At 42.9% G+C, this 64,779-nt stretch overlaps 4 protein-coding genes across 5 annotated transcripts; 3 read left to right on the top strand and 1 right to left on the bottom strand.

Annotated features, from left to right (window-relative positions):
• Positions 1-14,273: 14,273 nt before the first annotated feature.
• rgmb (repulsive guidance molecule BMP co-receptor b) lies at positions 14,274-22,280 on the top strand. Of its 2 annotated transcripts, XM_078285212.1 has the most exons (5): positions 14,669-14,725; positions 16,433-16,458; positions 17,952-17,971; positions 19,403-19,956; positions 21,511-22,280. In XM_078285212.1, the coding sequence occupies exons 1-5, from the start codon at positions 14,669-14,671 to the stop codon at positions 22,264-22,266; spliced, it is 1,413 nt and encodes a 470-aa protein (XP_078141338.1). In that variant the 3' UTR covers positions 22,267-22,280. The 2 variants fall into 2 exon arrangements, with proteins under 2 accessions (XP_071755872.2, XP_078141338.1); XM_071899771.2 differs by lacking the exons at positions 16,433-16,458; positions 17,952-17,971 and having other exon boundaries at positions 14,274-14,786.
• Positions 22,281-24,198: 1,918 nt separating this feature from the next.
• On the bottom strand, positions 24,199-26,602 carry LOC144539584 (uncharacterized). Its single transcript, XM_078284976.1, has 5 exons — positions 26,470-26,602; positions 25,665-25,976; positions 25,078-25,122; positions 24,885-24,990; positions 24,199-24,652 (listed from the first exon to the last, which is right to left on the bottom strand). Coding segments are annotated over exons 1-5 (519 nt in total). The 5' UTR covers positions 26,525-26,602; the 3' UTR covers positions 24,199-24,651.
• A 1,153-nt stretch (positions 26,603-27,755) lies between these two features.
• erap2 (endoplasmic reticulum aminopeptidase 2) lies at positions 27,756-38,681 on the top strand. Its single transcript, XM_071899639.2, has 22 exons — positions 27,756-27,789; positions 30,736-30,797; positions 30,898-31,338; positions 31,455-31,641; positions 31,809-31,978; positions 32,123-32,261; positions 32,375-32,509; positions 32,594-32,714; positions 32,855-33,009; positions 33,153-33,266; positions 33,960-34,091; positions 34,574-34,705; positions 34,829-34,897; positions 35,086-35,261; positions 35,420-35,499; positions 35,738-35,921; positions 36,112-36,268; positions 36,389-36,573; positions 36,773-36,934; positions 37,237-37,377; positions 37,837-37,918; positions 38,130-38,681. The coding sequence occupies exons 3-22, from the start codon at positions 31,169-31,171 to the stop codon at positions 38,274-38,276; spliced, it is 2,838 nt and encodes a 945-aa protein (XP_071755740.2). The 5' UTR covers positions 27,756-27,789; positions 30,736-30,797; positions 30,898-31,168; the 3' UTR covers positions 38,277-38,681.
• A 199-nt stretch (positions 38,682-38,880) lies between these two features.
• lnpep (leucyl/cystinyl aminopeptidase) lies at positions 38,881-61,101 on the top strand. The gene is made up of 22 exons (XM_071899658.2): positions 38,881-39,296; positions 41,876-41,970; positions 44,253-44,455; positions 47,609-47,720; positions 48,308-48,547; positions 48,784-48,974; positions 49,162-49,300; positions 49,899-50,033; positions 50,289-50,409; positions 50,510-50,661; positions 50,746-50,859; positions 50,949-51,080; positions 51,257-51,388; positions 51,959-52,119; positions 53,326-53,414; positions 53,536-53,719; positions 53,886-54,042; positions 55,675-55,859; positions 56,125-56,286; positions 57,914-58,054; positions 58,184-58,265; positions 58,585-61,101. The coding sequence occupies exons 1-22, from the start codon at positions 39,269-39,271 to the stop codon at positions 58,714-58,716; spliced, it is 3,087 nt and encodes a 1,028-aa protein (XP_071755759.2). The 5' UTR covers positions 38,881-39,268; the 3' UTR covers positions 58,717-61,101.
• The last annotated feature ends 3,678 nt before the right edge of the window (positions 61,102-64,779 follow it).

Genomic DNA, 64,779 nt, shown 5'->3' with positions numbered 1-64,779 from the left:
CCTTTTAAATGTTTTACATGTAGGATTTTTTTTTTCTCTACTTAAAGTATTACAATAAAATGAACGGTTTATAGCAGCGATGTAATGGAAAGCACTTGAGTTTACTCACCTTTTCAAGATTATGTAAATCATTATGATATAAATTCAGTAGTAGTATCACATTGATCATCAAGTTACATGAAAATAGTGTTTTTTTTCAGGAAAATGAAACATATAATGCTATTGTGAAAATATTTATACTTTTGGGTGTTCCCCCTAGAGTGATAACTTTCATAGTTTGCCTATCTTTCTCTTTACCTGTACATCACTGGATATATCCACCTGAACTTCTTTAGCTCCTGTGAGTTTGAGGTGTTTCTAGGCAGATTTCATTTTCTCCCCTGTGTTGCCTTTGAAGAACATTTACCAGTCTGCCAGAGGGAGTTTTTTTGAGCTTTTGTAGAAAATTGTATTCAAAACTGCCTATATTGTCCCACTTAAAGCAGACAGTTGGGGCTGCTCATTATAGCTGAAACAGTTGCTTTTTTGCTACCAATGAAGTACTTCACAACAATAGTGAAAGTGATACAGTGTATTCATGAGGAAATACTACTGATGTTAAGTTTGGCAGCGCCATTCAGAGCAAGAAAAGTATGAATTTGGCCTCTATATCTTTGGACAATTAGGTTTTGAACAGGCATGCCACTGAATTTCAGCCTTCGTATTTCAGCCTTTATACCTGTAGGACAATTCAGCTTGCATAAATTAACATTCACTGATGCTCCTCTCAGTCTCTCAGCAGCGCTTACCTGCAGTGCAAGCTCCGGTAAGAATCAGATATCAAAGACAAAAAAGGTTTTCAATGGATAATTGTTGATAATTGTATTTTCTTCCAGACATATACAGAACTACAGCGCTACTAAAAAGTAGGGCTCATTTAGGACTTATTAGACTTATCCTATTAGATGTTACATCTTGATGACATCACATTGAGCCTTAGTTCTTTAGTATTGGAAAGAGTTGTTCATGCTTATATAAATATATAAATAATGATTGGCCTGTCCCAAGGGAACAACATGCAGTGAAACTGTAAATTGAATGGAATTTCCCTTTAATGTTCCCCCCCAAATATGTGTGTGTGTGTACATGCCAAGCATAAAGGTGCACAAAGGTTAACACACACACACACACACACACACCTGCAGACATGCACACACAGCTGGCTGCGTTCCTCCTGACAGACTGGCGGAAAGCGATCACGTACCATGTACACACTCACATACCAACCAGATGAGAGACGAGTCCACAGATTAGTTACACATACCACGCATACACACACACACACACACACACACACAGGAGCATACAGAGACATTTAGTAGGACAGGGGCACGGGTAAAAATAAATGGCTCCAAGCGCCCTTCATCTAAGGTAACTATTTCCCTGTGGACGTCCTGCCCTTTTGCTGCCAGCAGGATTTCTCCCTGAGATGAAGCTCACAGCGTCATTATTCTCATCATCCATGTTGGAAATGGAGCGCTGTAGGAAGTAAATGGCTTGACACAGCTGGCATCTTCTGGTCTGAGTTGGGGGTAGGCTAATCAATATCATCGATGGAGATCAATCCTGCTGTGTGCCTCTCAGTGGTTATCACGGAGCGTGTGTGTGTGTGTGTGTGTGTCTCGATTCCCAGGTGGTCATAGTTGGTGCTGTAGCTGTTATAAGACCTAACTGGAGACCCCCTGATGATGGCTGTTATTGGAGCTGCATTCTGCCAGAACACTGAATCTGACAGACGATTTGATCACATACTGGATGGTGGACACAGATAGTTTGTGTGTGTGTGTGTGTGTATCCGTCTGTTTCTGTGTGTGAGTGCGTGCATTTGTGTTTTTGTGCTCGTGTGTCATGTGTATGTACATGTGTGGGAATGTGTATGTGCGCACATTTTTGTGTGTGTGTGTGTGTGTGTGTGTGTGCGCGCGTTGTACCCAGGTGCACTGCCTGGGGGGGGAACGGAGAGCAGGAGGAGGGGATGACAGGGGGCGTCAGGAGGATTCTCTTCCCAAAATCCCAGAACAAGAAATAAGGTCAAATTCAAAATATAGTGTCAGAAAGAGAGAAAGAGGCAGACAGAGGCTGGAAGCTATCCAAGTATTTTTATGCAAATTATGATATCCTGAATTATTAGAAATGCTGAATGGAAATGGCAAATTTCAGAAGAAAAAGTCAGAAAAAAAGCTGTGAAGTGTTGAAAAGTAGTAGTGTCAAGTAGGCTTGAGGTGGAAAAATTTTTTGTCCATAAAATAATGATGCAATAAACAGCAATGGACACACACTGGTCAAATAAATAATAACATAGCCTAAAGACTCTTTCTATTTTTCTTGTGGATGTGTGTGTTTTCTGAGGCGGCCATGTTCTGTGTTCAGGAAGCCTATTTTTTGCTCCAACCCAGATGAAGGAAGCGCACCTATTTAGTTTTTCTGCCATTTCAAAACTTTGCTTAAAATTTACTTGACAGTTAGATGGAAACATAGAGAGAGAGAGAGACAGACAGAGACAGAGTGAGAGAGAGAGAGAGAGAGAGAGAGGAAGGAGTGAGAGAGAGGGGGGGGAGAAAGGGAGGAGGGAGTGAGGGGGGGGGGGGTGAGAGTGAAAATTAACTAGACAGAGATAGAGGATATGGAGACATGGATGAGACAAAGAGAGACACAGAGAGACAGAAACACTGTTCAACACTCCAGTGTAGAAACACCTGCATGGCCGCTAGCTATCCTGCCCCGTTAGTCCGTTTAGCCCTCCGGGGATTGGGCGTGTGTTTGGGCGTGAAGACGAGCTCGTAAAATAACGAGAGAACTCACTGCAAATATACACACTCAGATACAGACACGACACACACCCACACAAACCTGTGCACACACTATGATGTATGAGTATTTCTCAACACACAGGCCTTGAGGAAAGTATATAAATCATATGTGTAAATATTTGGTTCGCAGCCCGAGGTTTCATCTGAATAAGCCATCAGTGTGTGAGGTATGAGCATGTGTTTTTTGTCTGTTTTGTTCTTGTTTTGTGTATATATTTGTGTGCATAGCATGTGCATGTATGTTTGTGAATTGTAGCCCTAAGTTGATATTTGTCCGTTGGCTCACAATGAAACAGATGGTCTTCTTAATATTTAGATGCTTTTAAGTGATAGGATGGGCTCTGTACACTCTATTAGCTCCTGTTAAGTCAGCCTGTATAATTAGTGATGTGAAGCAGTGGGGAAAATTATGCAAACTCCTGGTTGTAGTGTTTTTTGGTCAATTTTGAATTAAACAAATTTGTTCATACTAAAAAGTGTCTGCACAGAGAAGACACTGCCTAACACAATAACTTAATGAAAAGTTATCAAGATAGAAGGGCTAATATATAAAGTAATATTATAGTTTCCTTGCTAAATCTGTTGGCTGACCATAATTGTTTTCTTTTAGACTGGATTTTGCTTCCTCTTGATATAGTGTGCATTACAAATCTCTCTCAGTAAAACAGACCTACACAAAAGCTGCCAAAAAAAACTCATCACACTGCGCCCATGCTTCATGCTGATGAATGCTCATTCATCAATGCTAATTTTCCAGGCTGATCTTTACACGGAGTTCAGTGAGGAAATTAGCCTAGAAAACGATCACTGATGAATCACCTATTTGGAACACGAGCCACAGTGGCATTGTGCTGCTCAGGGGCGGCTTTGATTACTCATGACATTAACACTGAATAAACTATTGAACTAGCCTTGTATTCCACATTGTGGTAGAAAAAATGGTTTCAATACGATTTTAAAACTGGGGGCCGCTCTCTGTCTTGATTCAAAGTCTTTCCATGTTCTACAGCTAAAACAGTTTTTATCAAGGTTTTTATGATGGAAATGTTAATTCTAAACATTGAGAATGGGTTTTTGTTTTAGAGGAAAATTGACCTAAATTATACTGTTACTGTCATTTTCACATTCATTTTAGCCACTTTCAAGCTGTGGCGGCCCGCTGCTGTTAAATGGCTCTCGGACGCTGCAGACCGCCCTCGCCCAGCCTGGGTGGGCCTATCTGCGGGGTGCCAAGCAGGGCGTCTCTGGCTGGGTGCTGGCAGTGATGTGAATTGACATGCTGTTTAAAAATGGATCTGTATAAATTATTCAGTCTGTTATTTTAGTGTCAGCAGTCAGCGATGATGTCTGGTTGTCACGGAAACATAGTCCCATAATCATGACCCCACAGCTGAGTCCCCCCTCTGGAGAGAAAGAGAGAGCCTGATCATTTGTGCACAAAATGAGGTGGAAACACATATTCTCACCCCATGTCAAAATGTGTAGAAGAAAAAATCTCTTTCCTAGAGAGAGAGAGAGACAGAGAGAGAGAGAGTATTTTTGTGTGACCAATAGCAGTGAGACTTTTACACAGGGCCACAAAAAATGATATAAACTGTCATGTAGTGTATACTGCCAGTAGGCTGTACAGGAAATACAATACTGGTCTGGAACTGATGAATACACACAGGCGGCTCTCTCGCTCTGTCTCTCTCTCTCTCTCTCTCTCTCTCTCTCTCTCTCTCTCTCTCACACACACACACACACACACACACACACATACACACACACAGGATGGGTCCCAGGCTGTGTCAGGCAGGCTTTATGGATCTCCAGTGAGACATGAACACATGGAACAGTCATCTAGTGTCCAGCTGCTGGTGTGCAGTTTCTATCCATCTCCCGCTGCGATGAGAGGCTGCATCTGGGGGCTGGCACTTCACTCATTAGACACTTGTCTGCAAAGAAAAACTCCTATTCATTGTCAATAAGCTCTCTCTGTGTGTTAGTCTGCATGCCTGAAAGGCTGTCTGTGTGTGTGCATGTGTGCCTTACAGTAAGCATTTCTTTGTGAGCGATCAGGCTGTTGAGGGAAAAAGCAACGGCTGCGAGAACAGCTGGGGAATCAAGACGGTGATTCTCTCTTCCACTCCAGCGCTGGGAATTACACACTGCCCAGAGCCCAGACACACAGCGCTGCGGTGCCAAGACGAGCATGCATATGTATGCATGCATGCACGCACGCACGCACGCACGCACGCACGCACGCACGCACACACACACACACACACACACACACACACACACACACACACACACACACGCTTCCACTCACACATATTGCATCATGCATTTCAGGTCATTTCATCATCTGTTCAGAATTTTCACCTTAAGGGTTTCACCTTAAACAAACAAACCATAATTCACTCATTGATTCATTCAGAGAGAAAGAGAGCGAAAGAGAGAAAGAGAGAGAGAGAGAGAGAGAGAGAGAGAGAGAGTCCCATGTGTGCGACTTGGTTCCTGTTCAAGTAGCCTAGTTGACATTAAGTGCTACCTATTGTTTCGCTCCATTATCTACAGCATTTTAGGCCTTATTTAACCAGACAAACTGACTAACATAAGTACCAATTCTTATTTCTATCAGCAGCCTATAGGCAGACACACACACATTATACACATTCACACCTGGGAGCTGCCCAGTTAAACCAATGGATACTATAACTGTCCACTGAGAAGCTGTTGAAGCAGGTGGAGGTGATGTTGCTCAAAAGTTGCTCAAACTGCCCTGAACTGTCATGGCAGCGTGTTTTTCCTGTGTTGTTGAGCACTATAAACTACTGTGTTTATCTTCCCCATAAACCCCTTGAAATTAAAAGCTGAATTAAGCAAGAGAGGGGAGGGGGGATAAACACAGTTGTTAGAGTCAGAGTTACACAAAATAAATATTTTACTTGTCACTTGAGATGGCGTGTGCCATAAAGCACAGCGCCTCATGCCAGTCAGGATATGTTAATCCCCACAGCAGTCATTTGGAGACACGCAGCCTGCTGTCTTCACAGTGTGACTCCAAATCCCACCATCCCTATCGCTCTTTCATCCCTACCTGTCAGCAGATGAGAGCTCTATACACCTGCGGCATCTTGTGTGCGAGTGTGTTTGCGTGTTTTTTGTGTGTGTGCGCCCACTGAGAAGCTTGCTGTGCAAGCATATTCACAGCCAGCATTTCCAACAAGCCTAATGAATCTCCGGAGGACCGCTACCTGCCAGCTCTCTCTTGTTCTGTCTTGTCTTCATTGTTCTCTCACTCTGTTTTCTATCTTCTTACTTTCTTTCCCATTTCTCCCTCTCTCCTGCTCTTTGTTTGTCTGCCTAAACCATTGTTGCTTTTCTCACTCGCAGTGCCGTGGGCTTTGCCTCCGTGAGCTGACAAGTCGACTTTAGCTATTGTGTGTGTGCACATCTTGCAAATCCCCATTAACTCCCAAGGAAGCAAATGGTCCGAGAGAGACCTTGCTGTTATTCATGATGGGAATCTGATGAACTCCATTCAGGAGGACACCTACAGTGTTTACTCCAACTTTGATCATGGCTGTGTGTGATATATTTCAGGGGAAATTGACTTCCAGAGAAGAGGGTTTAATTATGCTTACCCGTTGCTTTATTAGTCATGCCTGAGCTCAGCTTGTCTATCCACAATCCATTACCTATGCCTGAGGAAACCTTGTTAGTTCACAATGGAGTGCTAATTGCACAACATTATGATACATAGGCCTCATCTTGCTGTAATCACAGTAATTAGGGAAATATAGTTGGTCTACATGAGCGGGGAGGTAGAGGAACCATGGCTGTGGAGAACAATAGATTCAGTCTGTCTAGCATAGCATGCACCTTAAACACCCTTCAGAATACACACACACACATACACACACATGCATACTCACATGTCAGTTGTTCTTCTAGAAAGTTGCGACTGCATCACTGATCTGTTGCCTTGCGTGAACCGAAGGGGCGCACACACACACACAGAGCATGAGTAATGAAACGCTTCACACTCATTTGGCTTTTGCACTTCAAATGAGATTGGCACGGTGCAGCGTCTAAAACACAACCATTAGATCTATAATGACTCCACAGCCTACTCCCCATGGATTGGCTACACATACACACTCACACACACGCACTCACACACACACACACACACACACACACACACACACACGCCCCCCCCCCCCCCCCCCCGAATCTATGTATTATGCATTCCACCCATCTGCCACTCTGTGAGCACTCTATCCCAAGGGGAAGAGAGGGGAAGGGAGGGGGAGGAGAAGAGAGGGAGGTGCTCACAGCTGGAAAAAGGGAGAGAGGGGCTTGTGAGCTGCCCCCCTCTCTCCCACTCTCTCTCTCTCTCTCTCTCTCTCTCTCTCTCTCTCTCTCTCTCTCTCTCTCTCTCTCCATCTGTATATCTGTCAGGTTGTGGGCTGTTGGAATGTGAGGGGCTCACCTGTGTTTGGGCTTCTTCCACACAGACAGGTATGAGCATATGGCCCTGGTGTATGAGTGATTTATAGATGCTCATACCTATTCTGCATGTGTGTATGTGTGTAAATGTGTGTGTGTGTGTGTTTGTGTGTTGGGGGGGGGGAATGTGTTTACCACTGGAGGATCCGGATACCACAGCAGGAGATGGAAGCTGACCATCTGTAGCCTCAAGACTCAAAATATCTCTGCAGCTTCAGTGTGTGTACGTGTGTGTGCGTGTTTATGTGTGTGTGTGTGGATAGATGGGGGGATACACATTTAACAAATCACAGTACATAAACACAGTAACCTGCGTGTGTGTGTCTGATGGATTAGAGGTGGAAGCACAGGAAGCAGCAGGGAAAAACTAGGTGAACAGTTAGTAACTGCGCTGCTTTGATGGTCAGACCCACAGACTTTAAACTGAGTCCCATTTTTGGAAAAGACGTAAGATTTTGACAAACGTGTAACCGCAAAAACAAGTCCCTTTTCCCACAATGAGTGTCAGGAGAATCACAAGGCGTCTGCTTATTTAACTGCATATTGGTTGGCAAAGTGACTGACAAAACAAGTTTCATTGTAGAGCAAGCTGGAGGCGAGAGGAGAGAAGTTTAATAGCACGTCTTTGTCCCACAGCTGCCAAACATTCACCCTGACCCAAACCAAACTCCAACCCCATGATCCTCATCTGCCCTATTACATCCTTCAGCTGTTTCCCTCTCCCTGCTCTGTGTGTGTGTGCGTGTGTGTGTGTGTGTTTTCCCCAGAAGAAAACAGAGGCTTCGTTGTCACTGCGCTGTCTGATGCAGCTGTGTGTGCTTCAGATGTTTTTACACAAAGGATGAAATGATAGAGGGGGGGAAATGAAGAGGGAGAGGAAAAGGAGAAAGAGGAGAAAGAGATGGGGAAAACAATAAAATAACAATTACTACTAATTTGTCAAATCAGATGTATCTTGTTTAAAATTAAAATAATCTGTTAACAGATGTAGAAATTTTAAAATAGAAATAGAAGGCAATATATTTATTTTATGTTACCAATATATTGAAGTTGTGTTACCAAAAATTATAAGTCAAGTAATAAAAAAAAAAAGAAGTGTTCCTGTGGACCAATGGTAACTTAACTGTCAGTTGTCTCAATGCCCTAACATTAACACCCTAAGATTTAAGGATATCTACCATTATTGGTTTGTAACTAACTGGATCCACACTACTAGTGTTAGCAATTGATTTTTTGTTTGTTTGTGTGTTTTATCAGCGATTTATCAAAGCACTGAGCCGGTCGATTCACACATAAAAGGAAAAAACATGCTGCAGACGCTTTGTAAATACTGCTTGTTTTTCCCCATAAAAGCTCTCAAAAGACTTACTTCTTGAATAAAGTATTGCAGTTTTGAAATACAAAAAACTCTCCTCCAAGGTATTTTGTTACAAACAACATCTTTTCAGTGCTGTCACACACAAATACAAAATAGAAAAGTAATTCAACACATATATCAAACACAAGCAGTGGTAACACTACCTTCCCTTCAGAAGAAAAGAAGAGGAGTGGGAGGAATGTGATTGGAGAATAGAAACAGATGACATCTTTTTTTTCCCTCTCCTCTGTATCTATTTTAAATTGTGGTAACATGATAATATTTTGGTTTTAGATCAGAGTCAGTCAATAAATGCCAGTCAAGGGTTTTGGAAATAGAGAGCGGTGCCAGAGAGGGTCGGGCGGGGGAGAATGTAAGGAGAGGAAGGTGAGAGGGATCAGTGTGATAATCTGCCTGGCCTGTGTTCAAGGAAGCTTCTCAGAACGGGACCACTGATCTAAGATCCCCGATCAGGCCGAATTTCTCCTCAACATTTGAAAAGATAAACCGACCCTAGATAAGCGCTGCCTCTCTCCCACTCTGACACTTTTTGCATAGAGGCACCTGTGTCCTGAAACCGGCTTCGGCCTGTCTCTTTGTTACAGTGAGCTGAATGTGCAGACACAGGAGGGCTGATAAGGCCAACGAAGGTAAAGCATAACATGAGTTTGGCCGGGGGAAGAAGCATCGCTATCAAACGGGCTATTATAGGATTGGGTTTCCACTCACATTACACCAGGCTTTGATACCTGGATTTTATCTTTTATGTTATCGGCTCACATCAGGAATAAAAACACACACACACACACACACACACACACACCTGCAGCCCCCCCTTAGCGCTACCACCCATGTATGAGTCAGGAAGAGGGTGTGTGTGGTCAAAGAGCATGATTGAAAATAGTAGGAGACTGCCTGCGTGTGTGTGTGTGTGTGTGTGTGTGAGAGTGATTCATTGCAACATCTTACCTTTCCTAAGCTCAGCCTCTGTTTGACATGTTTGCAACAATGCACAACTATAAAACACTCAACACTCTTACACTCTTTCAGAGATGTGAGGCCTATATGTGTAAAATGTGTGCATGGACACACACACACATACAGGTGTGTGGACTTATGAGAGCAATTTGTTGAATGACGGCCTGTTTGGACTTGGGGGGGGGGTGGGGGTGGGGGGGGTGTTGGTGTGGAGAGAGGTAGAAGTGGAGAAGGGAGGCAGAGGTGTGGAGGTGAAGACAAGCTGGACGTTTAGAAACAAGCTGTCTTTGTGCCTGAGGCGCAGTGTGTGAACGCGTGTGTAACTAGGCAGAGCGGCTCTGGTGAGTGTGTGTGAGTGTGTGTGTGTGTGTGTGTGTGTGTGTGTGTGTGTGTGGGGGGGGGGGGTCGGGGGGGGGGGGCGATTTGTTTCAGCGTCCTCTGCTCCCAGGTCTCAGCTGTGGTGTAATTGATTAAATGAATTAGTATGAAATATAGAATTAAACTCGATGAATAGGGTCATATGTTATCTAGGTTGTGTGTGTGTGCCTATGCAGGCGGATGTGTGATTAGAATGAAATATGAAATTAGTCATGATGAATAGCACCATATGCACAGATGTAATTGAATTAAACACTCTGCGCTTGGAGTGTTGCATAAATGAAATGTTCGACTAGTATGGCACATCCTGCAGAGGGGTGGCAGGTCGGCAGGTTGGTCAAGGAGGCCGCCTGATTGTCGAAATGCTGCTTGTTTAATTTCCGTCCTGATATTAAGTTCCCAGGACGAATGTATCTGCACCAGCCTGCAGCAAGGAGGAGGACTGGAAACAAACTACACACATACTGTACAAATACATATGTAAGAACTACAATAAAACATCTGAAAAGATGTTGTCACCCAAGGACACACACACACACACACACAGACTTCCTCATTGGTGAGATCAGAGGCTACTGGCACAAACAGGAAGCTAATATAATCTAATATCACAGCCTGTTTGAGTAGCACACATCATCTCCTCTGGCCACACTTACTCTCAAATGCTCATGAGCTTTATGGCATGTGTGTGTCTGTGTGTTTGTGTGTGTGTGTGTGTGTGTGTGTGTGGGGGGGGGTTGTTTATTTTACTGACAGAATCAGTAGGGAACGAGTGCTTATGACTAAACTTATGGCTGGGATTGAAATGAGTGTACATAGTTGAGTCATGTTAGAGTTAAACCAGCTATGACACACAGCACATAAAATATCAGCCACAGAGACGCTCTGTTTGCTGCATAGCAGTCAAGCTTATAGACACACTTACTCTCTTTCTCACACACACACACACACACACACACACACACACACACACACACACGCATGTGCACACAAACAAGTTAAGTCAGGGTTGCATAGTCTGGCAGAATGCAATATAGGCAGGGAGGGGATTACAGCCACACACAAGCACATGTGCAAATAGCCCTGCACACACGTACACACCTTCAACATACTTACTTTCCTGAAAGAATACACAGTGACAATTAAAGAGCAAACACAGTGTACAATATGCACAAATAATAAAGGGTCTAAATGCCATGGTACTTGGTTTGAAACTTGTGCATCTAGATAACCTTTATTTGGAAAAGGGAGCTCAGATAAGGTTCTTTGCAATAAAAACATCCAAATGTTATTGGTTATTTATTCTGTCTGAGAGCCTGACACTAACGGATCATTAGAAAGATTTGTAGCACAATACACTGAAAAGAAATCCACCCTTAGATACTCTTACACTGTTATATCATCAGTCTGTGAATGTTCAATGTATTCCAGTGTTGTGTACTGCTGTATTTTGCTTTTTTGCTGTACCCACTTCTCCTCAACCTGCCTCGTCTACTTCTACTTCAGTAAGTGATTTCCTGTTTCCCAGAATGCCTTTCGACAACCCTCACAGAACAGGTGTGAACTTGTTGCATTCAGCTGTGGGTTATATATGTATGTAAAGAGAGAGCAATAGCGATAGCGTAGTAAGAGAAGAGTTTTTCCAACTGAGAAAAAATGAGAGTCGCGCCCCTTACTCAAAATGCAACCTGTCTTGTGGCTGCATTGCATTCTAGTCTATTGAGGCTTCTGTCGGTGGAGAAATTGGTCTCTCTGTCTCTTGTATGATGATTGTTGAATGTTGTTGCAAAATGGTGAGTCTAGAAAGAAGCCCTTACTCCTTCATTCTGAGGGACTGACACCAAAACCTGACGTTTACTATTGATGTTTTAGATAGCTGAATTTTTTTTCCCGCTATAAAACTCCATTGTAGCTGCTCTGGAAATATCTCAGTGTGTCATTGCATTGTCTGCGTTTGGCCAATTATCCATAGGAATAAGAAAAATACACCACCAAACAACAGCATGGACCCAGGAATGCAAGGTACATCAGGTACATCACCAATAGTGTTTTTGGGTGGATTTTTCCTTTAACCTGTAATGTCACTACAACACTGCTGCTCAAATCATAAACATGTTCCATGTCCAATGCTCTGCACCTCAGTATATGTTAAATTATGACTTCAACTTATTGCACTCCATGTTGTTTTGCATAATGTATTCAATGTTCAGTGTCTGTACTCACTGTTTGATGGCATTTACATTGCCTGCTCGTATTGCACCTTTGGCAGTTTTGCACTGTAATGTGTTGACTGTTCAGATTTACACACATTAGTATGCACAGTTTGGTATTTGCCCATTGTTATGGGTCCATTTCTGTCTCTCAGATATTCCATTCAATCCACCAGCCTGTACTGAAAGCACAAGTCATGTGACAATAAAGATTCTGTTCTGTTCTAGTTTATTTGTGCTCAAACGATTGGAGCAGAGATTAAACACTTTCAGAGATCCATCAGGAAAGGTTGGTGCAAAACTGTCTCTATTACAACGGAATTATTTGGAATAAAATTAAAAGTGTGATGTTTAATTCATGGAGGCTTTCATCAGGAAACATACAACAAGAAATCAAACATGGAATTAGCCACTTGATACTGGATACCCACCCCTATCTTGGCTCCAAACACATAAAAAAAGTACTCCTACAAAACATCATGTGTGGCTCATTTGGTAAATGCATCAAAGACATTATAAAAAGGCTCTATAGATTCAAATCTAGAGCCTAAGCAAAGAAAAAACAAGGAATCATGCTGCATCAAAAGTTACGAGGGAAAACCTCTGCAATCTAAAGTGTTTTCCAGTGAACATAAACTCACTCTTTAGATTATGTTAGATGGTTTTTCATTTATATTTTCTTGTGCATAAAGAGTTCAAGGTAGAAATTTGTATGCAAGACCTCTGAAAAAAGGCTCTACATCAAAAAATGTTCACTTTATACTTAATAGAGTTCTCCTACATCTTTATGGGAAGTGCACTTTTATATTTACAGTGTATTGCACTTTTTCTTTACAGTGTATTACCCAGGATGAAGATAGGAAATGTCAGGGTATCATACAGTCAAACATCTCCATAAACACTGGGGTATCTTTGGACATTTAGTATTGATCTGCTCTGGACATAAAATTGACTGACGTGATATTGTTGATATTGTGTCTATGAGGATACAGATGTTCTTTCTTTGAGAATTTATAACTAGTTTAATACATCCATGATTTATAACTGTTATAAAATGAATGATGACTCTTGTTTGCCTCTAGTGGTTTGATGTTGAAATCTCTCTCTCTCTCTCTCTCTCTCTCTCTCTCTCTCTCTCTCTCTCTCTCTCTCTCTCTAGAAATCCGTGACAAACGAACTTATTGGAAACAGAGCCATGAACTGATCTATGTTTTGCAGCCTTAATTATCTATTTTGGTATTTATCTGGGAATGGGTATGATTATAGTAATGATTATTAGACCTTGTAAAACTCATTTTACTTATTGACTATACGGTTCTCTAAGCAGCACATCATTTAACCTCGCTTCATGTGCAGCGAAATGTGTGTTTGATTTATTTTCTTGTTCAGGTGGAAATGATGACAACCCGCAATTACCGCAATTAGTCTGTCACTAATGAAAATGCTAATCCTTTAATGAGTTTTAGGACGCTATACAAAAGTAACAGCAAAAGTATAAATAGAATAGAAATATTATCCTGTTCATAGGAATATTATAGGGATACCATAGGAGAGTAAAAAAAACTCCACAAATATAGGAATATTGCAGTGATTTTTCATTAGAGGCTCTGATTTGCCTCCTATGACCAGCTTTCACTTTTGCCTTGGCAATGCTATAGCAATAACCCATTATTATCTTCAGTATACACAGTGATCTAATGACATTTTACCAAGTTTTTACAAGTTTTATCTCGGGCCTCTCCATTATTAAGCAGACTCTCTCTCTCTCTCTCTCTTTCTCTCTCTCTCTCCCTTTCAGTGTGAGTCCTGGTAGGCGGGTTTTCCGCCAGCAGGGTTTGGTTGATTCTCTATTGATTTGTTGGAGGGGCAGAGGAGGAGGAGGAGGAGAGAGTGAAGGGGGAGGAGTGGAGGAGAAACCCAGGCCCGGAGAGAGAGAGAGAGGGAGAGAGAGAGAGAGAGAGAGCGAGAGAGAGATGTGAGTGTGCGTGTTTGGGACGAGAGGGGAGAGCAGAGATTGATCATAACCGAGCCAAAAGTCCGACCATTGAGAGAACACAGCCATAACACACGGGGTGTGGATTTGAATAGAGGAAAAGTGAACGTGTCGTCGGAATTGACTTCTTCTGGTTACTTTGTTTTCCTGCTCTCTTTCCCTTTCCCCCCTCCGCCCTGCATTCCGCGGAGCAGCTGCGTTTTAATGCCCCTGCGCACCCGAGGAGGAGAGGAAGGAGAGAAGAGTGAGGAAGAAGAGGCAGAAGCAGAAGAAGAAGAAGAAGAAGAAGAAGAAGCAGAAGAAGAAGCAGAAGAAGAAGAAGAAGTGAACAGGCCTGGACACCACCCCTCCTCGCCCTCTGGAGGTCTGTCCACTCTCCCCTCCTGGCCCTGCATGGACGGGGATGGGGAGAGCCGGATGCTGTTGCCGCGGGGCTGAGCGCCTCGCCTCCCCGTCTCTGGTGCGCCGTTTCCGGCCACTGCTGCTGCTGATCCTCGCTCTCTGCTGCGGTGCCCACATAGGTAACTAACTCTACTTCTCGGTTGCAACTATTACATGCATCTCGGTCCTAATCGCAACTCATTCGGGATGTTACGCACTTTCTCATCCCATTGTGGTACTAGTAGCACGGCACTGCACAGCAACTACATCCAGAGTAACAACATTTCTCGTGACTCATTTGGCTGTGATGAGAGTGTTTATTAGTAATGAAGTATTTCACTGCTTAGTGCTAAGCAGTGTCTGGCCGACCCCAGTGCTGGGCCCGGCGCTGCCTGACAATGGCTCTCTCTCCAGCGGCAGTGCAGCAGTCTGAGCACGGATCGAGTTTCTCCTCCTCTCTCCTGGGCCGTCATTCTCCTGTCTGCCCCTTAATGGCTCATGGAGGAGGGGAAGAGAAGCGTGACTACCTCTCCTCCTCATGTCCATTTATTACAGATTTCAGCTTTATTCGGTGCAATATGCGCGTCAGATTGGGCACTGTGGTGGAAAAACAGAATCTATCTGCCTGTCTCAGCATATAGGCTATCTATTTATAAAAAGTTATTATCAGGGATGTAGTGTAGAATAAACCCACCTAAACTCTATGGAATAGAGTGGCTTTGTGCACTTTTTCTATGGAATAGAGTTTACCCACCTTTTTGGGCTGAAATAAATCTGTATGATGTAAATTCATAGGATAATAAATTGAAACTGATGTAAGTTATAGGCTCTTTTAAGGAAAATGAATATTTTTTTGCTTTTCTGAAAATTTAGTTGAATATTGTTTATATTAGTGGTTGTTTGCCTCATGATGAGCTGCGCAAAGTAAAAACACACAGCAAAACAAAGAGTAGAGCAAAAGTAAAGTCCACCTTCTGAAAACTGCTCCCAAGGTGTATAGGTTTATTAACACCAAAACATGTGTGATGTTTCGATCTCACTGCTCTTCATCAGACAGTGTAGGGACTGTAATTTTCTTCAATGACCAAACAGAGGTCATGGTTTACCCACCTTTTTATTTACAGCATCACCGGTTAGCATCAAATTAATTTGGCTCAGCGTTGGTAAAGACTCAGATGCATTTTTCATCTGGTGGGAACAGCAGGATGCTGCTGCCTGCCTTTCTCTCCAAGTCCCCTTGCCAGACCCCAGCTCCTTTGGCCGTGTCAGTGTGTGTGTGTGTGTGTGTGTGTGCAGGGGGTTGGTTGTGTTGTGGCTGCTGTCTGTTGAGCAGTCACACCTCCAGTAATTAGTTTAACACGGCCCAGGCAGCGGGACAAAACCGCCTCGGCGTGCAGCCTGCTGGGGAATGGAGAGACCCACTTCACATTAAAGACCCTCTTGGCACCTTCTGTTACACATGTATCACCTGGAAAGAATGCATATTATCTAGCCTGTTTAGCTGTACAGATTGTTTTATTTGTGTTATAACTAGTGAATTGCAGTGCATATTGCAGTATTGCAGTGTCACTGCTGTTTCTGATCGGTCCTCAACTCCATGTGTCTGAGTTGACGAGAAGACAGGAATGGCTGGACCCTGAATCCCTGTCTGAGTCGTTGACTATTGTTCACAGTCCTGAGTGTCTAGTCGAGAGAGAGAGAGAAAGAGAGAGAGAGAGAGCGAGAGAGAAAGAGAGAGAGAGAGAGAGAGAGAGAGAGAGAAAGAGCATAGTGAGCTCCTGTGAAGCTTTGTATCTCTGTGCTTGGAGGGCTGTTTGTGTGATTTGAGCTTGGTGTGTGAGAGAGTGCACAACAAGGTGATCAATAAGCACTTCAGAAGCCATTCCCCCGGTTGAGAGATGATCCCAGTAGATCCTTTTCTGATCTCCCCAGATCACAGGAGTTGCAGGCTGGATAGGGAGACAAAGAACCGTGAGCCGGGCTAAACCAAGCCTGAGAGAATCAGCTTGTGGATCTTTGACCTCTGTCTGATCGCAGAGAAGAAGCCTCAGGAGCGCCATGCGGGGAGCAGAGGCAGAGAGACGAGCGGGGGGCGAGGGGGATTGGCCTGGGAGTTGGTTGGGGCTGGGAATCAGGCGAAGAACAGAGACCGCAAGAGGGCTAGTGGTTGGAGCTGAAGGCTGAACACAGAGCGCTGCTGATGGAGGGCAATGAAACTAGCTGGGGAAAAAAACAGATGCGGATTGGGAGCAAAGAGGGGTAGGGATGAGACTATACAGGCAAGGGGGGAGTTTAGGTTTAAAGATGCAGTGAAAAAAGAGAGGTTAATATTGTGGTAGGCAATGGAAGGACTGCGATGGGCTTTGCTGAAGGTTTTATTGAGTCTATATTGCATATTTACCCCAGGGAATGAAGCAAACCGAGCTCTGGATGTGTTGAACGGCCCTCATGCATTAGTTGTTCCCATGAGGAGTTAATTCTCCTCTTTATTCTCTTCTTAAGAATATTTTCATGGCAGTTCAGTATCCGACATCTCATCTCTCTTTACCACAAATTGCTTATTTATATGCATAGATTGAATTTTCTTTTGAAACTATGACCATGCATACTTAGGACTGGTGCTTAAGAAGACAGCTTTGCAAAGGAGCAGATTATGGAAAGCTTTGAAGAATAAGAAAATGGTATTTTAATAATCATTTGATATGTTATCGATCGTCCTGGGGGAAATCCTCTTTTCGCTTGTCGCCCTCCAGAGGGAGGTCAGAGGTCAGGGTCGGTTACAGAGCAGCTGCTAGGAATTCAGTGTCTTGCTCGAGGACACTTCAGCAGGGCGGTTGCTTGCCAACACAGCGGTTTGAACCCGGGCCTTCCAGTCGAGGGGCGGACTCCCTGCTTGCCACGCCACCCTGCCGGGAAATGTCGGTGAATGAGGGCTTTTGTGTCGTTGCGGAGAACTACTCATGATTCTGATCCTCTCTCAAAGAGAATAAACCCACCCTGATTAGATTGGGAGTGGTATTTAGGTGCTGTGGGGAGATAGGAGGTAAAGAGGGAGGCTGTTGGTTCACCAGTCGAAGAGACAATGTGTCCTCAGTACTCCGACTGTCTGTACAGTAAGCAGCAGACTTTCACCAGGGCTGCGTTTGTGTGAGAGCTGGCATGGGAGGCAGACTGTGTGTGTGTGTGTGTGTGTGTGTGTGTGTGTGTGTCTGAGGGTTTGTGTCAGTATTTAACAGGCAGGAGAGAGATTCTAAAGCAGAGTGTGAGTGGGGGTCCGTACCCCGCACCCTGCTTTCTAAACTCAGATCACTACTGCCCCCAGTTGGTAGGACTTGATTCCTTCACGTCAGAAACCCACTAAATATTCAATGTACAAAGAAGAGCTAGACTGTATGCCTGCGTATGTGTGCGTGTTGGTGTGTATATGTGTTGGTGTGTCTGTGTGTGTGTGTGTGTGTGTGTGTTAGGTTGTGGGTGTGAAGTGGCGGTGTGTGACATTAAGTGAATCTGTTGATGTTAGTAAAAACTGTGTGTACTCTCTGGTTTGCTTGGCCATTAGGAAATCCTGCCACCATCGGAAGATCTCTGGCTGTGTGTGTTTAACGGAAGCACAACCAGCATTCTTTCTAAGATAGCTATTTGTGTGCGTGTGTGTGTGTGCGTGTGTGTGTGTGTGTGTGTGTGTGTGTGTGTGTGTGCAGCTGCCCATACACTGCAGAGCCTCTCTCTGGTCTAATCTAATAGGAGCACACTGTGACTGATGCATTAGGTCTGGCCTCTAATCTCTCTCTCTCTCTCTCTCTCTCTCTCTCTCTCTCTCTCTCTCTCTCCCCCTCTGATGATCTATGATTTAAAAGGCTGGTTCAGTCCTTGTTACTTTCAGAATCAATGTATCAATAGATAAAACATCGCAGATAATCCTGGTCTGAGGCTTTCTTAGCTTCCATGGCTTGTACGGAGATGGAGAATAATCAAAGGAGAGTCTGATTAATGCATTTTCTTACTGCATTTGTAAACAAACAAGTAAAAAGACAAAACAAAATACATCTTGCCTGAAATCATATGTAATTAAGTTGCTTTTACATACGTCTTTGACTAAGGATTATGTTTATTGTGTAGGTCCCTTTGTCTCCCATACCTTCTGTGTATGGGACTATGTTGTCTGTGAAAACCTGTGCAAAACAATGGAGCATTTTATTGATTGCAGTGTACAACTTTTTCTTAACTCCCCAGCAGCATTATCTCAGTCTTCTTGGGAAAATATTCTTTATCTTCGTCTCTCTGGCTGCTCTTTGTCCCGGTTTATTACACTGACAGAGCGGCACTGCTGATTGATCAACACTTCCAAACAGCGGCATGTTCTCTTCCACTTTTATTAGGTCTGATTGTAACCAGCCAGTAGTATTGTGTGTTTAAGATCAAAGCCTTCTTCACCCACGAGCCTTAGTCATCTTCTGTGTGTGGGTGGACGGGCGCAAATGTGCTTATCTATATACTGTATGTGTGTGTGTGTGTGAGAGAGAGAGAGAGAAAGAGAGAGGGAGAGGGAGAGAGAGAGATATGCGTATGAACTGTCCAAGTCAACATAGATCCAGCTCTCACTGTTGTACATACCTAAATTATCAAAATTGTGTGTTTCCTTCAGGCTGGTTTCAGCTGGCCACCCAATAGTGTTCTACTATTCAGGTGTTACTTTAATAAAATTACCTTACTGACTGTATTTCTGACTCTGACTCTCTATGTGTGTGTTCTCCAGGCCAGTGCCAGGTGGCCACCCCTCAGTGTCGTATCCAGAAGTGCACCACAGACTTCGTCTCCCTGACCTCCCACCTGACGCCGGCCGTGGATGGCTTCGACACAGAGTTTTGCAAGGCTTTACGGGCGTACTCAGCCTGCACCCAGAGGACGGCCAAGTCCTGCCGGGGGAACCTGGTCTTCCACTCGGCCGTCCTGGGCATCTCCGACCTCATGAGTCAGAGGAACTGTTCCAGAGACGGGCCCACGTCCTCCACGCACCCCGAGGTCCAACACGAGCCCTGCAACTACCACAGTCGCACCCAGCACGCCCACACACACACCCACTCACACACACACTCCCATGTGCACACACACACACAATCCCACAGCCACACGCGGCCTGGCTACCTGTTCTGCGGGCTGTTCGGGGACCCCCACCTGAGGACATTTAAGGACAGCTTCCAGACCTGTAAGGTGGAGGGGGCGTGGCCTCTCATCGACAACGACTACTTGTCGGTCCAGGTCACTAATGTTCCCGTGGTAACCGGCTCCAGCGCCACGGCAACCAATAAGGTGAGGAGAGAACTGCTAAAAAGGGAGAGAGGGATTGACTGTTGGTGGGGGATGGGGGGTCTAATTTTCTGTCTTTAAGGCTGTGAGGCTTTCTTAAGTGAGAGCAGCTGGTGTAATCTAGTTAATTTGTGTGTGTGTGTGTGTGTTTGAGAGAGACACATTTTCTATAATGACCTCTAAGTTGCTTTTCTGTGCCTCAAGAGTAAGAAATCTTATCAATGTGAGGCTGGAAAACACCCTTGCACCCACTCCCTTGTCTCTCTCTCTCTCTCTGTCTCTCTCTCTCTGTCTCTCTCTCTCTCTCTCTCTCTCTCTCTCTCTCTCTCTCTCTCTCTCTGTCTCTCTCTCTCAGACTCACAGGTGTGAGGCAAACAGCCTGGTCTTGTGACTGTCTCTTGTGACTGAGGCAGTGTTGGAAACCTAACTTGGTTAATGGCTGCATATAGCCTGACCTCTAATAACATGGAATGAGATGTGTGAAAGGACCCACTGTTTACATGTGTGTGTGTGTGTGTGTTTGCGTGTGTGGGTTTGCATGTGTGTGTGTGTGCGGCTCATAAGTGGCACCCCTTGCACCTAACAGTAACCATCTTAAAGCACTATATGTGTTAAAGGTCCTTATCCCTGTACTGAGAGAAAGACATACACACACACACACATACACACACACACACACACACACACACACACACACACACACACACATCACCAAGTGGATGATGTGCCACACAAGGTGATCTTTGTGGTGTTAAAGAAGCTATGTTGATGTTTCCCCCCAATGATCTGCCCTCTCCAGCTTGGTTGATAGCTTTAATTATTAACACACACTTACACATGCACACACGCACACTCATACACACACACACACACACACACTCATACACACGCACATTAAGCAAATAGTTTGATTGCTGCACTGTGGAACTGAAGGTCTGACCTTGTGTCAGAGGTGGGGCAGGATATTAGTCATGATTATTAGGGACACACACAGACACAGACACACAGACACACACACACACACACAAACACACACACACACACATTAACAGCCCTCCAGGCTTAATGGCCTGCCAGGCCTCATTCCTCATGGCTGTCATGTGAACAAAGCAGCCATTCACCGGAACTATGATGCTAGTGCTAACCGTAATGCTCACACCACACCCTTCATCCACTGCTCCATTCACCACTGGAGTGTTTCTGTGTGTGTGTGTGTGTGTGTCAGCATGTTTGCATAGCTGTGTCAAATTACGACTTGTTAAAAAGTCATTTGGTCATTTCTCAAATGTAGTTCGACGAGAGTCAATAACCTGTGTAATGGGTGACTGTTACTGTTTGTGCTGGTGAGTATGTTTGTCCGTGTGGGTGTGAGAGAAAGATAGCTTTTAGCTCATTTCCTCAGTGAAACTTATCTGTTTATTCCATATCTAATGTATTCATTTTGCAACAGGGAACTGCATTTGAATTCTTGCTTTTTGAACTAGTCATTCAAGATTTGATGAATTCACTTTAAATTTAAAATGTGACTGCAACTCTTCCTATGTTCCCTCTCCATAGATCACCATTATCTTCAAGCCCTATGAGGGGTGCACAGACCAGAGGGTGTACCAGGCCGTCACAGACGACCTCCCTGCTGCCTTTGTTGACGGCACAGTGAGCAGCGGAGACCCCAGCCACGCTTCCGCCGGAGTTGATGGCGGCACCGGGAAGGTCCGGGCGCTGTGGATCTCTGAGCGCAGCCCGGGGCGCCACGTGGAGCTGCACGCCGGCTACATCGGTGTCACGGTGATCGTCCGGCAGCTGGGCCGCTACCTGACCCTGGCGGTGCGGATCCCGGAGGAGATGGCCCAGGCCTACGACGCCACCCAGGACCTGCAGCTCTGTCTGAACGGCTGCCCCAGCGGAGAACGCATCGACCGGGGGGGCCACTTGCCCCTGCCCCTGTCCCCTCCCGCACTGGGCCTGCAGCTGCAGCAGCCGCGTCGGCCCGGCCAGTTCTCGCAGGCGCAAGCGTCCCCCTACAGCGCCCCCCAGGGGTTCGGGGTGGAGGGGGCGCGGGACCGCTGCCGGGAACAGCTGGAGGTGCAGGACATTTACTTCCACTCCTGTGTGTTTGATCTCCTAACCACCGGGGACGCTAACTTCACGGCGGCGGCGTACAGCGCCCAGAAGGACATGGAGAGTCTCCACCCGCACCGGGACAGATGGAGGATCTACCCCCGTGGCTCCGCCACCGCCTCGCACCCCGACTCCCGGCCTGTCAAACGCCTCGCTCTGCTCCTGCTATGTGCACTCAGCTCGGCGCTGATATAGAGCGTGTACATTGATGTGTGCTTGTGTGAGTGTTGTGTTTGCCTGCGTGTGTTGACATGCGTGTGGGAATATGTGTGTGTGTGTGTGTGTGTGTGTGCACTCCAAAGAGAGTTTTGTGAGGGTTTTGCTGAGCACTGATACAGACTCCCCTTCTCAGCATCTTCTGGACGTTATCTTCCTCTCTCATGCGTAGAGGAAGCAGCAGGCTGGGCAGTGACTGGGCGCTGGAAGGTTTTCTGTTGCCACCAACAGACTGGAGAGACTGCAGGAGATACTAGCAACACTACTGGTGTCTCACTGCAAGGGCCAACGTGGCAGAATCAACGCTGTGTGGAATAACACAGGAGACGTGATGACGACTTAAACAGTCCTTCATCATCTTGGGATAAGACACCATTGACAATGACACAAACATTCCTATGTGGGTGAATGAGTGTGTATCACACGACATGAATATACACTCCAGATTGTAAATAGTGTGTTTTGTCCTCAGTGCACGGTGTAATGGCGTAGGGTTTGATTCTTTTTGTGCCGTTTGATGTGATCCTTTTTTATACCTCAGACAGAGGATGTTTGTTTTAACAGAAGCACTTTATTTTGATTTTTTTTATTTTTACAAATCCACATCAGTGTTTCTTCCTCTCACTCTCCTTTACCCACCACCCTCTCCAACAATACAAGTTTTGGAGACCATCTAATACGCTCATTTTGGCTCCTGTCAATATACAAGTCCATTGAACACAATGGGCTGACATTTTAGCTGAGTTGACTCGGCCTCTGATTTGAAGTCAGTTAATGTGAGTTGTTCTCTGTTGAATGTATTCTGAATGTGTCACAGCAACTGTCATCAGTACTGTTTTGTTGCAGTTTGATTTTTTTCCCTCAGTCTGTGTGAGTGTGTGTGTGTGTGTGTGCGCGCGCGTGTGTGCGGTCTGTTATTTCCCCTGAGCTCTATGTGAGAGGCATTCCCACCTCTTTGCCAAGAAGCTGTGAATATCAGCTCTTCTATGTTGCTCAGCTTGTTTTTTGTTTTATTCATTTGAGCCAAAGACAGACAAATAGTGGAGGCCTTGTCAGAGAGGCACGACGGTTTTCATGTACAAAGAGAATCATAACTCACCACCAAACCAGCACCCAGCCCTCCCCCACAGTCTCCCTCCCCCCTCTTTGTAAACTTGCTACTGTAGACTGAATCTGTTTTGCTCCTACTGCCAGAATTGACGAGCTGCTCCTGACTGGGATACGTGCGAGAGACTGGAGTGTAGACAAAACACTGCGAATCACTGAGAAAACTTCACCACAATGTCTGCTGGGATATGTGCTTCAATTGAACCACACAGCAGGGTGTTATGGGAAATGTATGCCATTTGATATCTGGCAGAAATACGTCAACCCTTAAGATTATGAGCCTTTATAACATGTAACATATACGCCCCATTCGGTTGGCCATGTAAGCCCATGCTCAGTTTCTGGCATTGTGATCTCTTAAGTCATGTGTGAGTGTCCGTTTGGTGAAGAGTGACTGGTCAATGTTGAAATACTTAACTTATTTATAAACGTAGTGTCCTGTAGAGGAAGTTAAGCTCCATATTCTTGCTGTTGGATAATAATAAAAAAAAAATGTCAGATGTGATTGTACTGCCACCTAGTGGTGCTCTGTTGCTATGTCAGTGTTGTACTCAAACTATGGAGGCGCTCTAAAAGAAAAACATGGAGGAAAAAACTGTGTGCAAGTGTTTTATTTAAAAAAACAATAAAGGAAAAACAAACCAAGCGTACTTCCTGGTGGTTAATTTTACATTTAAGGAATGCAAAATTATAAAACAGGAATACAAAAATACAAACTTCTGCCTATACTGGATGTTCACCAACCTTTAACTATGGTTTTCCCCACGTTTCTAGTCTCAGTGTTTGTTCTAGCCATTGAATGAGTTCAGAAGAAAAGACACAGATCTACACACACACACACACACACACACGCACGTACACATAGATGCAGTACACACACTCACCCATCTGTCTGAGGTTAGGTTGTGATCAGATACCAGGTTTGGCCTCACAAACACACAACCAGTTTTCAACTGCCACAGTTGGCAACACCTGGGATGTCTGTGAGAAAAGGCTGGCAGAAGTGCGCCAAAACATTTGAGCGTAGATCCCCTTCTCCTGTGATCCTGACAGTCATCCCCCATTTAATCCATGAGACTTCAAACTCAGTCTAATGCCATCCTCATGAAGCCACCCACAAGGACGGAGTGTATCCAACAGCTTCCAGTGGAGAGATCCTCGCTGTGTGGACAAGAAAGACTTCCTCCTAATCTCCTCTCTGTGATAGTTGTCTCTATAAGGTCATATGGTGCAGCAGTGACCCTTCACTTCCAACAATCTGAAAGGTTAAATACACTGTTATGGCCTTTGAAACAACTATTATAGTGTACTAAAGATAAGAATAATGGACAACTTCTGTCCATGCTATACCAGAATACTGAAGGGTGATAGCCCAACTATCTGGTCATGGCTTTACATGTGCTGAATGTTTATATACTGTATGTTTCTATGGTTCATGCTACAGTATTGTCACTTTTATCTAGTTAATGCGCAGAGACTCATTCTCTTACCACTTAATAACAACATATGTGGTCATCAGAGTGTTAAAGATGAGGCTCTTCAGAAGCAGCAGCCTCATAGCCAGGAGCGTCACCTCGTCCGTCCACCAGCCGACATCTGGAGGTCAAACATATGGAAAGACTGTAAGGGTCACAGTTATGAATGGAGGAATTTTAAAATGGTCTACAGACAATTCGATTTTACCTTCTCTCACGTCATCGTCGTAGCAGATATTGTCATCATCATCATCTGAAATGATAACAATTCATGAAGGTTTAAAATGGAATGCCACCCATTTTAAGAATTCACATATTTCTGTGCCCCGGGACAGTTCAGTCAATACTTGTGAACATGCACCACTCTTTCCTAAAGGTGGAAACTGGCGAACTGACCCTTGAATTAGTGATGTTACTGGGATGTCAAATCTGGCACTGCTCCATAGACAATGAATGGGGCGCTGACTTTGTTGAGTTCTTGCACCCAAATGAGTTTTAAAATCTGGTTCATATCTGTTAGCAGTGCTAGAATATAAACGATATAAACGCCACATTCATTGTCAATGGAGCAGCCCCTGATTTTACATCCCAGTGACATCACAAATTCAAGGGTTTTCTCTCTCGTGTTCACAAACATTGACTGAGCTATCCAGAGGCACGGGAATAAAATCTTACAATTGGTGGCATTCTCCTTTAATGAGTAATGTAAAATGAATTATAGTATTATAGTATAGGAATTACAGTAAACACTATCATGATCCTGACCTCTTCACCCATGCATAGCCTCAGCCTTACCTGAGAAGGTGGCGTGATGAGTCCTGATGACCCTGGGGTGTTGTCGGTGGCTCACAAAGCAACTGTATGACGGCCAATCACTGGTCGCCACTGTAATTGTGGCCACGGCGCTGCGGCTGCCGTCCTGCCTGTCTCTGGCGATGCTGTAGGGGGCGCCGGGCAGGTGGCCTTGTGACGACGACATCCAGCTGACCTCGAGGTGCCCTCTTCTGAGGTCACTGACCACACAGACCAGCAGCGTCCAGCCCAGCCTTTCGCCCGACAGGTGGACCGGAGGGGCCAGAGACGCCAGCACATCACCCTCCACCCCTCCTGCCCAGGGACACAGAGATGATTACAGTGTTAGGATGGAAAAGGGAGAAGATGGAGGAAAGAAAGTCAGAGAAGTGGAGACCATGCACTGGTCCAAGCATCACGTTGCAGTAAAGTACAGTATAAGTGTGTAAATATGTAAATGTTGTAAAAAGTTGTTTTTGCAAAGTGCTGTTGTCATGTGAAAACCTCCTCACTCTAATCTTGGTGATTTTCATATTTTAACTTCAGCTGAAGGATTCAGTGCTCCTTTATGGGTTGAGAAAATTCTACCACCATTGGTGTTATGAAACCTGTTCAAAACCCACTGGATGAACTCAAAAGTGCATTGAGGTCAAGCCAAAAACTAAGCTTTTTGTCTTAGTTCCTGAAAGACAATTTGGACTTACAAGGTCAGCGATAATAGGCTCTTTCATAAGATGAAATGGAACTTTGTTGCTTATTGGTTCAGCTTATTTTCCAGAAACCTCTGTTATAAATGATCAGCTCTTACCTGTCCATAAATAGATGATAGGAAGGTAAAAGAGACCTCTGGATGGTTCCGTCATGTCAGTCTATCTGTGTTGGTAGCAGGTGAAGAGTGGCTGAAGAGCGTTCTTCTGTGATCACTGCCTTGTGTGTGTGTGTGTGTGTGTGTCTGTATGTGTGTGATCGCGCATGAGTATGTGTGAGTGTGTAAGGGGTGGGAGGGGTGGTGGCATGCCGTTGGGTTGTGCCATGGCACGAAGTACTGGCAGGAGCAATGCATCGTGGGGGGATTATCAGCTCCCAATCATGTGACCTTGGACCCACTATGGAATCCCCCCAGAGAGAGAGAGAGAGAGAGAGACAGAGAGAGACAGACAGACAGATTGAGGATATGTATCAGCCTCAGAGGGAGTTATCGTATTTATCTGCATATATCAGGAGGACAGGAACCCAGTAAAGGACAGCAATAAGGAAATAAGGACAGTAAACAGCTAAAGAGTCAACACAGGAGACACACCTGCTTATGGCTGTTAAATCTGAGGTGAGAAACTGATCATATCAACACACCCGGGGCAATAGGCAACACCTGCACACACACACACACACACACACACACACACACACACACGCACACGCACACACACACACACACACACACACACACACACACACACACACACACTAACCAAGGTGGTTATGGTTTGCATATTAACCACCTGGCTTTATGACAGTCTGAATATAAAATCTAATAACTGTCTATTGCTATGTACACAAACACAATACATTCATTAACAGCAGTTGGAACATCTAATGATATTCTTTAACAAATGGCAAGTTAACTACAGTGAACATCTCTCTCTCTCTCCACACGCACACGCACGCACACACACACACACACACACACACACGCACACACACACACACACACACACACACACACACACGCACACACACACACACACACACACACACTAACCAAGGTGGTTATGGTTTGCATATTAACCACCTGGCTTTATGACAGTCTGAATATAAAATCTAATAACTGTCTATTGCTATGTACACAAACACAATACATTCATTAACAGCAGTTGGAACATCTAATGATATTCTTTAACAAATGGCAAGTTAACTACAGTGAACATCTCTCTCTCTCTCCACACGCACACGCACGCACACACACACACACACACACACACACACGCACACACACACACACACACACACACACACACACACACACACACACACACAAGCAGTTATTGGCATGGGCAGTAGGCGGGAGCTTGAAGAGAAAGTGAAACCTAACAGTGGAGAGACGAGGGAAGGATGACACAGCTGAACTGAGGTAAAACAGAAAAAGCTTTTTTACATTTCTTTTAACACATCTCCTCTAAAGAAGGCACAAGGTAATCCTATGGGACTGTCTGCACCTTGTGCTTCTTTACAGTGGGTAAAAGTCTTAGTGAAATTGTTGATTGTTGTCACTAATATAAGCAACGTGCTGTTAATCCTCTCAGCATGGTACAGCATTACTACCGCCATGCAGCCCCATCTGAACTGTAGCTGTGCTGCAGCAGCTGTTATGTTACAGCAATAGCTCTGTCACCTTGTTGTGTCCGCATGGAAAACACCAGTCATGTGGTTAACTTGTTACATGTCTGAGTTTCCTTCAGGATGAGATTTGTTAAGCCTAGAATAGAACCTGAAGTTAAACTTAATTTGACAGAAGATCCAGTGCAATGATTTCAGCTCAGTCAGGAAAAGTTTGATGTTTCTTTCTAACACAATGAGCATCATTTTTTTATTTTCAGTTTTTGATGGTTAGATGGTACAAAGCTCGTTGGACAGAGTGAGAGCCGAACCTTCCCTATGATACAATAAACAAATATCTACGCAGCAACAATGGAGGCACGGAGATTTTGGCTGGTTTGGCAAGTAGCTTCCTGGCTATTGTCACCTGATTAACTATGCGTACTGTCGACCAATCAGAGCCTTCATTAAAACCTGGGTGTAGGTGACCTCATTTACACCAGGAAGTAGATTGGAAATCTAAATCAGTTTGATTCTGATTCTGCTGACAACCAGAGGGAGAGTTTTTCGGTGCTGACGGTTATAATAATTTGGGTAACTTTACATTAACAGGTCCTTTGTTACATTATACCATGAAATTGAGAAATGCAATGCTCATTGCACTGGACCTTTTTAACCCTTAATGTACAACCCAAAAACTCCCATAACCTGGGTCAACATGACCCATTATTAATTTCTTATGGAAAATTCATAATATTATTACATTAAATGTACAGTAAATATACAGTAGACATACTTTTCTGTAATGCCCCACAATTTGGCATACTAATATTTTCTGTGCTGAATAGATCTATGTATGTCTGTAACATCTTAAGAATTCATATATTATATATTCATATGGTCTAGAACAGTCTATAAATCAAAGCCAATGAATGAGAGACTGATTTTGTGGACCAACAGAATGTTTGTTTGAGTTACTTTACCAAAAATTAACTTTATTTTATTTTATGGTAATGCTGTCAACTCTGAATCAGAAACTTTACCTATATCCCCAAAAAATCCCCCTGGATGCTCTCCCAGTCACCTTCACCATCTTTCCAAATTCATTTTCTATGGAACAGCTCCAGATTTAACACCTGTGTTGATGTCACACATTAGAGGATTAGGTCTTGTCTCCACTGGCATCTTTACTGTCTGCAGAGTTGGCCACTAGCTCCGACTGTTGATATAAGAAGTAGCTGCCTCTGCTGTTGACAGCTGGAGACAGTTTTTATAACTACATCTGTGTTTGCATAGCCCACTATAACTTCCTGCTGTCACACTGGTGGTATTTTTGTCTTTACTCAACTCCCCCAATCAGAAGTAATGTCACACTATCATCAAGCCCGTTGTCAGCTCTGCCAATGAGAGACCATCCTGGCCTAGCTGACACCAGTGAATTATGGTCTACTGCCTTATTTCAAGCCACTAGATTATGTCATTCAGACAATGAAACATAAAACTCCAAAGAGGATCAAACGTATACATTAGTGCCAAATTGTAAAAAGTTCCACTGAAGTTATTAACTCACTAATTTGGATGTCAACTGGCATTAGATTTGCATTAGTGAGTTGTGCCTGGCCACCACCACTTCCCCTCTGTTGAGACGTAAAGACCTGCCTCCACAGGGTCTTTTGAAAGTCTGATGTCATGAGCTCCCTGCTGCTCTGCCAGTCCCGGACGGTGGACTCTGGGGGTTCCTCTGCCTTCTTTTGAGAGATAAGAGCCTTCCTTTGAAGAGAGCTCTTTGAAGAGAGGCAATTGGTATTTCTCTGCCACTCCTCGAGGCTGAACATTAACTCAGCCTGAAGTTGTTTGATTTTCACCTGGCACAGCTCAGGAGCCTGCTGGTGGAGAGCCTGTTGAAGTAGAGCCTGCTGATGGTGCCTCATCTGCAGTAGCTCCACTTCCAAACACCTACAGGCTGCGGCGACTCCACTTCTCTGCCTCCACCCTGACTCTACCAGCCTGGGGTCTTTGGTGGCTTCAAGCACAAGGCTTCTCTTTCCCTCACTTTCAACCAGGGCCATGTGGAGGAGTTCAGTCTCTTTAAGACTCCACACCCTATTAATCTTCAAGTCAGATGTTGCTATGAATTAATTAGGAGCTCCCTCCCTGCCATCATGGTGGTATACCATCATAATGGTATACAGTATATGGTAATGGTAATATAGTTTCAGTTGAGTGATCACCATGTCATGATGCACCCCATTTATTTATTTTCCCCCTTTTTTAAAAGTTATGCTTTTAAACAGAGTATTACTATATTATGACGGGCCAGTTGGGACTGATTTTATGTTTTATTCTGAGTTTTAGAGACATGCTGCCGAATGTTGATACTATTTATAATTTTTGGATGCATAATTACTTCTGGAGGTCAGCAGAGATATCCAAAGCTTCTTGATTATTTATGTGAATAATTTCCCCCTCAAACAACATTTCTATGAAAGCAACTACAACACCATGTAATGATTAAGCCCCTATGACTCCTCTCCCTCAGTTATATTAAGGCTGGCATGGTTTGACTTGGTTTGCGTCTCTTATTTAACATGCTGCCGAAAAAACAGTGGGATTTGAAAATAACAAGCACTCTGGCATCTCAGATCAGTATGCAACATGAGGCTCCGCATAAGAAAACATCAAAATAAACAGCAGATACTGTAGAGCTATTTATTTATGCTATTTATAAATAACCAGTAATCCTTCATATTCTTTCATTCAGGTTTGTCCAGGTTTTACGGTGAAGACGGTGGCTGACAGACCACAACACAAACCTGGCCAGAGGTAAAGTATTAGTTCTCTAACTTCTGGCTTGTACTGAACTGTACTAGACTATAGCAATAACACAGGTGTTGTCTTAATGAATGTTGTTCCTCTTTAACAGACTGCTGTGTCCTTTATCCTCCACTCCCGTGTTTCAGGCTCAAGAAAAAAAGGTCCTGGAAGTTTCACATCATTAAGTTTTCCAGAGTTTTTTTGCTCCAGTCACATTGTGACAGTGTGACAACCGGACAACTCCCACCGTAGTCAAATACCCACCTCAGGTGCTCATTAGTCACTCCTCATGTTTGTTATGTGACAGAGTGATTTCAACACTCGCTGTCACCTCAGAGAGCTATATTTTCTATCAGTGGGTGAAGGACATTTCCTCTACAATGGTCTTGGTGAGGTTGTTAGTGCTGTCTCTATTCCAAGCGTCTCTGGTTGGGTCTCAGCCCACCCAAAGTCCACGACAGGCGTCAAGCTCTCCCCAGCCCACAGGAGAACAAACTCCTTTGAGTACTGGCAACCTGTCGTTCCCCTGGAGCCGTCTGCGCCTGCCTAGGTACCCTTCCCTTCTTTTATCATAGCCAAATATATAAAATTGACAAAGAAAGTTTTGGACCTTCAGTATTTTTGGAATCACTGAGTAAAATAGCAACGTGCGCTTCTTCATCTTAGGTACATCATTCCCCTGCACTACCACCTCCACCTGCACCCCGACCTCACAACTCTCAGCTTCACTGGCTCAGTGCAGATCCAGATCCATGTCCAGAACAACACAAACTGGGTTGTATTACACAGTAAGGGTCTGCAGATCTCCAAGGCCACCGTTTTGGACCAGAACCTAGATCATCTGTCTGACCAGGTAATTGTGAATTCAGAGCAGTTTTTCCTTTTTTTGCCATTACCTACAATGGACCCACAATACAGTCACGTTGATTGTACTAACATGTCTAAGCCCGATACACATCTCTCTATTACTAGAAAATGAAATTGGAGATGTTTGAATCTGCTCTGCTTATCTCTGGGTAGGTTCTCCCTGTTCTCCACAACCCTGCCCATGAGCAGGCAGCCATTTTCTCTCCCAGGGTGCTCAGCGGCGGGCAGAAGTACTTCCTATACATTGAGTTTGGGGCAGAGCTTGCAGAAGGCTTCTATGGCTTCTATAGGAGCAGCTACAGAACCAGTACTGGAGAGACCAGGTAGGAGTATGTACATTGTCTACCTTGATACTTTCACCGCTCACAGCAGGGCTGGCAGAGCTTCACACACACACACACACACACACACACAGTGTTCCTCAGTCTAACTATACAATACTTGCTGACATGGCTGTCTCTTTTCAGAACCATAGCTTCAACTCACTTTGAGCCCACTAGCGCTCGGATGGCTTTCCCCTGTTTTGACGAGCCTAGCTTTAAAGCCAACTTCTCCATAAGGATCAGGAGGAAGCCAGAGCACATTTCCTTGTCCAACATGCCTATAGTGAGTGTGTTGCATATGTGCAATTTTACTACATGAATTACTGTACATGTGTGTGTGAAAGATGCTTGGTTGAAAGAAGGTGCTTGTGTTAAAAACATTACTGTATATTGCAGGAGAAGACAGTTGAAGTGAATGGTGGCCTGCTGGAGGACCACTTTGCTGTGAGCGTAAAGATGAGCACATACCTAGTAGCTTTTGTCATCTGTGACTTCAAGTCTGTCACTGCAACAACATCTTCTGGGGTTAAGGTATGGAATTGTTTTCCTTCATTCAATTATAGAAAAAATGATTGCATTTTCTCAGTTGCAAATGTCTTTGTTATGCCTCTGTAGGTGTCCATCTATGCTGCTCCTGAGAAGTGGCAGCAGACTCACTATGCTCTGGAGGTTGCTGTCAAGATACTGGACTTCTATGAGAAGTATTTCAACATCCTCTACCCGCTACCCAAACAAGGTAAGCTTCTATTTAGCTTTCTACGACCCAGCACGGCATTTCCCCTCTGGTCCGCAATGACTATGTCTCTCATTTTCTCTCTCCCATGCTCTCTTCACCCTGTTGTTCTCCTCTCCCTCACTGTCTTTTCCCTCCCTCAGATCTGATAGCCATTCCAGACTTCGAGTCCGGTGCGATGGAGAACTGGGGTCTGACCACCTACAGAGAGACCAGCCTCCTCTTCGATCCCCTCACATCCTCCGTATCTGATAAACTCTGGGTTACTATGGTGATCGGCCACGAGCTGGCCCACCAGGTGAGACTGACAGGGTGTTTGCACTCCAACAAGAGAAAGAGGATTTACTCTTTTTGCTTAGCTTCAGTGGTTCAGATGTTCATATCTGGGCACTTTATTACATAAATGGTGAATTCAGAGTGCTGATCCTCTTTTGCCTGCAGTGGTTCGGTAACTTGGTGACCATGGAGTGGTGGAACGATATCTGGCTGAAAGAAGGATTCGCCAGATACATGGAGTACATTTCAGTGGAGGCCACCTACCCTGAACTCAGAGTGGTATCTGCTATGTTTTATCTGACAGTTTAGAAAAGCTCATTGATTAATATTAATAGATTCATATTAAAGGAAAATCCCACCCTAAAACACTTTAACACTGTTGGAAAACAGCTTGGCGATGAACCTTGTGATGACTGGAAGAGGGTGAATAATTTACAACCACTGGTTTCAATGCTTGAGAAAATATTTTTCTACTGTATGAACACATTCAAGTTTCAGTTGCTTGTTTCCTATATGAACTGCAGGTTACATAAGAAAAATATCATTTCAAATATTGAAAAAAGTGGTTGTAAATTGTTCTTCCTCTTCCAGTAATCAGTAATCTTCCAGTATTCATTAATGTGTGTTTACTTGAAAATCCACAAAATATCCAATATCCAATATCAAGCTAAATCTACTCCTGTCATGTACACACATACTGGAGTAGTAGCTAAATGGAACAAGTTCACACTTGTTCTCTGGCAGTTGTCCAAATGCATTCTGGGAAATGTAGGAAATCACTAACTGAAGTAGAAGTAGACAAGGCAGGTTGAGGGAAAGTGGGTATAATAAAATGGTAAACAAAATAATTCCTGGAACGCATTGAACATCACAGATACACTGATATATCAGTGTCAGAGTATTCAAGGGTGGAAGTTTCCTTTAAGCTCAGGAGAGAGGGATGATGATTCTACTCTGTGCACAATCTTGCAGGAGGAATATCTATTGCACACCTGTTTTGCAGCAGTTGGTCGAGATTCATTCAACTCTTCTCGGCCAATATCCAGCCCAGCGGAGAGCCCCACTCAGATCAAAGAGATGTTTGACACAGTCTCCTACGACAAAGTATGGTTTTAATCTCACGCATGTCTTATACTTTTAATCACACAACTGTCAGTTGACAGCATCAGTGTGGTCAATGAATGATAGAGCTTTATCTGTATGGATCTATAACAACAAAATCAGTGAGAAACAAATAATAGAAAAATAGAGTATCTTTTTATGAAACAGATAGTCCTGTTCCTCAGTTTTTATTGGTTAGATCACATTCAAAATGTTGTAAAATACCTGATAAACTCACACCTGTGACTGCTTAATTGTTAATTTAAATATTAACGCTCTAACCAATCACCACTCATACTGGTACAATAACTACATTGTTTGATGGAAGAATAACATTTCATTATTATCATCATTATTATTGAATATTTGTGTTCTTTTTCCACATGGCGCCCAATAACGCTGCTGAACTGTTCTGAAGCCAGTGTAAAGCATGGCTTCTAGTGGCTTATGGCTTAAATAAAGTCTTTCCCTGTCTCTCCCATCAGGGAGCGTGTGTACTGCACATGCTTCGACACTTTCTGAGCGACGATGTGTTCCAGAGTGGGATAGTGCGATACCTCCGCAAATACAGCTACAGCAACGCACGCAACCAGGACCTGTGGGACAGTCTGGCTAATGTAAAAAATAACAAATAGCACAAATTACATGTCACATACAATGTTATGCCATGTCATGCTGTAGTCAGTCTGGTCAGAGATTTAGAAAGATACACATTGATTCAGTTTTGTTTTGTTCCTCAGACATGCTCAGAAGAGGACTTTGTCTCAGGAAAACACTGCTACAGCAGCGGCCAGGCCTCCAAGAATGCGGTGAATAAACATACAGTGCTTCTCACCACCTCACTGACCTGATCTCCCCACATCAGATGGGTTGCCTCAATAACTTTCATACAGTTTAGATGGTTATTACTGACCTTGCATCACTCTGCATTCTTAATCACTTCACTTCTTGGTGCGGTTGCGTGATTCGACCTCTGCTTGGCTGTTGTGTCCTGCAGTACCTGTTTGCAGGGGAACACCTGGACCTGACAGCCATGATGAACACCTGGACTCTGCAGAAAGGTATTCCCTTGATCACCGTAACTAGGAAGGGCTCTCATCTTCTGCTTAGACAGGAGCGGTTCCTGAGGTCCATCCTGCATTCTGACCCTCGCTGGTCCAGTCTGCAGCAGGGGTGAGCATGCACATTTTATTTTCTTTCTTATTCACACACATTTTTGTTAGTACTCTTCTGTTAACACTCTACCTAACTCTTCTGACTTTGATTTTAGTAACCTGCGAGGCTAAATTAAGGTTGCATACTCAAAAATAATATTCTGCTCTCTTGTATAGTTACCTCTGGCACATCCCTCTAACATACAAGACAGACACTTCCAGCACCATCCACCGACACCTGATGGCAACGCACACAGGTAAGGGGGAACACAGCTCACATACAGTGGTGTATTTATGCTTTTCTATTATGTGCCATTTTATTTGTGTGTTTTCTGATCTTTCTTTGCGTTTTTTAATCTGTTTTACTGCTGCATTTTGTACTTGTTTTGTGAAGCAGTTTGTAACACTGTTAAGAAAGGTGCATTACAAAAAAGCTTACAAAAATGCTTATTATTATTATTATATTTATTTTTTTATTATTTATGTGTCATCTAGACAGAGTACACGTAGGAGAGGAAGTGGGCTGGGTGAAGGTGAACACTGACATGACTGGGTATTACGTGGTTCACTACGAGGGCAACGGCTGGGATGAGCTGACCAAGCTACTGAGGGAAAACCACACTGCTCTGAGCTACAAAGACAGGACTCACCTGATACACAACGCCTTTCAGCTGGTCACGTAAGCATGTGTGTGTGCCTGCGTTTGTCTGCCTGTGTGTGTGTGTGTGAGAGAGTGAGACAGAGAGATGACGAGAGACCATTTTTGTCTGTATGTCTGTGTATGTAAAGTTACAGGTAAACAAAACAACTTCCCGCCTGAAATGGCACCTAATCTGAAACTTTTTCAAATTTTTTCCATGTCTATAAAGGGCCGGTCGGCTGTCGCTCGATAAAGCCTTAGACCTGATGGGTTACCTGCAGTTGGAGACACACACAGTGCCTCTCCTTGAAGGACTGGGCTATCTGGAGGCCTTTTACAGGATAGTGGAGAAAAGGGATGCACATGATCTAACACATGGCCTAAGGGTAGGAGGACAAGCACATACAGAGATAACCACTAATCATTCTTGCTTCCATGATATGATAAGCCAGTGTTAGTACAGCTTGAGTCCATGTGTGATGCTGTTTGTCCGTGCTCTGGTGCAGAGGTATATGCTGCATTTTTTCCGTGAAGTCATCGACCAGCAGACGTGGAGTGACAGGGGCTCTGTGTCGGAGCGACGGCTGAGGTCAGAGGTCCTCTCCCTGGCTTGCCACCTGGATGACCCTCCCTGTCTGGAGCGGGCGAGGCAGAGCTTCAGAGACTGGCTCCAGTCCAACGGGACGCTCAAGTCTGTCTGTTTTAACACGCATCAATATCTGTCACCATGATCACTGATACAATTCACATTATTAAGAGCAGCGTTTCCCTGTGCTAGGCTGGACCGCATCAATTGATATTCCATTGTGCTCAAGTGACATTAAAACTCATCAAACCTGCCACCGCGACACAAGCCCTAACATGCATATCTCTGTTTGTGTCTACTCCAGCCTGCCCACAGATGTGGCAGAGACAGTGTATTCAGTTGGAGCCCAGGACGAGCATGGCTGGGCCTCCCTCTTCCACACCTACACCATCTCCCTCTCTGAAGCACAAAAACACAAGATCCTCTCAGCCTTGGCCAGCAGCAGAGACACCAACAAACTCCAAAGGTGCACACTCTCCCCTCTCTGTACTTGAGTCTACTTTTTTGCACAATAGGTAATGGTGCCACCATGTGGTAGAAATGAAGTGTTGTATCACAGTAGTTCTCCCAACATTAAACCACTTGCTAAGGTTGGTGTTTTGCTAATGGATAGTTTTTATTCTCGGTCAGTATTGTAGGTAAATGACATCAAATGATGGCTCTTGGCAGATAATGTGGTGTTAATACAGAGGGTTGCAAGAAGTGCGATGTAGTCACCAAAAGGTGTGTGTGTGTATGTGTGTGTGTGTGTGTGTGTGTGTGTTGTAGACTGCTGGAGCTGGGTCTGGAAGGGAAGGTGATCCGTTCTCAGGACCTGTCCTCTCTCATCCTCATGGTGGCCAGGAACCCACAGGGGCATCACCTCGCCTGGAACTATGTCAAAAAGCACTGGGACACACTGGTTCAAAAGTAAGTACAACATAACAGAGTTATTATGTATACCATGACAAAGGTTTCTTGACCTTTTACGCTAAGTAACCCCATGTAATGGTCTGAAAATGTATTTTTCCTTTTGAAACATTAAAATTACATCACAGCAAGTACATATTATACTGTATAAGCAATGTTTTTTAGTCATCAAGCTGCTCTTGTGAGCTGGTCTCTGAAAACTGTGTATAGGCCAGTAAGACTGCATGCCTTTTATAGTGGGTCCTGTGCAGTCCAATAGTAATTGGCACCACTTTTAGATTTAAGAATGACGCTCAGATCTTACCACAACCATTTGACTTTGATCAGGAGTTGTTCTAGGGGCCCCATTTTAATATCAGGGGGGCCTGACTCCAGGAAAGTCTGGCATAACATTAGATGCATATGTAGAAAGAGATTTTGGTCCATCACCCTCCTCTCTGTTATCTGTCTGTTCTGCAGGTTCCAGTTGGGCTCATTTTGTATTATAAACATCATCATTGGCACCACAGGACAGTTTTCTTCTCCAGAGGAACTCACTGAAGTAATACTCTCTTGTACCTTCAACTATTTTCTATAACAAAATGTATGTTAGCAGTGTTGCCAACATAATGATGTGACAATATCTGTAAATTGCATTTGGATAGTTCATGTTTGGCTGTACACTTTTCAGTCTAAATGTGTGTGTGTGTGTGTGTGTGTGTGTGTGTGTGTGTGTGTGTGTGTGTGTGTGTGTGTGTGTGTTCGACCTCCAGGTGCAGTTGTTCTTTCAGTCCATCAAAGAGCAAGCGTCTCAGCTGAGAGCTACTCAGGTTGCCCTGGACAACGTGCAGAAAAATGTTCTGTGGGTGCAAAGGAACTTAGGAACTCTGAGAGACTGGCTGAATGAACAAATGAACTGAAAGACACGAGGACAAGGAGAGGTGCTGGTCGAGGGATGCCACAGAAGAAATATTTGGAAATAGTTTGAATTTATATGTGCTTTAATTTGGAAATCTTCATGCGCTCAGCACTACAGGAAGAATTCATACGTTTTTACATTTCAGGGACTTGTTATTTGTTTGAACAATAAACTTCACTGGTGGAACTGAAAGCCTTTGTGGCAGCTGCACAGTAGTATGTGTGAGGAGCTAGTACATGCAGGTTATCATTATGAGTGTTGTGTACATGTGTGTGCCCATGTGCATGTGAGAGAAAGACAGCGAGACAGAGAGAGAAATTCCATTCCAGACTATCCACAAGCAAATGCTGAGTTAATGGATTCTTCACCAAATAGATTATAAAGGAGTTCATTGTCTCTCCCTATACTTCTTTGTGTGGTGTGCTAACTTAAACATATCTTTGTGTGTGTGTTTGTGTTTGCGTATGTGTGGGGGGGCGGCGGGGTGTCAATAATTCAAGACGCCCCTTCTCCTATTATGCCCCGCCCTCCCGCCTTAACATCCAATAGAATGACAGCGTTGTATTTTGATGGAAGGCTGTCAACAAATGGTCGGAGAGGAAGGAAACTGACACTTGCAAGTTCGCATGCGTTTGCCGACCAATGTTGAGTCAAAACAATTATTTATATATTTCCATCGCGGAAGGTTAGTTTTTAGAGCCAATTCCGCTGTATTCACATAACAGCGTAACGATAAGCTATGGCCAATAAAGTTACGGACGCTAGCTAACGTTAGCTTGCCGAGTGTCTTTCAGCCAGTGACAATTGTCAGAAGTTCGCTAGCTCCAAGCTAGCTACCACGTAGTACATTAGGAATAGGTTGCTATACGTTAGCGTCTGATAGCTTGCGGTCCAGCTAACGTTAACAAACAATACATCTGTTGCTGCTGTAAACGTGTAGAGATACCCTTCTTTTGGACGTGAAGAGATCTGCAGTCGTCGAGATATCCTAACATGGATCCCTTTGACAGTAACAATACGGGTAAGGAAGGAAGATGCAAGCTAACCGCAGCAGGCTAGCTAACTAACATTAGCTGCAAGCTCTTTGAGAGTGACATTCACTTGAGGACACATAATATAGAGGGGGGGTATGCTTTACTTTTGACAAGTCAGATTAGAGCTTGCCTGTTTTTCTGACACTCGGACTGTTTTTTTTAACGTTATCTGATAATTTTCACAAGCCGCTGCAATAACTGTTACCAGTCAGTCCATGATGTTGTCAGTCCTGCATGTGACATAACTGTAATTTACTAACATTAACACGTTAACTGTTACGTTACTGTCTCCTTTCCCTTGAGCACAAACCAGCATAGGTTTATGAATCTTGTGGTTTCTGTTTTATTACTTTAATTTGAACTGAACAACCCAAAGCCTTGGATAAAATTTAACAGCTCAAATAGTTGTTATTTTCAGAGATATGCGTGTTATGCCACCCTCCAGACTTCAGTTGTCTGTTTTAACACAGCAGCAGCAGTTGGTTTGATAAAAGCTTATATTTTGTTTCGGTGTGGAGAGCAGATAAGACCTGGTCTTAGTGATAATGGAGGCTCAGCGCGGGCCACAAGCAGCCAGCTCCTTTATAACCTCAGGGGCGTGTAGGGCCTTATTAAACAAACACAAACGCTACTGCTCACACTGCCTTGAGCAACAAAACATGTTTTCCTTTGTTTTTTTTGTGCTTGTATGTGACATACTGATTTTCAGTCAAAGTCCCAATTCATAAGTAATCGTAACTTGATTAGACAATGATAGTGAAAACCTATACAGATAGGCCTACTTCCTTCCCACACTTTTTTCAATAAAATGGCCTACATCCGCAGTGTTACAGTTCAGTGCTGAGGCTGTATTGTGTCCATCTATTGTCTTGTTTTTACCTGGCCTGAATCAGAAGGCTCGCCTGGCAAACTCTGAGAACTGTGGCCATGTGTTTATCTGTGACTCCCTTAGCTTGATAAATGTGTAGTGTAAACAGGAAGAGCACAGTCAGCCACTGACATGCTTCACTGCTATATGTACATACAGAGGCTTCAACTCAGGCGTGAGAAAAGTACAGCAGCTGTAGCTACTTCCACATTGTTTGCCTGAAGAGTTTTCTGATTGTAGTCGAGATGGTTATTAACTGACACTTTGGCTACATCTCCCGACTGCCTATGTCGTCTTGCTCATATGAAATGATTCATACTGTCGCAGCAACACCCCGGTTTATACCATATTCTGTTAGCAGTAGGTTTGGGGTTCATTAAAATTTGATAAGGTTGTTCTGTCTTTTGTTTTTTATCACATCCTCATCTGGACATTACATATTATCTACTACTTACCTCTTAGCCTATTAATAGACATGCATACCACAGCAGTGTGGACCAGACAGCCCATACAGTCATAGCCTTGGGTCTATCAGAAAAACTGTACAGTACAGGAAAGGAACTTCACATGGCTGCTCTCACATTTCTGGACTATTTCCCTCTTGGTGAGTTTTGTTTGGTGTCATAATAACTCGATTATAGGTGTCCCCGTGTTGCACTGTGTATTCAGCTCACTGTCTCTCTGTGTCTTGCACTCCATCATCAAATCAGACTGAAACTGCTTTGTCTTTACCCTGTAGAAGTATGAATGGAACGTGAGGCATAAAGGGAGACTTGCGTAGCATAGTGTTTTACTACTTCAGTTATTATTGAATTAGGAAGTTGAACATTTCCCTGATTGTTTGAAGAATGACTGAGGGGACATTTCTGCTGCCAGAAAATCACATGGATTTAGAAGACAAGACATAGCCCTTGTCACACTGCTCAAGACACAGGTTATGCTGTAGACATGCAGGCTTGTGTTGCCCAGCAAATTACATGGAACAATACGCTCTATCAGTTTTCCTCACATAGCCTAAGCAGTGCTTCTTGTAGAATTTTTTTTTGTAGATGTGGGCGGTTGAGATAATTTTGGTTCTGAGATCTAGGCTTGCTCCTGGGCCCTTCTGCGATCAGTTCTATTAGATGTTGGAGTTTATGAATGGCTCTTATTTTGATATTTTTCTTATCATGATATATTGATACATGTGCTTTATTTGTAATTGCAGGGTGGAGGGGCTGAGCAATAAGGCCAGATTATGAATATTAATTTCATTTAGGCTACATTTTTATATTTCTGAGGGCAAGTTGTTGGGGGTAGTGCAGGTAAATTAATATAAGGGAGACACTGCCATTTCTGTCTGAACAGGTTTTTGAATACTTGGAAGCCACTGTCTAACTAGGCTGCTGCACCTAGTGTATGTAGGTCAGAGAACCAGGAACTACTGCATAAGGTTTACAAACAGGAAACTGAGAGACTCAGTCACTGCTTTGTTAGATGCTGCTTTGTGCTGCCTGCACATCCAATGACAATGACAAGCCTTTGTGCTGCCCTGGTTATTGCTGCCTAGCTTTTGCCACATTTCCCAGTGGTCAAGGCTGAAACTCCACAAAGTTATCACATAATATATGTGTGTACCAGTTTATTTAATTATTAGGACTCTGCTCTCTCTCACTTCTCTCTTATGTCTCTCTTTGTTCCTTTATCTGTGTGTTGCAGAGCAAGCTAACCTGCCCAGGAACATGATTGAGAACAGCATGTTTGAGGAAGAGCCTGACGTTGTGGATCTGGCCAAAGACTCCACAGCATTTCCGGTACTTCCGCATCATCTTATGCCATGCACGCCATGCACGCCATCATTTTCAGGACTAGATCTTCAGCCTAGCTCAATAATGTGAATAAGTAACGATGCACATTTGCAGGACTGGCCGTCTAACATTCGTGACATTCTGAGATGCGTGCTTCCATCTGTAAATCTGATAATGTGAACAGATTGGGGTTTGGCGATATAGATAACGATTGGTTGATAGGAGGGTGTACGCTATCATCCCACCCTAGTGGATAGCCAGTGATGCATATTTGCACACTTTTAATTCTGCATATATGCTTTTGCACTGGTCTGTGAATTTGTAGATCTGTCAACTGCAACCATTTGTTAACCTGTAACCTGTCAATAGTCAACATAGTAGGGGTGTCACGATTCTCCAAATCCACGATTTGATTTGACTTTCGATTTTAAGGTCACGATTCAATTCGATTTTCGATTTTAACTCTTTTTTTTTTTCAGCACTGACGGCTATGCCATTGTTAGAATATCGAGTCTTGATTTGTAAAGATCAATTGGTTTTATGCCCTAACAACTGTCATTTACATTTTCAAATTCTTCTTTAAAAAGATGGTATCAAGTGTGATATAATAATATTCATGTGTGATATAATAATATTTTTTGGAATGTACCACACTAAGGCCATATGGTCAAAGTTTTTCCATTAAAAAACCCCCCACAACTTTCCCTTTAATTTGGTACCAAATACATGGCAAGGCGATTCAGGGCGTCTCCTTACTTCAGTGTCAACATTCACAGTATGACAACAAAACAGATCCTTCCTATCTTGGCTAACGTTAAGCTTTCAAAATACATACAAAACCTCCAGCGCTTCAGCCCACGCAGTAATAAGATCAGACAATAATAGTCGCCAAACAAATATGGAAAAAGTCGCCAAACTTATATGGATAAAAGTCGCTGCAACCCGGCCGCTCCTCCTACCGACTCTTCGGTGCACCGCCTCCCAGAAAACAGCGTCCTTCTCCGGCGGTGAGAGCAGGTAGGTCCCGCTGTTTAGTGAAGGTGATCTTGTGTCTTGTTTTATCGAGCAAGAACAAGCGATTTTGATCAAAAGACTTCAACTCACAATGTCTTCGTAACTTTCCACTACATACGGCGGGTCAGGTTCTGTCTCACAGCACAATCTCACAGCTCCCAGAAGATTTTAAAAGCGTGACGCTTAGCCGGCGAAGCCATTTTTACCGGTGGAGGACGACTAAACCTGGGGAAAAGCAAACGTCTCAGTGTCACCAGATATACAATATTTTCCAGTTCCGGTTCATCGATGACAACTTGAAGTATATATAAAACAAAGCTGATAACTTGATTTTCAGTTTTTGGTACATTTTAAATGATTTAAAAATGACGGGCGCTCTTGGGCGCTATAGTGAAATATAGAACGGGCGCTCTCTAGCAGCTACGCTGCGTCGTCATTGAAATGTTGAAAAAAACATACTGGGAGAATCGCGAACCTGCTTGTGATTTCGAAGGTCGAAATCGAATGCTCATTTCGATTGATTTTCGATTTAGAATCGAAATCGTGACACCCCTACAACATAGTGAGAATTCTTTCAAGTCAACAGGAGCTCTGTATTAGCATGATGAAGATGTTGTATCATCAGTCTTTATTATGTTCTTTTTGTTGTATTGATATCTATATCCTACTCTTTGGAGCTGTAATGACCCACGTTCCCCACAGGAACCATTTCAGTTTCATCTTATCTTACAATACTGTTTCCCACAGGTTGTCAGTTTACTTTGGCAGTGTCGGGGAGAGGGGCTGTTGACAATGTTTAATTTAGCGGGCCTGTTAAATAACTCTAGGAACTACATGGTGCCAGACCCCCCCCGGTCTGTTTGATGGTCATATCTGTCTCTCAATATAGTGTAAGCTAATGGCGCTGCAACATTAGCTAACTATTATTCTTATATCTAATTATTGAGGCTACATTTCAAACTGTTTCTCCATTCACTTTCCGTCTGCACAGACACACCGAGACTCAAAGCAGCACAGATGTGCTCTGTCATAGGTGCAGGGAATTATTGTCATTGTAGTTCACTAACACACTTTCAGCGCTTGGAAGCATGAAATTTTGATTGTTTGAATACTACCTTCGTGACTCCTGCATGCGACACTTGAAATGAATCCAAAACAAAAATGTACTTATTAAGCTGTTAATTTACTTGGCCAGGCCGCCTAGTTATTGACAATGTATGGGAAACACTGCAGAGCTAACCTAGAGTATAACAGAATGTACATGCTCTCTGCAGGCGTTTCCAGCTCTTGACCCAGACGAGGTGGTGTATGAGCCCCGCAGCTCAAGGTTGCTGGTGCGAGGCCTGGGAGAAAATGAACTGGACGAGGAGGAGGAGGACTATGAGTCATCAGCCCGTCTGCTGGGCATGTCCTTCATGAATCGTAGCTCCGCCCATAGACCCAGCTCCTCCCCTTACACCAGACAGGCTCCACCCAGGTAATTCACTTAATAACTTGTCAGTTGGGATGTTCTGCGGTATGAATAACCCAAATAAGGTTTTACAATATGATGTGATGCTTCATGGCATTTTTGTGCTTTCTTCTATCTAAAGTGCCTCAAAGCAGGGCTGCGCAGTTAATCATTCAATATCATATACAGTACATTTTTTGTAGTTTTTATGATTTAATAATTGTAGAATTTGGTGATATGTAATCATTTAATTTTTCATAAAATTGTGCAATCCGTACTGTCAAATCAGCGTGACTAAAAAGCCCAACCAAGTTTCCAAACTTGGTGACCAACCACATTTTTGATTGTTAATTTTCTCTATGAAAAAATACTAAAGAATGTTTTGTGTTTTAGCTATTCAAAAATATAGGCTATATCTGGTAAATGCCATTCCACTTTAGAATGGCAAAGCTGTTAAGGCTTGGATATGCTTTGTCAGAAGTGCTTCTGAGAACCGCCTGAAACAAACTTCTGAAAGCTCTGAACCGAATGGTTTTTTCAGAACATTACGATATGTTGGAGGTGCTTAAGTTGTTTGCAGGCTGTCTTTCAAACAAGCAGCCCCACCTACAGCTCTGGCAGCTGTAGCTCTCCTCCCCCCTGCGGCTCCGCACGCCTTGGCTTTTGCAGCTTGTTTCTTGGCTTTGTTGAGCTTGTCATGTAAACCCAGTGTTTCCCCTATGTATGTATGTATGTATATACACTGTATATATGCTACTGTGGCCGCCACGGTAAGATCATGACATGCCATGCTAAAAATATCTTCAACAGGGCAGGAATTATACCACGGCCAAACGGCCAGTGCCGTGGATGCCCCGGAGTGTGGCCGTAATGCCCCTTCTAAAATTAACTATCCACACGGCCAGTTTGGCATGCCCTATTTTGAACTGGCCGTTGTGCCCTTAAAAGAAAGTTGCGGATTTCCTCATTTAAAACTACATGCGACGCAGCAAATAAACAAACTCACGTTTCCCAGAGTCTCCGTCATCACGCTGGACATCAACAGTAGCGCAAGATTTCTCCCACTCCCGCAAATATATGTGTAACGTTAATGTAAACATTAACAGCTAATTATTAATTAAACTGAGAGGGAGAGAGAGAAGCCATTGCTAACTGCTAAGCTATCGCTAACTGCTAAGCTAAGTAACTAGCAGATCTGAAAAGCGTGTAAACAACTGTGGGATTAGCGAGAAAGTCGCTAAAAGAAGGAGAGAGCTATGAGTGCTTGAGCAGAACTAGTGTAAGTTTAAATGTACAGCGGGTAATTAGCCGCTGTACATTTAGTGCCCTACGTTTTGGCCGCGATACCCCAATAAATTTGTATTTATCAAAGGACAAAGTGGCCTTGCCCTAAAAATGACTTAATTCCAGGCCTGCTTCAAAATAATTGTATCTTTTGGACGAGATGGTCTCACTTGGTAGGCTAAGCTGCTGCACACTGAGGACTGTTAGAACCAGTGTTTCTAGGCACCTTCATGATCAAAGTGATAAATAGTAACGTGTGGTTGTGGACAGAGTGAGAGAATCACACAGACACACTGCTGCTTATAGTGTTTCTATAATCATTCAGTCATTTCCTATAGTAACTGCTGCCTATGGTGATTCTATAATCATTCAGTCATTTCTATAGTAACTGCCGCCTATAGTGACCATTGTAAGAAAAAATTCTCCGGGAAACACTGGATAAACGCTGAATCCCAGCCTCTGCTGTCTCCCTCCAGGAATTGAAAGCTTCACCCGGTTTACACAGTAGCTTACCGGAAGTTGTTCTGATGAGAAGGTACAGGCAGAAATTTGCGGGTCCCTCCACTTCCCAGCCCTCTTCATACCTCATTACATCTGGCCAATTGCTGCAGCGGTGGGCGGCGTGTTCGGACGTTTCTCTTTCGGAAAGTCACATTTTCGAACTGCATCGCAGTTGCAGTAAACTGCTATATGAGCCTACACGTCATAAAGCAGAAAATCAAGTGAATGATGAATAAATTAAATACATTTCACATTGGTACAATTTGAACAATAGCTGAAAGTAATACTGACAACACACTGACAACACAAAGTAGCGAACTGTCATAGGTAAATAATAATCTATCTTGTTTTAATAGTCATCTATTTCTGCCATGACTTTAGCTTTGAAAAATATTTAAAAAGCATCATAATACTGCCAGACGTTTGTGGAGGTGGAGAGCTTGCTTTTTGGAGTAGAGAAGCAAATCCCTCCTCTGAGTGTGTATCCAAAATCGTTTTAGTAGCCAAACGCGGATTATCATCTGTTATTTGGAATTATTTTGTTTACCAATGATGTCAAACAAGCACAGATACAGACGGTACCATCTTTGCCTTAGAGTTACTGCACCTCAAAGTAATATGAATAATCCATTCAGTCACCTCACCAGTCATCAGTACGATGAGTGCATGAAGGCCGAGGTTGCTGCAGCATCTTGTCCTCTTCCCTCCCTGCTACAGAAACATCTGTAACGAGAACACTGTGCAGTGAATCTCCCCAATTTTGTTCCCAAACTCTTTGCGACCAATAATTATGATCACAATATTAGGCAAAATAATTGATTATTGGCCATAATTGTGCAGCCCTACCTCACAGTGCTATGAATGAATACATACACTTTTAGTATGTGTGGCCTGAGTGGGGCTCTAACCAATACTCCAAGTAGAGCTGAACAATTTATCCAAAAAAAAAATCTAAATCGCAATATGAACTTCTGCAATTTCCAAATCGCAGAGGCTGCAAGTAATTGCTTAAGAGAGAGAGGGGCGTCCAAAATGGAATTTTAAACAGTGTTTTAGTGCTGTGGGTAATCTTTGGTCCATGAATCAAGTACAACATTGGTGAAAACCTTTCATCATACTCAAACTCAGTAAATCCTGCACACTGACATCAATTTTAAAGTTCTAAAAAATGTGAAAAACGTGTGATGATATGAATCACAGTTTAAATCGCAACTGTAATATTCTGTTAAATAATTGCAATTCAATTTTTTTTTTTTGCTTCACAGCCTGTGTCCCCTACAGCCACCACCATCCCCAGCTTCCTCATGAACACCACTACACACACTCTTTAGCTTTTCACCTTCTCCATGGACAATTTGTTCTATGTAACTAATATGAACATCTTGTTGGTCTCAGGTCATGCTCACGACCCTCAGCCCGTACCATGGTTGTATGTGTGTTATTCCTGGTGATAGTGGCCTCCATGACCATGGTACTGTACTTCTTACCTGGGTGCACCTTTACCAAGGTAAGAAAAAATATCCACTAGTTCTGTTCAGGTACCTTTGGTGAGCATGTGTAGATACTAGGGATGGGACGATATGCTTATCTCATGATACGATTCGATAGGCGTTATGGGGTTCATGATTCCATACAACTACAAAGTGATATAAAATGAATGGTGAATACATTTTAGTTCAATGACAACAAAGTATGACGTTGCAGAATTATATTTATTTCTCAGCCACAAATCGTTTTGTGGTTCAGAAAGAAGCTCAAAAAATTACAATGTGCAAATAATATCATTTGGATGGAGAGCTTGTGAAATTGTGATGGGCAAGTCATCTAATTTGTTGTTACTACAGCAAAATAGAATGGAGCTAATATCGCAATTTGTTTTTCTGCCCCACGATACATATTGTCACATTTTTGTATTGAGATATATTGAATTTCGATATATCGTCCCATCCCTAGTAGATACCTACACATGACTTTTTCTTTCTACACGTTAGTTAAGCCCATATCTCTGTCACACTATCTGTCTCTTTATTTCTCTCCCACACTCACTCCTATACCCATCCCCCCCACTCACCCCAACCCTCCAACCCCTTGCAGTCGGGTTGTCCTAAACCCAACAACACCACTCCCACTGAGCCCGTCGGCCCCGACTTCCCTTGGACAAAACTCCGGCTGCCTAACAGCATACAACCTCTCAACTACGACCTCACCTTGAACCCTGACCTCAACACCATGACCTTCACCGGACGCACTGTTATCAGCATGTCTGTGTGGCACAACACCAAACGCATTGTCCTGCACAGTGCCGAGCTCAACATTACCAAAGCTACGTTCCAGGTGGGCCTGCAGATGGTTTTAGTGTTACAATGTAATGACAGAATTCTAGAGATTATTAAGATGTGTTCATGTAATGTATCTACATGTAAAGAACTGTATGCAAATATTCTCAATTTCGTCTTTGATCAACAAAGAAGCTCTTTATTTATTATGCTTAAACAAAATAATCAGTTAATTTAAACATTGGTACTCTCATGTTATCCGCTAGCTTTTCACCGTGACTTTCTCTCTTCCAGATCGGTGACGGGAAGCCCAGTGATGTGGTTGTACTGGAGTATAAGCCCAGACAGCAGATAGCCATCAAGTTAGCTGAGGAGCTGAAGGAAGGCCAGCACTGTGTTTTAACCCTGGATTACTCTGCCAGCCTCTCCCACACCTATGATGGTTTCTACAACAGCTCATACACTGACAAAAATGGAACCAAAAGGTACACATGACTAATAAACGGCATTCTCACTTCACAACATCTAAAAGACGTGCTGCACAGCACAGATTTTATGAGAAGTCCACATGAACAGGACATTTGGCTCATCTCATGACCAGTCTTTTTGTTGATTTTACAGATTGATCTTATTAACTATTTCTGCACCTTCTCGTTTCCCTCTTATTCCCAGTGTCCTAGCTGCCACCCAGTTTGAGCCGCTAGCAGCTAGGAAGGCCTTCCCATGCTTTGATGAGCCAGCGTTCAAAGCCTCCTTCCTGATTAAAATCAGCAGAAAGCCCGACTACATTGCTCTTTCCAACATGCCATTGGTAACATTAATTTATTCCCAATCCATTTTACATTATGGTGCTCCTGGTGGAGACACCCCACTCGGCATGCTAAATGGCCTTGTTGTTGTTTTTATTTATTTTATTAAAGACGTTTCTTTTCCACTCTCCAATTGACAGAGCTTTTGTTATAAGGCAGTATTTGACAGCTGAATTTGAGGTTTAAAGCTATTCTGAGGCTGTAATATGTTTGTTTACATTTCTGTTGTTAGTAAATAGACCTCAGTTTTTAATTACAATTGGTTCTAAGTTGGAAATAAAGTTAATTTTCCAGCTACAAGTTAAACTCTTAAAGATTATACTGTATATGAACATACCAAAAATATAAATGGCCAAATAAATTCCAGATATTAAATGGCTTTAAAACTAAGGGTTTATTTAGCATGAAGGATATTGTTTTTGGAATACTTGTCATGTAGTAGAATCACAGTGTATCAATGTATGCTTAGTGTCATAGTTAGTATAGGTTAGCACAGGCTAGCAGATGTTGATAGATGTTGATAGGCTAGATGTGATGCTGATGGTTACTAGCATTAGCACTGGCAGATGAGTTATCCCTTTCCTATGCTGTGTACCTCAGGCTAAGACCACAAACATTACCAAAGACCTCGTGTTGGATGAGTTTGAGAGGAGCAGTGTCAACATGAGCACCTATCTGGTGGCCTTCATCGTCGCCAAGTTCACTTGTTTCCAAAGAAATGTCTCCAACACACTGGTAGGACTCCTTTGTGCTCAGTTCAGTTGTATACACTTCTTCAGTGATGTGATCAGGAACACAAAAAAGCAGGAAATCTGTAATCTCATATTTCTCATATTTCTACTCCCTGACCTGAAATCCACAAGGCAGGTTGTACATCAACATACTCATCTCAGTGTTCCCTTTATATTTATTTATTAATTCATGTTGTGTTGTTGCTGATAAAATGTTTAGATGTGTATGTATATATGTGTGTGTCTGTGTATGTTTTAGGTGTCTGTATACTCTGTGCCAGATAAGAAGGAGCACACTCGTTATGCCCTGGACACAGCCTCCAAACTGCTGCAGTTCTACAATACCTTCTTTGACATTGACTACCCCCTCAGAAAACTAGGTGGGCACACACACACACACACACACACACACACTTTTCTCCCTTCTCCCTTCCTGACCCCTACCTTCACTTCTACTCTCCTTCCTCTCTCCCTTGTCAGACTTGGTTGCCATCCCAGACTTCCTGGCAGGAGCCATGGAGAACTGGGGTCTGATCACCTTCAGAGAGACCAGCCTGCTGGTGGGCAATGACTCCTCTCCTCTGGAGAAACAGTTAGTCGCCTCTGTCGTAGCACACGAGCTCGCCCATCAGGTAGCTATGTTCGCATGTGTGTGTGTGAAAGTAACAGAGTGAATGCGCTATTGGTCCTAATGTAGCTCTAATGTTCTGTTCCAGTGGTTTGGAAACCTTGTAACCATGAGCTGGTGGAATGACCTGTGGCTCAACGAAGGCTTCGCCACTTACATGCAGTACACGTCACTGCAGACAGAGTTCCCCCAGCTGGACATTGTGAGAGCACACATCTGACCCAAAAGTTATATGCTTCACTATGTGCCTGCCCTCTGCCCTTGTTAATGAGTCCAGTGTTTGTCTTGCAGGGTAACTTGTTCCTGGGGGTGCGGTTCAGAGCCTTGGCCAAAGATGCGTTAAACTCTTCCCATGCAGTGTCAGCACAGGCCGATACGCCTGAACAGGTGGCAGAGATGTTTGACTCTGTCTCCTATGAGAAGGTACGCTTTTATACAGACAGACAGGTAGATGCATATCTACTCTTACTTTGTTTAGCTATCAAAGTATTTATTTCAAGCACCTCTACCGGTTGTCACACTGACATCGACGGTAGCCCTCTCTGTTTTGGGTCTCTGACCACTGTGTGTTTGAGTGAGTCGGTGTCTCTCTCTTCCAGGGTGCATCCATTCTCCTGATGCTGAACGCCACCCTGCCAAAGGAACAGTTCAGAAAGGGCATCATAGGATACCTAAACAAGTTCAGTGGATTAAACACTGTCACGGAAGAACTCTGGAACAGCCTCACACAGGTGTGTGTGTGTGTGTGTGTGTGTGTGTGTGATGCATGCACGTAACTGCATGCCTACTCTGCCTCATGGTTTTTTGCTGTTATTTTTCATTCAATGGTTCTCCTTTTTAATAGAATGACACTACACAACAGTCATTTCACTTCATCTACCGTTTATCTTTAGACAGCCTCATAGACAGATAGGCTCATGGCATCAGCGACATGGCTGGTTTTACTCATCACATAGTGACTCATCACAGTGTAGTCTTAGAAACCACATTATCCACAATAGTGCAATAGTAGTTCATAATGTGATACTTTATTGATCCAGCAGAGGAAGCAAAATATGTTAGTGATTTGGCTGACATGAAAGGCTAGCAACAATATAAAATAAATGTTAAGATTTGGCTCATTCATCAAAAGATGTATGAGTTTGTACGCCCTGTTTGTCTCTGTGTATCTTTAGCAACACTTTGCTTTACTTTATTATTAAAAATCCCTTTTTGAAAATTTGGATAATGGAAAATTCAACTTCAGCTATGAATCTTCACACTTTTAGCCTTCACACCTTAGCTTCTCTTCCTGTCCTCAGGCCGAGGTCCCTCCCTATCACCAGAACGTGTCGGAGATGATGCACACGTGGACGCTACAGAAAGGCTTCCCACTGGTCACTGTCAGCTGCAAGGGAGATCAGGTGACCCTCAAACAGGAGCACTTCCTGCTCACAGCTGACAACACCACACAAACCTCCAGGTGGGTAACGCTACCACACACACTCACACAGACACATAGACAGGGTGTCCGCGGGGTCTTAAAAAGTATTAAAAGGTAATAAATCAATTTAGCGAAAATGAAGGCCCTTAAAAAGTATTAAAAAGTCTTAATCGCCATTTTATGAGGTATTAAATTTTGTAGCTATTTTTTCAATGTGAATAGCCTATTTGTCCAAAGAGTTTGTGTGCTAAAAGTTTGCGTGAATTTATTTATTTTGCTCCTCACAACTACTACAACAAACTACAACCGGAAACAGTAATGCATAACCCAGAAGTTAAGAGACGCCTCTTGTGCACCGGGTGAATTGCGTAGCCGCGTAGCGCTTGTGGGAAACTGAAAAATTGTTGGAACGCAAAGCAACTGAATTGAGGCACATGCCATGAATCTTGATAGCTATTTGTAAGGAGGGAGCCCCCCCACAGCTCACCGTTTGTTTCATATATTACCATTATCCAAGTTCAAAGTTTACACAAGTACATATAGTGAAATTCTGAGTTCTGAAATTTATGATTTCATAAGACTGTGTGTGTGTGTGTGGGGGGGGGGCTTTATCAGTTGTAATTGTAATATACACTAGGCCTAGGGGTGTCCTTCTAATGGCTGAGTTGCCATTCACTGCTGTAGAGCCCCACCTGCCCAAGAGCATGCTGATGATGTGATTCCCAACAATGTTTTGTGTGAAAATGTTGTATGGCCTCATTTGTTAGGCCAAATGCAATGGAAAGTGAATGGGAAAGAGAGCAAAGCATGCAAAGACCACAGAGATTTTTGTTAATGACCGTGTTGTGTGTGTGCGTGCGTGCGTGCGTGTGTGTGTGAGCATGTTACTGTTATTACTTTTAATAAACCTTGCCTTTGGGTTAGTCACTCAATTTATTCTCTTGAGCTTTGTTCCCTCCCGGCCTATCTGAATTCTGTTGTATTGATACAGTGGTCCATAGAAGTTATCGCAAACTAAGACTGTTTAGTTTTGCAATCTCAAAATCAATGTATAGTAAATGTAAGTTAAAGGTGTGTCGCTGATGTAACCAGTTACAGCTCGAAGTGGCGTTGAGGTCTTAAAATATATTGAAAAGGTCTTAAAAAGGTCTTAAAAGGTATTGAATTTAACTTCAGGATTCCTGCATATACCCTGATAGACACACACTGCAACCCGTAGCTAATTGTGTTGTGCACTGTCCTTAGCTTGTGGCACATTCCTGTGACGTACGTGAATGACAGCTGTAGCTTGGACCCTGAATGCAGACAGGTGTTCACTCTGAAGAGCAAGTCAGGTAAAACACAAAGCTTTGACCTGCTACATTATGCCTTAGGGTCTCTGCTAACCTTACGTGTCAAAGGGCTTATATTTGTGTTTTGTGTGTGTGTGTGTGTGCGTGTGCGTGTGTTTTCCAGAGACTCTGAAGCTGCCAGGCAGTGTGAAGTGGCTTAAGTTGAACTACAAAAACACAGGCTTCTACATCGTCCACTACGGAGACGAGGGCTGGGCTTCTCTCACAGAGGCCTTGACCAACAACGTCACTGTTCTCACACATGAGGACCGCGCCTCGCTCATACACGACATCTTTGCTCTATCCAGGTACGCAGAACGACTTTAACTGTTGTTTTTTCAACCAGGTTCATTGATAAGAGAAACAGAAAGATTGTAGAATATTTTACAAAACCTGTTTGAATTTGAAATGCTTTCTTTTTCTCTCTTTCTTCTCTCTCCCTCTCCCTGTCCCTCTCCTTCTCTGTTCCCCCAGACTGGGCTGTGTCTCCTTCCGTCAGGTCCTCTACCTGTTGAACTACATGACCAATGAAACTGAGACTGCTCCTCTGACAGAGGCCCTGTTACAGCTCAATACTATCTACCGGCTGCTCGACAAAAGACAGGAGCAGAGACTGGTGGCCCGCATGAGGGTACCCAAACACACACACACACATACTGCGATCTCCTTAATAATCTGTTTATTGGAAATTGTGTTTACTTTAAATTTCATGAAACAGGATATAGAGAGGGAAGGACAGCGCTTCAATCCTCTGTGAGCAAATGCAGCCAAAAATCCAAAATCTAGAAAACACTGAAGAGGCACAACTCTTGCTTTCTGTAAAAACACCTTATTTATTCAACTTTTAAAAAGTCATAGTTAAAAAGGTAATTGAAGGTTCGGCCCATTGCAAGGCTTTAACTAGAGGGCTAGAAACAAGATATACAGATATACAGTACAAAGCCATATGTCTTATCTGTCAGGAAAACAGAATACCTTTGTGCACAGCAGCGAACAAACATCCATATTATCTCCCCATTTGACCTCAGTCTTTTCCCATCACCCCTCACTGACCCTGTCATACCTTACCAAATGTACTTTTTCGATAATCCATCTTTTATTATTATTTTTTTTTTGGGGTGTGGGATTATTCATTTCAGAAAAAAGCTTCTCACAACCATTTAACACAAGATCACAAATTTACACTGTGGGTTATTTAAAGAACAGAAGAGCTGGTAACTCAGTTCAAACAATATTTTCAACAGTAAAGCTATGTCCTTCAGCGGAAAAAGGGATTTTATTTTATTTTTTATTTTTTTTGAGAAATACAAAGACTACCTTGGTCAACACATTGGCAAGGTATGCATTGAAAAGAGCATGTGGGGATAACTGCAAAGTCTTTTCAGTTACACACATCAGTGGTTTTTTGAGGACAGAATAAATAAATAAATAATAATAATTTAAAAAAAATAGAGAAGAGAAAAGAGAAAAACTTCTTTTCCAGGTGGCAGTCAGTTCCTCATCATACAATTACATTCTGTAATACTTTCATCCAGGAAAAAATAAATAAATAAATAAATTATATATATATATATATATATATATATATATATATATATATATATATATATATATATATATATATATAAACTCTCCTTTTCCTCACAATATATTTAAGACTTTGTATATTTCAACCAGTGACCCACTATACTCAAATACCCCCCCCCCCCCCCCCCCAAAAGGTAATTACATACAGGTACATTTCGGCAATGGTATACAAAATGTGTAACTACCTTTTCCCTACCCTCCTGTCCCACCGTCCCCCGTACCCCCCTACCCTACCCCCCAGTCCCTCCCAGGCAGGCTACAACTCCAAAAAAAGAGTTGGTTTTTTTTGATAATCCATCTTTTAAATCCAGTACATTTGATAAACTACATTGCTTCGCTTAAATCATTTGTTTTAAAATCAAAATGTAGCCTACACTTATACTTTTTCCTATCTTCAACTAACTCATTCAAAATTGCTTGTTTTTATCAGTGTGACTTTGATCATCATCACTTGATGAATCATGAGTGCTAACTTTAAAACACATATTTCATCAGTCAGTCATCCACTCAAAGTATCTGGTGGGGTTTTATTTAAGAAGTTGAGACCTTTGTCAGTTTTAATCTTTAATTGTTTCAAAACAATTAAGCTGCAATTAGCTAACTGCTTAGGAAAACTGCTTAAATGAGTGTTTTAACTGTGTTCTATACTGAAGAATGTTTTTTTTATATATCACAGACATATATCCTGGATCATTTTGGTGCTCTGATGGACAGCCAGACATGGGAAGAGGAGAAGAGTGTGTCTAAACAGGAGCTGCGCTCGGCCCTGCTGGGGACGGCCTGTAGTCTGGAAGAGACCAAATGCACTGAGCAGGCCAAAGACAAGTTCAAGCAGTATATCGAATCCAATGGGACCATGCGGTACGCAACATGCAGAAAAACACACAAATCTTCTGCACAATTTTAGATAAAAGATTTTATAGTGACATTTTTAAGATGTGGCTGTAGAATTTAGCCTTCCTGATCTTCTTGTGGTCTACTTTTTTCAGAGATTGGAAGTGATCTTAAACAGGGATGGGGCAATGTGACTTGATGAAATGGCTATTTGGCACTTGAGTTATAGGAAGAAAACAGAAATTTAGTTCAGTTGTAATGTTAAGTATGGTGTGTGTGTGTGTTTCTGTAGGATCCCAGGTGATCTGCAGCGAGTGGTGTACACTGTGGGCGCTCAAACAGAGGAGGGTTGGTCAGCACTGCTGCAAATGTACGGACACGTCACCTACGATGCAGAGAAGCGAAAGATAATCCAGGCCCTAGCATCCACTCAGGACACACGGCGTATAGTATTGTGAGTGTCTATATGTATGTGTGTGTGATTGCTACCCTGCCCAGGACCCAGAAGCGACTTCCTTCCTTCCTCATGTGGATGATTTGATTTGAAGTAACATAGTCTGATCAAGTCAAGTTTATTTGTATAGCCTTTAATCACAGTTACAGTCTCAAAGGGATTCACACTCACCGCATTTTGAAACAAAACATGAAAACAACGCCTCCCAAACTTCTTAGACTCAATGGGAACAAGGAGAAACTCCAAAGAGAAACTTCAATGAAAACCACATCAGGAAAAAAAAAAAAAAAAAAGGAAGAAGGGCCTCACAGAGAGCGATCCCACTTCCCGGATGGTAGGGAGAGTAGGTAAACAAAGATTAAATGTTGATAACATAATGGAACATAAACAAAATACACAGAATAAACAGAATAAGAGCGCTTGGGTGAACTCTCTCACCATAGTCATTGTCATTATAAGAATGACATCCGGTGCAGGGACTTGTCCTTGGTGCCGTCTGGGTCACCATGGGAGCGGGATAGAGCAGCAATGTTTTAGACTTTTATGCACACCGCGCTCAGGCTAATACATGTCCGCTCCTCTTCCTGCTCAACTCTCACTCCACTCGCATGCTCCGGCTCATACTAGTGCATGAAGCAGGCTTCCTCATGTTCAGTTCATAACACTGTGGATCTGCATTCAAGGAAAAATACTATCAGCTTGTATTTCACCACCACTTCTTTATTTCAAGTCTCAGGGCCTGTCTGAACGCTTCACATAATAGAACATAATTGTAAAACCTACCAATCTGTAGCTTTTTACTGTGCGCTTGATTTTGAAATGGTTCAATAGGCTAATTTTTCTCTAACAAGTTATTTCTATGTATTGAATTTGTATTAATCTGAAAAAATACTATTCATGAAGCAGTTGAAGAAAAAATTGCAGTTAATGCTGTACAACAGTGACAGATGGCAGAATCTTCCCTTCCTCTTTGGTACGTCTTGTTTTGTTCATTGTGTTTTGTTGTTTTGTGACCTCTTTAATGAAAATATGATGTCATGTAAAATATTTTCTATTTTCTGTGTGTGGCTCCTGGACAGGTTCATCTAGTCTTGTGTTGTACTTGTAAACAAAATCCACCTTACCTCAGAGGACAATGTTTGACACTTGTGCATAAGATTTCATATACTGTAAGATGATCTTTAGCATGATTAGAATATGATTACCATATTCTACATATAGAATTTGCATGGTTAAAATTCATTTGACACTGTAGTATTCATCTTGCTTAGTCTATTATTATAATTTTTGATACAGCCCTGTGTGTATTGTATGAATTACAATACACTTTTCATTTTATGCATTTAGCTGACATTCTGATCCAGAGTGACTTTCAATGAACAACTTCAATTACTAAATCACCAGCATTACAAGACGGGGAGCAAGAGTCTTTCCTTGTCCTCAGTTGAGGGTCTAAGGTTGGGAGGTGTCGTCATTTGTCTCATAATGCGGGTGTTGTGAGACTGTAACAGTGATTAAGGGATTACCAATAAGCATACAACATACAGCGTAGTGCAGTGAGTGTACTGTTAGGGTTGTTTATGCACTGAACACCATTTGAACATGCCACCTATCTCTGTCTGTGTAGGATCCTGAAGGGCGGTCTGAACGGGGAGCTTTTCCAGCCCCAGGAGCTGCCGTTGGTCATCAGCACTGTGAGTGGCGGCTTTGCCGGCCACTTGTTTGCCTGGGATTTTGTACAAGAGAACTGGGACAGACTCATAGAGAAGTAAGTGGCCTCTGTCGGCTTCACAGGCATTACCAAGAGGAATCCATATGCTTTATTTCATTTAATGACGTAAGTATACAAAGGTGGGACAACAGTAGTTAATCAATGTATTTGTGATTTTGACTGTAGGTTCCCTGTGGGCTCCTTTGCCATCCAGAGCATCATCAAGTCGACCACCTCCCAATTCTCCACACAGGCACATCTTGATCAAGTATGTGTGCCAGTATAACTCACTCTGACGATCGGTATGGTCTGTTGGTCCCAAAAATAAAAATAGATCCCACTGTGCATGTGCAGCCATGGGATACAGAGATACACCTATAAGTTTCTCAGCCAGCCACATGGTGCTTTAAGTCACTTGGTAGGGTAGCGTAGTTTCATGCGGGAAATTGATGGGATTAATATGGTTAGTATGTTAAAAACAAATCCCAGTATATTATTGTACTTGGTCATTGATTCTGATAATAGGCTGTAGAGTATAGTGGAATCTGACCAACATCTCAATTTGTGTGTGTGCGTGTGTTGTGCAGGTGCAGGGTTTCTTCACCAGTCTGAAGGAGCGGGGCTCTCAGATGCGGAGTGTCCAGGAGGCGTTGGAGACCATCAGGCTGAACCAGCGCTGGATGGACACGATCCTTCCTACACTCCGAGACTGGCTCTAATACAGGCACTCCATCAGCCTCCGCCCCGCCAACTGTTGGCCTGGCAACTGGGGCATGTCGTCAAGACAACAGCAGTGTTTGCACTATTGTAGGACTGTGTCTCTTAACTCTCTTTATCCAGTGCGGAGTACTGCTTCAAGCCAGAAGTTGTACTCTCCCTGGGTGGACAGGGAGTTTTTTCGCTGAGATTGGTCCTGTGGGTTGTAGTTGCTAGCTCAGGGTGGCTCTGATTGTGTGTCTGACAGGGTGTTGTCAGATGCCAACTCACACTCCTCACACTTTACGCTGTCGACCAAACCTCTCTTCTACGGCTCTCACCTAAACCTCATGCCTGAACAGACAATCATGCTTTTAGAGAGCAGCGCTTTGCCCACACTCCTTTTGCTCACCTTTTGCACAGGCACTTATGAGCCGTGTTACAGCCACCTCAATGAAAAGAGCAAGTTTGAAGAATGTAAACATTACAGTGTATGTATGTATTTTGGGTTAGTCAGCCCTGGGCTTTCTCTCAGCCACGGGATTTAGTGGCAGCAGTTAGGGATCGCTCCCACGATAAGTTGAAGTTACTTGAGAGATGGAATTACTTGTAGAATTGAACAAACCATGCATCGCTGTTATGCAGAATCTGTATAGAAATCAAATCTGCTTGCCATACTGTACTCAATAATTTCTCACTCATGCAACCTAAAGCATTTACCATGTGAGTAATGGTTTGGCTGGTAGATTGGTTGATTGATAGGTTGAAATACCCAACTTGTGTTGGTATCAATTGAATGTACTGAAAAACCTACCCACTGTGTACAGTAGACACTGTACTGCACAGCAGTGCAGGTTTAATTGAACAACCAATGTGTCTTAGAGGAGACCAGGCAATGCACACCGGAGCCAAATGATTAATTTATTTCGTTCACTCCCATTCATAAGCCCAGTTTTGCGCTGATTGAAAGTATTTTGGTTGCTTTTTCCTTTGCGTGCAATGCAATCATTGTACAGACTTATTCTAAAACTCACAGTGTGTTTGTAAAATTGTAATTATGATGTAAATATGCTCACCCTACAAGCTTTTTCCCCCCGCTATTTTGGATGTATTGTTTTAAATGTATGCAGACTTTTCACATTTTGAGATTTGCTTTTTGTTATGTATATAGTGTGTAAAGAAGAAATGTATACATAGACTTGATCAAGAGTCTTGGTCAAATACTTTTTACTGTATTTGTTGGTTTAGACCACAGCAGGCAGGTCATTTGCTGATGAATGTTTGTGTTTTAAGGGCTAATGTGCATCTTGAAGATATAAAGCATAGAGAAGAACATCTATATTGGGCGAGACTGATCTGTCCAGGAGGCTGTTGCCCATGAAACCAGCCACATAAAAATACAGAAGTTTTAAAGTTACTCCAATGTTACCCAGTCATGTTGCTCCTGTTTTGAGAAACGAGAGTAGCTGTGGATTGGGAGAGTGTCTCTGTATTTTCTTTTTTCAATTTAATGTTTTCCAAACTACTGTCCCAGGATCTTATTTTATTACACTTTTACACTCATCCTGAGCCTTTGGTAAGGGGATATTTCTTCCTCATCACTCCATCAGTGTGTTGATATCCAGCCGATAACCGTTAACATAATATCATGGGACTTTTAAAGCCTCTCCGTCTCATTTAGTGTACAAACTGTATGGTACTCCACACTCAGCAGGACTTTCAGATTGATATGAAGGATGCCAATAATTAGGCTCTCATTGCTGTTGATAGAGGTTATCAACAATATTGCCCTTGACTCTCAAGTTGACGCTCAGAAACCAGTCACATCTCTGGAGCCACGGTTCCATCGTCACGTTACAAACTGGGTGTGTGTTAATGTCTAAGTGACATTTAAGCGCAGACCTTTAACATGTCCCATACTTTTCTGTTTCCGACTAATTGTGAATCATCCATTACTTTCTTGCAGTCTCTTTTAAACTGTTTGAAGTCCCTTATTAGAGGGCACAGGGAAACTGTGATTGTTAGGCAGTCTAGGACACTTTTGCAGTGCAAAGCTATCAAAATGTCTACAAAATTAAGCTGAAGGTGTTGGGAAACTGATTTTGCATCATATTGTAGTTAAAAGAATGACACGTTCACTTGTGAAGTCAATTGCAATAAGCTTTCAAGGACAACCGTTGCTAATGTCATTCTTACTGATCAGGTACAGAGTTCAGAAGGCGAAGAGTTTAAGTTGCTGAATAGTTAGTGTTGCTGGTCTGATAAGAAGACTGTATTTGGAGAACCATTTCTGCTGTAAACCCACTCAGATTGTGTTTGTTTTTGCACTGGGGTGGAATGCTGCAGAAACTATTGAAATTGTGTTGCTCCTCATGTCAAGAAAATTTAAATAAAAGTTGTTTTCTGAAGTTGTTGTTTCTTGTGTTTTCATGTGTTGGAACACTAAGGAAACTATTTCACAGTCAACTAGGCAACAGTACGACTCGGTTTTTACAGTGTCTTCACTGGCTTTTCTGCACTTTGTACCTAAATTCAAAATGGATTAAATTATTATCATTGATCTACACACAATAACTCATGATGCCAAAGTGGATTTTTTTATTTACAAATTTTTAAAATGACAAATAAGCTCAAATGTTTTGACTCTATTCAAGCCTTTTGCAGCCAAATTCCTTTGAATGTCTGGCAGATGTCAATACAACTTGATTGGAATCAAGCTGTGGCCAATTAATTGATCAAACATACTTCAGAACGATACACATACTGAATGTCTACATAAGGCCTCATAGATGATAGTGCATGTCAAAGCAGAAACTGCATGAAGTCCAAGAAAATGTCTGTAGGATTCAGAGACAGAGCTGTGAGGCGGCACAGATCTGGAGGAGGGTGTAAAACAATTTCCAAAGGATATAAAACAATTTCTGAAGTGCTGAGAGATCACAAGAGCACAGTAGACGTCATCATGAGGAAATTGAAAAAATATGGAACTACCAAGATTATTCCCAGAGCTGGTCGTCCAACAAAGCAAACAAAGTTGTCCAAAGTAAGCGACTGGGCAAGAAGGATCTTGGTCAGAAAGGCAACCGAGAAGCCAAGGAAAAAAGTCACATGACAGCACACCTGTAGTTTGCAAAACATAAAAACACGAAAGATTCAGTGGTCTGATGAGACCAAAATTGGACTCTTCAGCCGTAAGGCAAAGTGTCTGGCGGACACTGGGCACCAGCTCATCATCCATCGTCCCTACCATGAAGCATCAGGCTGCAGGGGCTTTTCAGAGGCAGAGGCTGGGAGGCTTGTAAAAACAGAGAGAACAATGAATGGGCTAATGCAAGCAAATTCTTGAGGAGAACAGGCCATAGACTGGGTTGACGACTTATTTTCCAACAGGACAGTGACCCTGAGCTTACAGCCAAATCAACACTGGAATAGCTTCAAAACAAACTCCTTGAATGGTCCAGTGAAAGGCCAAAAACCCCCATTGAAAATCTGTGGAATGAACTGAAGATAGTTGCAGACGCTCCTCATCAAACTTGACCTAAATCTGAGGAGAAAATCACAAAATCCAGATGTACCAAGCCTCAAAAACTGTAATCTGTATCAAAGGTGCTTCTACAAAACATTGGCTCAGATAGTTGAATACAGATTTAAACTTGATTTTTGTATTTAAAAACAGGTTTTCACTTTGTCATTATGGGGTATTTTGTGTCGATTGCTGATTAAAAAAAAACTAAATTGAATCCATTTTGAATTCATGCTGCAACATCACAAGATCACAAAAAGTAAAGGGGAATACTTTCTGTTCCCAGAGGATATTTAGGACTCACACTGCCACCTCTCACAAGCTGCTTCTCACTTGTACCACCAGAGGTCTATCTAGCTCTTTTGGCAACTTGCACAGCGGTTGTAATTCATGTTCTTGAGGTTGGTGATTATGCCCATTAGTTTGGATATAATGGACTTCATAAAAATGTTGATTTTAGTGACCTTTACCCTCCTGTTTCCAGATTGTTACATCTGGATGCTTCGGGTCCATTTTGATTTGATCATTAAATTCTACAGGAGGCATAAAGTAGGGAGTAGAGCCTTCAAATTTGGCATACTTACACATTAACATTAAATGGAGCCTGTAGCGCCACCTACAGGCTCCTCTCATTGGCCACATGTATAGTAAATGTAACGTAGCTCTTATGATTTTGGATAGAAAGCTTAAAATTAAAAATGGCTTATTGGCCTTTTTTCATATAGAGCAAAACTGTGTATAGTCAATATGTGGTTAGACACTTTTGGAGGCTATGTGCAGACATGTGCGCACAAGTGTGTGCACGTGTGTGTAGTGATGTATAAAAATGAGAGTGAGAATAGGCCACACGAATTGCCAACCAGGAATGTCAATACATGAGAGAAGAGTGCACGTGTAAAAATATAAGTCTGCACGTTTGTGTGTGTGTGTGTGTGTGTGTGTGTTTAGCAGTGTGTAAGTGAAAAGATAGATGAAAGATAGGCTCCAACTATACAGCAAGAGACCAATATGCACGTGAATACACATCTATGTGTGTTCTCGTGTGTGCACATGTGCACGCGTTTGAGTATGTGTGCATATCTTGACTTGAGTGTTTGTGTGTAACGTGAGCAGACAGATCCAAACACACCTTCACATTTCATTTGTGTTGAGTCGAAGCACCCAGGCATAACCTTTTCAGTAGAGGCAAAATGTTAGTAAAATATTCAGTCGTTTTTGCTTTTTGGGTCATTTTTGGAGAAGTCATGAAAGGTCAAAGTGCTACACTAGTGATTGTACTTCCACCTGACGACAACAGGAGGGTTGGATGTTACACTTGTCCTGGAGATTTCCTGGAATATGATCATCTGCAGAACAGGAACCTAATGTCTCCATGCCCAGAGTCTGAGAGAGAAAATACACCTTCAATCCAATTAGAAAATTGATTTTTCCTGTTCAACTACTATGAGTATGATCATGTTGCTTGTGCAATTTATTATAACTCTAGTGATCTATGGGACTGTTCCTTCAAGGTGTGTGTGTGTTTTTTTTGTGTGTGTGTGTATTTATAGAAAGCTGTTTTCTGCCTTGAAGACATTCTGCTGGAAGCCATCATAGAGCCAGTATTTTCACTCTTATACTTTCTTTCTTTCTTTCTTTCTTTCTTTCGTCCACAAATGTATATACAGGATTGGCCAGTCAAGATACAATGACAATCGAGAGCCTTCTATAACACACTGTATGTGTCTTGAGTATTCCCATATTTTTCCCATATTAAGTTTCACTCACTTTGCCCTCCATGGTGACAGTGGGCAGGAGCTTTTGTGGTCATTTTTCATTGTTGCAAACATTAATTTTGCTTTGTTCGGATTCAGAGTATGTTGCATCATATACAGCAGGGACGGGCAACCATGTGCCAATGAGGGCCGGGAGTCTGCAGGTTTTCATTCCGGCCGGTGATTTCACTGATTAACACACCTTCAGCCAGACAGGAGGAACTAATCACCTGGCATGGCGTTTGGTTGGAATGAAAACCTGCAGATTCCCGGCCCTCCGTGGCACGTAATTGCCCGTCCCTGCAGTGCTAAAGCAGTTTGGAGTACAGAGCCACGGGACACTCCTTTTCAAGCAGATAATATTTTTAAATGAGACCATCAATCTGTGTGCACTGGATCAGAAAGACTGTGTCAAAGAAGCATTTTTGCCTGGTATGTAAAAGGTAATTTAGCTTCTTGTTGTCACACCTTTTCATTTTTTCCATTGTGTTTTTTTTCTTGGCATGAGGACATCACTTATATGTACAAAACATAATAATAATACAATAATACATTTATTGTAATGAAATACATTTACCACCTGTATTTTGTTATTTATTTAGATGCAATTATGGCCTGGGAGAGCAACACACTAATGCTAATTTACATACCAATGCATGGGTTATATATATATAAGCAACACACCTTTTGATAAAGCTCAAATCTATAGTGAAAAAGAAGCATCAGAAGTAATTGTACATTTTCACCCACAATTCTCATATTCACAAGCTCTGACCAATGTCACAATGTTGGTATAAATCCGATTTCTG

This window comes from Centroberyx gerrardi, chromosome 8, assembly GCF_048128805.1.
Source record: "Centroberyx gerrardi isolate f3 chromosome 8, fCenGer3.hap1.cur.20231027, whole genome shotgun sequence".
In the NCBI taxonomy this organism is placed as follows: Eukaryota; Metazoa; Chordata; class Actinopteri; order Beryciformes; family Berycidae; genus Centroberyx; species Centroberyx gerrardi.
The sequence above is the reverse complement of the archived record's forward strand: the minus strand, read 5'-3'. Positions and strand labels throughout refer to the sequence as shown.

Excerpts from the sequence above, each read along its gene's own strand:
- rgmb (XM_071899771.2), top strand. The coding sequence starts at position 14,669 with ATGGGGAGAGCCGGATGCTGTTGCCGCGGGGCTGAGCGCCTCGCCTCC. Across the intron at positions 14,787-19,402 it reads CTGCTGCGGTGCCCACATAG|GCCAGTGCCAGGTGGCCACC; the intron begins GTAACTAACTCT and ends TGTGTTCTCCAG. Across the intron at positions 19,957-21,510 it reads GCGCCACGGCAACCAATAAG|ATCACCATTATCTTCAAGCC; the intron begins GTGAGGAGAGAA and ends CCCTCTCCATAG.
- LOC144539584 (XM_078284976.1), bottom strand. The coding sequence starts at position 26,524 with ATGACGGAACCATCCAGAGGTCTCTTTTACCTTCCTATCATCTATTTA. Across the intron at positions 25,977-26,469 it reads TATCATCTATTTATGGACAG|GAGGGGTGGAGGGTGATGTG; the intron begins GTAAGAGCTGAT and ends GTCCCTGGGCAG. Across the intron at positions 24,991-25,077 it reads CGACGATGACGTGAGAGAAG|ATGTCGGCTGGTGGACGGAC; the intron begins GTAAAATCGAAT and ends TTTGACCTCCAG.
- erap2 (XM_071899639.2), top strand. The coding sequence starts at position 31,169 with ATGGTCTTGGTGAGGTTGTTAGTGCTGTCTCTATTCCAAGCGTCTCTG. Across the intron at positions 33,010-33,152 it reads GCCACGAGCTGGCCCACCAG|TGGTTCGGTAACTTGGTGAC; the intron begins GTGAGACTGACA and ends TTTTGCCTGCAG. Across the intron at positions 36,269-36,388 it reads ATCTAACACATGGCCTAAGG|AGGTATATGCTGCATTTTTT; the intron begins GTAGGAGGACAA and ends GCTCTGGTGCAG.
- lnpep (XM_071899658.2), top strand. The coding sequence starts at position 39,269 with ATGGATCCCTTTGACAGTAACAATACGG. Across the intron at positions 48,975-49,161 it reads GACAAAAATGGAACCAAAAG|TGTCCTAGCTGCCACCCAGT; the intron begins GTACACATGACT and ends TCTTATTCCCAG. Across the intron at positions 58,266-58,584 it reads CACAGGCACATCTTGATCAA|GTGCAGGGTTTCTTCACCAG; the intron begins GTATGTGTGCCA and ends TGTGTTGTGCAG.